This window comes from Henckelia pumila, chromosome 2, assembly GCF_033568475.1.
Source record: "Henckelia pumila isolate YLH828 chromosome 2, ASM3356847v2, whole genome shotgun sequence".
Classification (NCBI taxonomy): domain Eukaryota; kingdom Viridiplantae; phylum Streptophyta; class Magnoliopsida; order Lamiales; family Gesneriaceae; genus Henckelia; species Henckelia pumila.
In genome coordinates this window covers 11,731,036-11,803,124 of record NC_133121.1, presented here as the reverse complement: position 1 = coordinate 11,803,124, position 72,089 = coordinate 11,731,036, and the positions used below count along the sequence as shown (strand labels likewise).

The window sequence follows — 72,089 nt, the reverse complement described above, 5'->3', positions numbered from 1 at the left end:
AAGAATTTTATTTTATTTTTAAAAAATAAAGGATATTGTTGTGTTTCAAAAACAATTGAGGGCATTTCGTATTTTGGGCTCAATTATAGAGCCTAAAAAAATGTCAGAGTTTTGTCAAGCAGCGGGAACACACAATATCTTATACAGGGACTTATCAGGAACAACTTGAATTCGCTTTTGGGGATTTATAGGAAATTTTCCTTTTTTTTAAAAACTTAATCTAAATTTTTTAATATTTAATTTAATTTATCATATCACTCTTTAATATAACTTTCTATGATTCAAATGTATCATAAAAGAAGATCATGATGTTTTATTTACTTAACACGAATGTATTAATATAATTTTAAACTTTTAGGCAACTGAATATTTTATGATAGATATAGATTTATACAAGCCAACAAAAACAAACGAGTTTTGGTATTATAATTTTATGGGAAATTCCATCTTTATTTAACATACACATAATTTGTCAATTTTGACCTCATCATATTCATCGAATTTACAAAAACATCATCAAAAAAATTTCAAATTTGTATAAAAAAATGAAAATTTTGACAATACACAATGTAAAACTTTGATTTTGGTTCACAAATTAATAAAGTGTAGATTTTAAAGTTTTTTTTAAAAAAATATTTTTTTATTATTTATCGTATGAAAAAGATGGATCTGATTAAAATAAGTGTAGGGTCCTTGTTGTTTATGGTTGAGGGATAAATTTTGGAAGACTTTCAACAAGAATGTGGGGAAAAAACTCATGTTGTACGCTGTCTAATAAGAATTTTATTTTATTTTTAAAAAGTAAAGAGTATTGTTGAGTTTCAAAAGCAAGTAAAGACATTTTTGTATTTTAGGCTCAAATAGAGAACTGAAACAAATATCAGAGTTTTGTCAAGAAGTGGGAACACACAATATCTTATACAGGGACTTATCAGGAACAACTTGAATTTGCTTTTGGGTATTTATTGGTAATTTTTCTTCTTTTTTTTTTTTAAATCTTAATCTAAATTTTTTAATATTTAATTTAGTTTATCATATTACTCTTTAATATAACTTTCTATGATTCAAATGTATCGTAAAAGAAGATCATGATGTTTTTTATACTTAACACGAATCTATTAATATAATTTTAAATTTTTAGGCAACTGGATATTTTATGATAGATATAGATTTATACAAGCCAACAAAAACAAACGAGTTTTGGTATTATAATTTTATGGAAAATTCCATCTTTATTAAACATACACATAATTTGTCAATTTTGACCTCATCATATTCATCGAATTTACAAAAGCATCATCAAAAAAATATCAAGTTTGTATAAACAAATGAAAATTTTGACAATACACAATGTAAAACTTTGATTTTGTTTCACATATTAATAAAGTGTAGATTTTAAAGTTTTTTTTTAAAAATATTTTTAGAAATATATTAAATTGGTGATAAATCATAAATGCTTTGTTTTTGTTAAAGAAATATATTTACGACAACTATATCATATTAATATTAGCATTAACATATCGTTATTATAGATATTTTTATTATGGTAATAAATATTATTAAATAATTATTAGAGATTTTTGTAAAGTTAAAATAATTAAAATTTAATAAACACATAATATTTATAATTATATTCATAAAAATACTTGTCCCACATAGAAAATTCAAAAAATAATTTTCTATTTATAAAATGAATTCCACAATCTTTGGTTTGCCGGGCTCAGTCGCGAGAGCCTGTAACCATAGCTGGGGCAATAAGTTTGTGGAGTTGAGTGAAGTTGTGCACACTATCTTCCAAAGGAAAACCTTGAGCCCGGACTTGACCGCTGATAGCTGGCGATGGTGGTCCCATCGTTCACAAGAGTTAATGACTCTTTATTGCCGGTTTGACAGAGCAGCACAGTATATCGGTTTCTAACTCGGGTTTGTAGATAGTGTTGACACCTCATTCAAACCACCAAACTTTTTTAGCCACATTTTTATCTTTTAATTTTCAATTTCTAAAATTATTTTATTTGCTCATTCCTCTTTCCTCATTTTCATCTTTTAATCTTCAATTTCTAAAATTATTTTATTTGCTCATTCCTCTTTCCTCCGCCACATCGAAATAATTATTTCTTCAATTTCTAAAATGATTTTATTCGTTCATTCCTCTTCCTTCCTCTTTCAATTAGTTCTTCATATTTCCTTCTCTCGTGATGTTTGGGCAGCGGGGAAAGAGGAGGAACTGGGTGGCGGGATCTATCACTAGCGAATTTCTCTTGCAAATTCCCATGATATTGTGCCCGATACCGTAAGAAATTCTTCTATGTCTTCATCCCTTTGATTCATCAACGCCACCATCACAGGTGGTCCACCACCGGCCAGAGCGAGATACCGATGGAGAAGAGCCAAAATTCAGGTCCCATTTTTATGATTGAACCCTCTTTTCTCGTCCCTATTGATTTTTTCATTTATTTGTTTTCGGTAATCTCTGTATTTAACGAAATAGGAGGTTAAGTGATTTTCAGACCATATGTGATCAGTTTTGTTTTGGTTTATGCTAGGAGGATGAGTTCTTGTTTGTGTTTTTTGAAGGAAAATGTATGAATCTTCAAAACACGGTGGATATACACAAACTAAGTAGTGATGGAAGTATGGGTAAATCAAACGTGGTAGAACATTATTGAGATAAACTGTTTTTAAATTTAATAAGAACATAAATTGGGTGCTTATAAATTTTTTTTATGATGTTGTTTTACTCTAAATTTGGCATCGCGTATGTGCATGATTTTGATCTCGGTTGTATGTTTTGAAACACTACTTTGTTATGGTGTTGCGTCTGAGTTCCAAAAAATAAAGTTGAGAATGGAAAACGTTGCCAAGACTCAGATGACATTGAAAGGGATTTATGATTTCAAGGATCAAGCAGCAAAACGTATGACGCTCTTCTATTGGAAGAAGATGAGGTTGTGGGCATTGAAGAACCAAAGAAACAGCTTGTACAAACTTATCACAGAGGTATTTTCTAATGGAAAAATGATACCTGATGTACATATCAAATTTTTTTTGACTTATTCGAATTTCATCTTAAGCATTCCGGTTTTCTTGACAACTTTAATCTATAAAAACAAACTGAATTGGTTTCTTCTTGTTCTTGTTCATCTGTTTTTTGTAATGTATTAACAAACTGATGTAGTTTCTTCTTGCTTTTGCTCTTTATGTTTTTCGGAATTGCAATAGCTCATTGGCTCTCCCGATGATGCTAGTCTTGGATTTCTTAGGAGTGACAATGCCAGAAGATACGTGAGACAGCTCCCGCAATACCCGAGGCAACAATTTTCTGCTAGATTTTGTAACACTTCTCCGGGGGGCTCTGGATTTATTAGAAAAAATGCTAGTTTTCGACCCACCCAAGCAGACGTATTACAGGTATATAAGCCTTTCAAAGAATGTTTTTTTTGGTAAATAGTGATCTAAAGTTACATTTGCCACCTTTAGCTAAACCCTGTGCAAATTGTTTTAATTTTTGGAATTGAACCATGATTTTGGATCCTAATACTTGAACTATGTAAATCCTTCATCTCTATATCAAGGCACGACTTTGAGTCATCTGAAAGGTGGATGATGTATGCCTCAATCATGGAAGGTAGATAAGATGATGGCCCTCTGCCCGGGAATGGAATTACATTTACAACCAATCTTCATTTATTTTTAAATTTTAGGTAATTATTTTAATAAACACATAATTAATTCCCACATGAAAAACTTGCTCGACTCAGAATTTTTATTTTTATAAACATGAACTTGTCTCATTTTGTTAAAATCGAAATTTATTTGGTTCGTTTTTTCGGATTACATATTTCAAAATTGAATCGACCGAAAAAAACCAAAATTTATTAAATGAATAATTTATTATATTTATATTATATACTTTATGTTATAATTTTAGTGAATGATCATTTTTATTAGTTTATTGTTACTTTGAATTTAAAGGTTATAAATCATGTAAAAAGATAACATATTATATTTTACAATATATTTATATCATTAATTAAAATAAGAGATTTGATATTTCCACTTCATTTTTTGTTATTTGCACTTCATTTGTGAATAAATTTGTACTTTATTTTACATATATAGTGGAGTGTAAGTAACACAAAATGGAGTGTAAATATCAACTATTTTAAAATAATTGTATCTAAAACCGAATTACCGAACCGTTCTGGAGAAAATCAAACTGAACCGGAGGCCAATGGTTCGCATGTCGAATAACATATTTCTAAAACCGAAAACCGAAAAAAAAATCGAACCAAACCAAACGATGAACACCTGTAATTGTCCCGTGAATTCGCATTGTCTTAGATAGCAGTGTCTATCTCGGTTATATTAATGATTTTTTTTAATTGTAAATAACACTAGATTCTCATTTTGCGAAATTGATTAAATACTTTTCTTTTCTTTTTTTTTTTTAAAAAAAAATCATTTTACAGAAAAATCCATATAAATTAATAATTTAACACCATGAAATTTAATAATTTATATAGATATTAATTAATCGATATATTACTAATGTATTATTTTGTAGAACGGATTTCAATCTCTATAATACATAGTAATTAAATAGATATATAACTAAAAGTTTTCGTATTATTTTCTTAAAAAAAAGTTTTTTTTATCTAGGTGAAATTGGATATGTTCGCAAGTGCAAAACTTAGAAAAAAAATTAAAATTGGTGAAATTTAAAATATAATTTAATGAATTTGAAGATGATACAATATTTTTGTAACTAGTTATGCGAAAAGAAGTGTGTTTGGAGAATAAAGTGGTAGTTCGAAATTCATTGTTTTGCATATATTATCGGAGATTGGAGAAATTTTGACTAGATATTTCGAAAATTCTTTATTTAAATTCAATTGTCTGATTAACAATAGGACATTCATATAGGAAAATATTTTTTGTTTGCTCTATTAATTTTTAAAAGTTTGGTTTGTGTATACAAACTTTTTTTTTTTTTTTTGTGATTTTGGTCCAATTATTGATGTGAGTCTATGATAGTTTGACACGTCAACATTTTCCGATGTCATGTCATTATTTTTCGATTTCATATCAGCATTTTCCGGTGCCATAAGCGGTTGGAAAAAAATCAGCGAAAATTAAAATTTAGTATGCCAAAACCAAATTTGAAAGTTAAAGAACCAAAACTAAAAAATAGACAAGTTAGTAGACCAAAACAATTATTTTCCCCATCCATATTTATAGGACAAATTATAATCGAAAAAGCTTTCCGAATATGAAAATTATATAAATATTAGTTCAAATATGTTGTATCGAAGAATGCTTGAAAATTTATATTATAGGATTAATAAACATAAAAATACAAACGACAAAATATGTAAAAAAAAAATACATGAAATGAAATTTATAAAACTTACAGAATATTTTTTTAAAAAATAAATTCTTATAATAAAATATGATTCATGAACAAAAGTTAACATTTTAAAAATCTCCAAAAATATTTATAAACATTGAGGATAATTGTGGAATATGAAAAGTTTTTTAAAGGTAAAAATGACAAATTATAATGTTACACCATTTACAAAAATGCAGAAGAAGAAGAAGAAAAAATCAATCTTGCTTCTAACACAGTTATGTGAAGCATGAACTTGATAAAATTCTTAATTTGTTTCAAAAAAGGTTTTTTTAAAAAAATCTTTTGTGACTAGGGATGACAATGGACCCGTCCCGTTTGGGGCAGGTTAAAACCCGATCAAACGGGTTGTGGGCGAGGGGGTCGGGTCTTGGTCAACGGGTTCAGGACGGGTCCGAGGTTTCAGTGAACCCGCATATATCTATATATATATATATACATATATATATATACATATACATATATATAAATAGAAATAGAATATCACTCTAAAAAAAATAGAAATAGAATATAAATAATATATTATGTACATACATATATATATATATATATATATATTATATATATATATATATATATGTATATATATATATATATATATATATGTAATATAATATATTAAATATATAGTGGATATATTTATATAAAATATATAATTAAATATGCACTTACATATATTATATATTTCATTTAATATATATGCATGTATGTATATTTAAAATTTAATAATTCAATTAATAAATTTAAATTTAAATCTAAGCGTGTTGACGGGTCCAACCGGGTTTTAATGCGGAGGGGGTCCCAAAAAAGGCGGGGCGGGTTTGGGTCCGGGCCCAATTTATACCGGGCGGGATGGGTCCCGCATATGGCAAAAGTCGCCCCGAACTCGCTCCGTTGCCATTCTTATTTGTGACTTCATGCTATTCTCGGGATCACAATAGGAAATATTTTGAATTCGAGACAACACCCGAAGAAATTATACCGACAATTTCGACTTAATTTACACATCTCATTATTATTTTATAAAAAGATTTAATTACAATTATGAGTAGCATTATATGTTTCTATAAGTAGAAATATCAAATACATCCGATTTTTCTTATATGATATCTTTGGTTCATTAAGTCTTGTGAACGAAAAACTGGATCCACCTTAAAATAGTTAATTGATTTGAGTCTAAAATATGATTTCAGGAAAGGATAAATCTTGGACAAAAAACTATTAAATTATTAGAACAATCACCATATATCCATCTTAAAGTGGCCACTTAACATGAATCGAATATTAAATGCTAGAGAAACTATCAAAAATATTCATGTAAGTTGATTTGTTTTGGTTTCTTAATTTATTAGTAGTTAGTTTGGTTTTAGTCCAATAAATTGTATATGATTCTTTTCTTCATTTTCACCGGATCATTATTGATGTAATGTGAGAGATGCCATATATCCTACGTCAAGCTAGCAGTTTTCACGTACCACGTCAGCACTCTGACGAAAACGATTAAAAGTTTTTTTTGTTTGTTTTATAAAGACACACTTATCGAACTAAGAACAAATTTTGGCTACTTTATCACATTACCAAAAGCCAAAACAGGCCAATTTACGTGACGATTTTTGTAAAATTTTCTATGAAAAGTATTTTTTTAATTATTTCTCATATGAAAAAGATGGATATGATTGAAATAACTGTAGGGTCCTTGTTTATGGTTGAGGGATAAATTTTGGGAGACTTTCAACAAGAATGAGGGGAAAAATCTCATATTGTACGTTGTCTTGTAAGAATTTTATTTTATTTTTAAAAAATAAAGGATATTGTTGTGTTTCAAAAACAATTGAGGGCATTTCGTATTTTGGGCTCAATTATAGAGCCTAAAAAAATGTCAGAGTTTTGTCAAGCAGCGGGAACACACAATATCTTATACAGGGACTTATCAGGAACAACTTGAATTCGCTTTTGGGGATTTATAGGAAATTTTCCTTTTTTTTAAAAACTTAATCTAAATTTTTTAATATTTAATTTAATTTATCATATCACTCTTTAATATAACTTTCTATGATTCAAATGTATCATAAAAGAAGATCATGATGTTTTATTTACTTAACACGAATGTATTAATATAATTTTAAACTTTTAGGCAACTGAATATTTTATGATAGATATAGATTTATACAAGCCAACAAAAACAAACGAGTTTTGGTATTATAATTTTATGGGAAATTCCATCTTTATTTAACATACACATAATTTGTCAATTTTGACCTCATCATATTCATCGAATTTACAAAAACATCATCAAAAAAATTTCAAATTTGTATAAAAAAATGAAAATTTTGACAATACACAATGTAAAACTTTGATTTTGGTTCACAAATTAATAAAGTGTAGATTTTAAAGTTTTTTTAAAAAAAATATTTTTTTATTATTTATCGTATGAAAAAGATGGATCTGATTAAAATAAGTGTAGGGTCCTTGTTGTTTATGGTTGAGGGATAAATTTTGGAAGACTTTCAACAAGAATGTGGGGAAAAAACTCATGTTGTACGCTGTCTAATAAGAATTTTATTTTATTTTTAAAAAGTAAAGAGTATTGTTGAGTTTCAAAAGCAAGTAAAGACATTTTTGTATTTTAGGCTCAAATAGAGAACTGAAACAAATATCAGAGTTTTGTCAAGAAGTGGGAACACACAATCTTATACAGGGACTTATCAGGAACAACTTGAATTTGCTTTTGGGTATTTATTGGTAATTTTTCTTCTTTTTTTTTTTAAATCTTAATCTAAATTTTTTAATATTTAATTTAGTTTATCATATTACTCTTTAATATAACTTTCTATGATTCAAATGTATCGTAAAAGAAGATCATGATGTTTTTTATACTTAACACGAATCTATTAATATAATTTTAAATTTTTAGGCAACTGGATATTTTATGATAGATATAGATTTATACAAGCCAACAAAAACAAACGAGTTTTGGTATTATAATTTTATGGAAAATTCCATCTTTATTAAACATACACATAATTTGTCAATTTTGACCTCATCATATTCATCGAATTTACAAAAGCATCATCAAAAAAATATCAAGTTTGTATAAACAAATGAAAATTTTGACAATACACAATGTAAAACTTTGATTTTGTTTCACATATTAATAAAGTGTAGATTTTAAAGTTTTTTTTTAAAAATATTTTTAGAAATATATTAAATTGGTGATAAATCATAAATGCTTTGTTTTTGTTAAAGAAATATATTTACGACAACTATATATCATATTAATATTAGCATTAACATATCGTTATTATAGATATTTTTATTATGGTAATAAATATTATTAAATAATTATTAGAGATTTTTGTAAAGTTAAAATAATTAAAATTTAATAAACACATAATATTTATAATTATATTCATAAAAATACTTGTCCCACATAGAAAATTCAAAAATAATTTTCTATTTATAAAATGAATTCCACAATCTTTGGTTTGCCGGGCTCAGTCGCGAGAGCCTGTAACCATAGCTGGGGCAATAAGTTTGTGGAGTTGAGTGAAGTTGTGCACACTATCTTCCAAAGGAAAACCTTGAGCCCGGACTTGACCGCTGATAGCTGGCGATGGTGGTCCCATCGTTCACAAGAGTTAATGACTCTTTATTGCCGGTTTGACAGAGCAGCACAGTATATCGGTTTCTAACTCGGGTTTGTAGATAGTGTTGACACCTCATTCAAACCACCAAACTTTTTTAGCCACATTTTTATCTTTTAATTTTCAATTTCTAAAATTATTTTATTTGCTCATTCCTCTTTCCTCATTTTCATCTTTTAATCTTCAATTTCTAAAATTATTTTATTTGCTCATTCCTCTTTCCTCCGCCACATCGAAATAATTATTTCTTCAATTTCTAAAATGATTTTATTCGTTCATTCCTCTTCCTTCCCTCTTTCAATTAGTTCTTCATATTTCCTTCTCTCGTGATGTTTGGGCAGCGGGGAAAGAGGAGGAACTGGGTGGCGGGATCTATCACTAGCGAATTTCTCTTGCAAATTCCCATGATATTGTGCCCGATACCGTAAGAAATTCTTCTATGTCTTCATCCCTTTGATTCATCAACGCCACCATCACAGGTGGTCCACCACCGGCCAGAGCGAGATACCGATGGAGAAGAGCCAAAATTCAGGTCCCATTTTTATGATTGAACCCTCTTTTCTCGTCCCTATTGATTTTTTCATTTATTTGTTTTCGGTAATCTCTGTATTTAACGAAATAGGAGGTTAAGTGATTTTCAGACCATATGTGATCAGTTTTGTTTTGGTTTATGCTAGGAGGATGAGTTCTTGTTTGTGTTTTTTGAAGGAAAATGTATGAATCTTCAAAACACGGTGGATATACACAAACTAAGTAGTGATGGAAGTATGGGTAAATCAAACGTGGTAGAACATTATTGAGATAAACTGTTTTTAAATTTAATAAGAACATAAATTGGGTGCTTATAAATTTTTTTTATGATGTTGTTTTACTCTAAATTTGGCATCGCGTATGTGCATGATTTTGATCTCGGTTGTATGTTTTGAAACACTACTTTGTTATGGTGTTGCGTCTGAGTTCCAAAAAATAAAGTTGAGAATGGAAAACGTTGCCAAGACTCAGATGACATTGAAAGGGATTTATGATTTCAAGGATCAAGCAGCAAAACGTATGACGCTCTTCTATTGGAAGAAGATGAGGTTGTGGGCATTGAAGAACCAAAGAAACAGCTTGTACAAACTTATCACAGAGGTATTTTCTAATGGAAAAATGATACCTGATGTACATATCAAATTTTTTTTGACTTATTCGAATTTCATCTTAAGCATTCCGGTTTTCTTGACAACTTTAATCTATAAAAACAAACTGAATTGGTTTCTTCTTGTTCTTGTTCATCTGTTTTTTGTAATGTATTAACAAACTGATGTAGTTTCTTCTTGCTTTTGCTCTTTATGTTTTTCGGAATTGCAATAGCTCATTGGCTCTCCCGATGATGCTAGTCTTGGATTTCTTAGGAGTGACAATGCCAGAAGATACGTGAGACAGCTCCCGCAATACCCGAGGCAACAATTTTCTGCTAGATTTTGTAACACTTCTCCGGGGGGCTCTGGATTTATTAGAAAAAATGCTAGTTTTCGACCCACCCAAGCAGACGTATTACAGGTATATAAGCCTTTCAAAGAATGTTTTTTTTGGTAAATAGTGATCTAAAGTTACATTTGCCACCTTTAGCTAAACCCTGTGCAAATTGTTTTAATTTTTGGAATTGAACCATGATTTTGGATCCTAATACTTGAACTATGTAAATCCTTCATCTCTATATCAAGGCACGACTTTGAGTCATCTGAAAGGTGGATGATGTATGCCTCAATCATGGAAGGTAGATAAGATGATGGCCCTCTGCCCGGGAATGGAATTACATTTACAACCAATCTTCATTTATTTTTAAATTTTAGGTAATTATTTTAATAAACACATAATTAATTCCCACATGAAAAACTTGCTCGACTCAGAATTTTTATTTTTATAAACATGAACTTGTCTCATTTTGTTAAAATCGAAATTTATTTGGTTCGTTTTTCGGATTACATATTTCAAAATTGAATCGACCGAAAAAAACCAAAATTTATTAAATGAATAATTTATTATATTTATATTATATACTTTATGTTATAATTTTAGTGAATGATCATTTTTATTAGTTTATTGTTACTTTGAATTTAAAGGTTATAAATCATGTAAAAAGATAACATATTATATTTTACAATATATTTATATCATTAATTAAAATAAGAGATTTGATATTTCCACTTCATTTTTTGTTATTTGCACTTCATTTGTGAATAAATTTGTACTTTATTTTACATATATAGTGGAGTGTAAGTAACACAAAATGGAGTGTAAATATCAACTATTTTAAAATAATTGTATCTAAAACCGAATTACCGAACCGTTCTGGAGAAAATCAAACTGAACCGGAGGCCAATGGTTCGCATGTCGAATAACATATTTCTAAAACCGAAAACCGAAAAAAAAATCGAACCAAACCAAACGATGAACACCTGTAATTGTCCCGTGAATTCGCATTGTCTTAGATAGCAGTGTCTATCTCGGTTATATTAATGATTTTTTTTAATTGTAAATAACACTAGATTCTCATTTTGCGAAATTGATTAAATACTTTTCTTTTCTTTTTTTTTTTTAAAAAAAAATCATTTTACAGAAAAATCCATATAAATTAATAATTTTAACACCATGAAATTTAATAATTTATATAGATATTAATTAATCGATATATTACTAATGTATTATTTTGTAGAACGGATTTCAATCTCTATAATACATAGTAATTAAATAGATATATAACTAAAAGTTTTCGTATTATTTTCTTAAAAAAAAGTTTTTTTTATCTAGGTGAAATTGGATATGTTCGCAAGTGCAAAACTTAGAAAAAAAATTAAAATTGGTGAAATTTAAAATATAATTTAATGAATTTGAAGATGATACAATATTTTTGTAACTAGTTATGCGAAAAGAAGTGTGTTTGGAGAATAAAGTGGTAGTTCGAAATTCATTGTTTTGCATATATTATCGGAGATTGGAGAAATTTTGACTAGATATTTCGAAAATTCTTTATTTAAATTCAATTGTCTGATTAACAATAGGACATTCATATAGGAAAAATATTTTTTGTTTGCTCTATTAATTTTTAAAAGTTTGGTTTGTGTATACAAACTTTTTTTTTTTTTTTTGTGATTTTGGTCCAATTATTGATGTGAGTCTATGATAGTTTGACACGTCAACATTTTCCGATGTCATGTCATTATTTTTCGATTTCATATCAGCATTTTCCGGTGCCATAAGCGGTTGGAAAAAATCAGCGAAAATTAAAATTTAGTATGCCAAAACCAAATTTGAAAGTTAAAGAACCAAAACTAAAAAATAGACAAGTTAGTAGACCAAAACAATTATTTTCCCCATCCATATTTATAGGACAAATTATAATCGAAAAAGCTTTCCGAATATGAAAATTATATAAATATTAGTTCAAATATGTTGTATCGAAGAATGCTTGAAAATTTATATTATAGGATTAATAAACATAAAAATACAAACGACAAAATATGTAAAAAAAAAATACATGAAATGAAATTTATAAAACTTACAGAATATATTTTTAAAAAATAAATTCTTATAATAAAATATGATTCATGAACAAAAGTTAACATTTTAAAAATCTCCAAAAATATTTATAAACATTGAGGATAATTGTGGAATATGAAAAGTTTTTTAAAGGTAAAAATGACAAATTATAATGTTACACCATTTACAAAAATGCAGAAGAAGAAGAAGAAAAAATCAATCTTGCTTCTAACACAGTTATGTGAAGCATGAACTTGATAAAATTCTTAATTTGTTTCAAAAAAGGTTTTTTTAAAAAAATCTTTTGTGACTAGGGATGACAATGGACCCGTCCCGTTTGGGGCAGGTTAAAACCCGATCAAACGGGTTGTGGGCGAGGGGGTCGGGTCTTGGTCAACGGGTTCAGGACGGGTCCGAGGTTTCAGTGAACCCGCATATATCTATATATATATATATACATATATATATATACATATACATATATATAAATAGAAATAGAATATCACTCTAAAAAAAATAGAAATAGAATATAAATAATATATTATGTACATACATATATATATATATATATATATATATATATATATATATATATATATGTACATATATATATATATATATATATATGTAATATAATATATTAAATATATAGTGGATATATTTATATAAAATATATAATTAAATATGCACTTACATATATTATATATATTTCATTTAATATATATGCATGTATGTATATTTAAAATTTAATAATTCAATTAATAAATTTAAATTTAAATCTAAGCGTGTTGACGGGTCCAACCGGGTTTTAATGCGGAGGGGGTCCCAAAAAAGGCGGGGCGGGTTTGGGTCCGGGCCCAATTTATACCGGGCGGGATGGGTCCCGCATATGGCAAAAGTCGCCCCGAACTCGCTCCGTTGCCATTCTTATTTGTGACTTCATGCTATTCTCGGGATCACAATAGGAAATATTTTGAATTCGAGACAACACCCGAAGAAATTATACCGACAATTTCGACTTAATTTACACATCTCATTATTATTTTATAAAAAGATTTAATTACAATTATGAGTAGCATTATATGTTTCTATAAGTAGAAATATCAAATACATCCGATTTTTCTTATATGATATCTTTGGTTCATTAAGTCTTGTGAACGAAAAACTGGATCCACCTTAAAATAGTTAATTGATTTGAGTCTAAAATATGATTTCAGGAAAGGATAAATCTTGGACAAAAAACTATTAAATTATTAGAACAATCACCATATATCCATCTTAAAGTGGCCACTTAACATGAATCGAATATTAAATGCTAGAGAAACTATCAAAAATATTCATGTAAGTTGATTTGTTTTGGTTTCTTAATTTTATTAGTAGTTAGTTTGGTTTTAGTCCAATAAATTGTATATGATTCTTTTCTTCATTTTCACCGGATCATTATTGATGTAATGTGAGAGATGCCATATATCCTACGTCAAGCTAGCAGTTTTCACGTACCACGTCAGCACTCTGACGAAAACGATTAAAAGTTTTTTTTGTTTGTTTATAAAGACACACTTATCGAACTAAGAACAAATTTTGGCTACTTTATCACATTACCAAAAGCCAAAACAGGCCAATTTACGTGACGATTTTTGTAAAATTTTCTATGAAAAGTATTTTTTTAATTATTTCTCATATGAAAAAGATGGATATGATTGAAATAACTGTAGGGTCCTTGTTTATGGTTGAGGGATAAATTTTGGGAGACTTTCAACAAGAATGAGGGGAAAAATCTCATATTGTACGTTGTCTTGTAAGAATTTTATTTTATTTTAAAAAATAAAGGATATTGTTGTGTTTCAAAAACAATTGAGGGCATTTCGTATTTTGGGCTCAATTATAGAGCCTAAAAAAATGTCAGAGTTTTGTCAAGCAGCGGGAACACACAATATCTTATACAGGGACTTATCAGGAACAACTTGAATTCGCTTTTGGGGATTTATAGGAAATTTTCCTTTTTTTTAAAAACTTAATCTAAATTTTTTAATATTTAATTTAATTTATCATATCACTCTTTAATATAACTTTCTATGATTCAAATGTATCATAAAAGAAGATCATGATGTTTTATTTACTTAACACGAATGTATTAATATAATTTTAAACTTTTAGGCAACTGAATATTTTATGATAGATATAGATTTATACAAGCCAACAAAAACAAACGAGTTTTGGTATTATAATTTTATGGGAAATTCCATCTTTATTTAACATACACATAATTTGTCAATTTTGACCTCATCATATTCATCGAATTTACAAAAACATCATCAAAAAAATTTCAAATTTGTATAAAAAAATGAAAATTTTGACAATACACAATGTAAAACTTTGATTTTGGTTCACAAATTAATAAAGTGTAGATTTTAAAGTTTTTTAAAAAAAATATTTTTTTATTATTTATCGTATGAAAAGATGGATCTGATTAAAATAAGTGTAGGGTCCTTGTTGTTTATGGTTGAGGGATAAATTTTGGAAGACTTTCAACAAGAATGTGGGGAAAAAACTCATGTTGTACGCTGTCTAATAAGAATTTTATTTTATTTTTAAAAAGTAAAGAGTATTGTTGAGTTTCAAAAGCAAGTAAAGACATTTTTGTATTTTAGGCTCAAATAGAGAACTGAAACAAATATCAGAGTTTTGTCAAGAAGTGGGAACACACAATATCTTATACAGGGACTTATCAGGAACAACTTGAATTTGCTTTTGGGTATTTATTGGTAATTTTTCTTCTTTTTTTTTTTTTAAATCTTAATCTAAATTTTTTAATATTTAATTTAGTTTATCATATTACTCTTTAATATAACTTTCTATGATTCAAATGTATCGTAAAAGAAGATCATGATGTTTTTTATACTTAACACGAATCTATTAATATAATTTTAAATTTTTAGGCAACTAGATATTTTATGATAGATATAGATTTATACAAGCCAACAAAAACAAACGAGTTTTGGTATTATAATTTTATGGAAAATTCCATCTTTATTAAACATACACATAATTTGTCAATTTTGACCTCATCATATTCATCGAATTTACAAAAGCATCATCAAAAAAATATCAAGTTTGTATAAACAAATGAAAATTTTGACAATACACAATGTAAAACTTTGATTTTGTTTCACATATTAATAAAGTGTAGATTTTAAAGTTTTTTTTTAAAAATATTTTTAGAAATATATTAAATTGGTGATAAATCATAAATGCTTTGTTTTTGTTAAAGAAATATATTTACGACAACTATATATCATATTAATATTAGCATTAACATATCGTTATTATAGATATTTTTATTATGGTAATAAATATTATTAAATAATTATTAGAGATTTTTGTAAAGTTAAAATAATTAAAATTTAATAAACACATATAATATTTATAATTCATAAAAATACTTGTCCCACATAGAAAATTCAAAAAATAATTTTCTATTTATAAAATGAATTCCACAATCTTTGGTTTGCCGGGCTCAGTCGCGAGAGCCTGTAACCATAGCTGGGGCAATAAGTTTGTGGAGTTGAGTGAAGTTGTGCACACTATCTTCCAAAGGAAAACCTTGAGCCCGGACTTGACCGCTGATAGCTGGCGATGGTGGTCCCATCGTTCACAAGAGTTAATGACTCTTTATTGCCGGTTTGACAGAGCAGCACAGTATATCGGTTTCTAACTCGGGTTTGTAGATAGTGTTGACACCTCATTCAAACCACCAAACTTTTTTAGCCACATTTTTATCTTTTAATTTTCAATTTCTAAAATTATTTTATTTGCTCATTCCTCTTTCCTCATTTTCATCTTTTAATCTTCAATTTCTAAAATTATTTTATTTGCTCATTCCTCTTTCCTCCGCCACATCGAAATAATTATTTCTTCAATTTCTAAAATGATTTTATTCGTTCATTCCTCTTCCTTCCCTCTTTCAATTAGTTCTTCATATTTCCTTCTCTCGTGATGTTTGGGCAGCGGGGAAAGAGGAGGAACTGGGTGGCGGGATCTATCACTAGCGAATTTCTCTTGCAAATTCCCATGATATTGTGCCCGATACCGTAAGAAATTCTTCTATGTCTTCATCCCTTTGATTCATCAACGCCACCATCACAGGTGGTCCACCACCGGCCAGAGCGAGATACCGATGGAGAAGAGCCAAAATTCAGGTCCCATTTTTATGATTGAACCCTCTTTTCTCGTCCCTATTGATTTTTTCATTTATTTGTTTTCGGTAATCTCTGTATTTAACGAAATAGGAGGTTAAGTGATTTTCAGACCATATGTGATCAGTTTTGTTTTGGTTTATGCTAGGAGGATGAGTTCTTGTTTGTGTTTTTTGAAGGAAAATGTATGAATCTTCAAAACACGGTGGATATACACAAACTAAGTAGTGATGGAAGTATGGGTAAATCAAACGTGGTAGAACATTATTGAGATAAACTGTTTTTAAATTTAATAAGAACATAAATTGGGTGCTTATAAATTTTTTTTATGATGTTGTTTTACTCTAAATTTGGCATCGCGTATGTGCATGATTTTGATCTCGGTTGTATGTTTTGAAACACTACTTTGTTATGGTGTTGCGTCTGAGTTCCAAAAAATAAAGTTGAGAATGGAAAACGTTGCCAAGACTCAGATGACATTGAAAGGGATTTATGATTTCAAGGATCAAGCAGCAAAACGTATGACGCTCTTCTATTGGAAGAAGATGAGGTTGTGGGCATTGAAGAACCAAAGAAACAGCTTGTACAAACTTATCACAGAGGTATTTTCTAATGGAAAAATGATACCTGATGTACATATCAAATTTTTTTTGACTTATTCGAATTTCATCTTAAGCATTCCGGTTTTCTTGACAACTTTAATCTATAAAAACAAACTGAATTGGTTTCTTCTTGTTCTTGTTCATCTGTTTTTTGTAATGTATTAACAAACTGATGTAGTTTCTTCTTGCTTTTGCTCTTTATGTTTTTCGGAATTGCAATAGCTCATTGGCTCTCCCGATGATGCTAGTCTTGGATTTCTTAGGAGTGACAATGCCAGAAGATACGTGAGACAGCTCCCGCAATACCCGAGGCAACAATTTTCTGCTAGATTTTGTAACACTTCTCCGGGGGGCTCTGGATTTATTAGAAAAAATGCTAGTTTTCGACCCACCCAAGCAGACGTATTACAGGTATATAAGCCTTTCAAAGAATGTTTTTTTTGGTAAATAGTGATCTAAAGTTACATTTGCCACCTTTAGCTAAACCCTGTGCAAATTGTTTTAATTTTTGGAATTGAACCATGATTTTGGATCCTAATACTTGAACTATGTAAATCCTTCATCTCTATATCAAGGCACGACTTTGAGTCATCTGAAAGGTGGATGATGTATGCCTCAATCATGGAAGGTAGATAAGATGATGGCCCTCTGCCCGGGAATGGAATTACATTTACAACCAATCTTCATTTATTTTTAAATTTTAGGTAATTATTTTAATAAACACATAATTAATTCCCACATGAAAAACTTGCTCGACTCAGAATTTTTATTTTTATAAACATGAACTTGTCTCATTTTGTTAAAATCGAAATTTATTTGGTTCGTTTTTCGGATTACATATTTCAAAATTGAATCGACCGAAAAAAAACCAAAATTTATTAAATGAATAATTTATTATATTTATATTATATACTTTATGTTATAATTTTAGTGAATGATCATTTTTATTAGTTTATTGTTACTTTGAATTTAAAGGTTATAAATCATGTAAAAAGATAACATATTATATTTTACAATATATTTATATCATTAATTAAAATAAGAGATTTGATATTTCCACTTCATTTTTTGTTATTTGCACTTCATTTGTGAATAAATTTGTACTTTATTTTACATATATAGTGGAGTGTAAGTAACACAAAATGGAGTGTAAATATCAACTATTTTAAAATAATTGTATCTAAAACCGAATTACCGAACCGTTCTGGAGAAAATCAAACTGAACCGGAGGCCAATGGTTCGCATGTCGAATAACATATTTCTAAAACCGAAAACCGAAAAAAAAATCGAACCAAACCAAACGATGAACACCTGTAATTGTCCCGTGAATTCGCATTGTCTTAGATAGCAGTGTCTATCTCGGTTATATTAATGATTTTTTTTAATTGTAAATAACACTAGATTCTCATTTTGCGAAATTGATTAAATACTTTTCTTTTCTTTTTTTTTTTAAAAAAAAATCATTTTACAGAAAAATCCATATAAATTAATAATTTTAACACCATGAAATTTAATAATTTATATAGATATTAATTAATCGATATATTACTAATGTATTATTTTGTAGAACGGATTTCAATCTCTATAATACATAGTAATTAAATAGATATATAACTAAAAGTTTTCGTATTATTTTCTTAAAAAAAAGTTTTTTTTATCTAGGTGAAATTGGATATGTTCGCAAGTGCAAAACTTAGAAAAAAAATTAAAATTGGTGAAATTTAAAATATAATTTAATGAATTTGAAGATGATACAATATTTTTGTAACTAGTTATGCGAAAAGAAGTGTGTTTGGAGAATAAAGTGGTAGTTCGAAATTCATTGTTTTGCATATATTATCGGAGATTGGAGAAATTTTGACTAGATATTTCGAAAATTCTTTATTTAAATTCAATTGTCTGATTAACAATAGGACATTCATATAGGAAAATATTTTTTGTTTGCTCTATTAATTTTTAAAAGTTTGGTTTGTGTATACAAACTTTTTTTTTTTTTTTTTTGTGATTTTGGTCCAATTATTGATGTGAGTCTATGATAGTTTGACACGTCAACATTTTCCGATGTCATGTCATTATTTTTCGATTTCATATCAGCATTTTCCGGTGCCATAAGCGGTTGGAAAAAAATCAGCGAAAATTAAAATTTAGTATGCCAAAAACCAAATTTGAAAGTTAAAGAACCAAAACTAAAAAATAGACAAGTTAGTAGACCAAAACAATTATTTTCCCCATCCATATTTATAGGACAAATTATAATCGAAAAAGCTTTCCGAATATGAAAATTATATAAATATTAGTTCAAATATGTTGTATCGAAGAATGCTTGAAAATTTATATTATAGGATTAATAAACATAAAAATACAAACGACAAAATATGTAAAAAAAAAATACATGAAATGAAATTTATAAAACTTACAGAATATTTTTTTAAAAAATAAATTCTTATAATAAAATATGATTCATGAACAAAAGTTAACATTTTAAAAATCTCCAAAAATATTTATAAACATTGAGGATAATTGTGGAATATGAAAAGTTTTTTAAAGGTAAAAATGACAAATTATAATGTTACACCATTTACAAAAATGCAGAAGAAGAAGAAGAAAAAATCAATCTTGCTTCTAACACAGTTATGTGAAGCATGAACTTGATAAAATTCTTAATTTGTTTCAAAAAAGGTTTTTTTAAAAAAATCTTTTGTGACTAGGGATGACAATGGACCCGTCCCGTTTGGGGCAGGTTAAAACCCGATCAAACGGGTTTTGGGCGAGGGGGTCGGGTCTTGGTCAACGGGTTCAGGACGGGTCCGAGGTTTCAGTGAACCCGCATATATCTATATATATATATACATATATGTATATACATATACATATATATAAATAGAAATAGAATATCACTCTAAAAAAAATAGAAATAGAATATAAATAATATATGATTTACATACATATATATATATATATATATATATGTACATATATATATATATATATATATATATATATATATATATATATATATGTAATATAATATATTAAATATATAGTGGATATATTTATATAAAATATATAATTAAATATGCACTTACATATATTATATATATTTCATTTAATATATATGCATGTATGTATATTTAAAATTTAATAATTCAATTAATAAATTTAAATTTAAATCTAAGCGTGTTGACGGGTCCAACCGGGTTTTAATGCGGAGGGGGTCCCAAAAAAGGCGGGGCGGGTTTGGGTCCGGGCCCAATTTATACCGGGCGGGATGGGTCCCGCATATGGCAAAAGTCGCCCCGAACTCGCTCCGTTGCCATTCTTATTTGTGACTTCATGCTATTCTCGGGATCACAATAGGAAATATTTTGAATTCGAGACAACACCCGAAGAAATTATACCGACAATTTCGACTTAATTTACACATCTCATTATTATTTTATAAAAAGATTTAATTACAATTATGAGTAGCATTATATGTTTCTATAAGTAGAAATATCAAATACATCCGATTTTTCTTATATGATATCTTTGGTTCATTAAGTCTTGTGAACGAAAAACTGGATCCACCTTAAAATAGTTAATTGATTTGAGTCTAAAATATGATTTCAGGGAAGGATAAATCTTGGACAAAAAACTATTAAATTATTAGAACAATCACCATATATCCATCTTAAAGTGGCCACTTAACATGAATCGAATATTAAATGCTAGAGAAACTATCAAAAATATTCATGTAAGTTGATTTGTTTTGGTTTCTTAATTTTATTAGTAGTTAGTTTGGTTTTAGTCCAATAAATTGTATATGATTCTTTTCTTCATTTTCACCGGATCATTATTGATGTAATGTGAGAGATGCCATATATCCTACGTCAAGCTAGCAGTTTTCACGTACCACGTCAGCACTCTGACGAAAACGATTAAAAGTTTTTTTTTGTTTGTTTTAAAGACACACTTATCGAACTAAGAACAAATTTTGGCTACTTTATCACATTACCAAAAGCCAAAACAGGCCAATTTACGTGACGATTTTTGTAAAATTTTCTATGAAAAGTATTTTTTTAATTATTTCTCATATGAAAAAGATGGATATGATTGAAATAACTGTAGGGTCCTGTTTATGGTTGAGGGATAAATTTTGGGAGACTTTCAACAAGAATGAGGGGAAAAATCTCATATTGTACGTTGTCTTGTAAGAATTTTATTTTATTTTTAAAAAATAAAGGATATTGTTGTGTTTCAAAAACAATTGAGGGCATTTCGTATTTTGGGCTCAATTATAGAGCCTAAAAAATGTCAGAGTTTTGTCAAGCAGCGGGAACACACAATATCTTATACAGGGACTTATCAGGAACAACTTGAATTCGCTTTTGGGGATTTATAGGAAATTTTCCTTTTTTTTAAAAACTTAATCTAAATTTTTTAATATTTAATTTAATTTATCATATCACTCTTTAATATAACTTTCTATGATTCAAATGTATCATAAAAGAAGATCATGATGTTTTATTTACTTAACACGAATGTATTAATATAATTTTAAACTTTTAGGCAACTGAATATTTTATGATAGATATAGATTTATACAAGCCAACAAAAACAAACGAGTTTTGGTATTATAATTTTATGGGAAATTCCATCTTTATTTAACATACACATAATTTGTCAATTTTGACCTCATCATATTCATCGAATTTACAAAAACATCATCAAAAAAATTTCAAATTTGTATAAAAAAATGAAAATTTTGACAATACACAATGTAAAACTTTGATTTTGGTTCACAAATTAATAAAGTGTAGATTTTAAAGTTTTTTTAAAAAAAATATTTTTTTATTATTTATCGTATGAAAAAGATGGATCTGATTAAAATAAGTGTAGGGTCCTTGTTGTTTATGGTTGAGGGATAAATTTTGGAAGACTTTCAACAAGAATGTGGGGAAAAAACTCATGTTGTACGCTGTCTAATAAGAATTTTATTTTATTTTTAAAAAGTAAAGAGTATTGTTGAGTTTCAAAAGCAAGTAAAGACATTTTTGTATTTTAGGCTCAAATAGAGAACTGAAACAAATATCAGAGTTTTGTCAAGAAGTGGGAACACACAATATCTTATACAGGGACTTATCAGGAACAACTTGAATTTGCTTTTGGGTATTTATTGGTAATTTTTCTTCTTTTTTTTTTTTTAAATCTTAATCTAAATTTTTTAATATTTAATTTAGTTTATCATATTACTCTTTAATATAACTTTCTATGATTCAAATGTATCGTAAAAGAAGATCATGATGTTTTTTATACTTAACACGAATCTATTAATATAATTTTAAATTTTTAGGCAACTAGATATTTTATGATAGATATAGATTTATACAAGCCAACAAAAACAAACGAGTTTTGGTATTATAATTTTATGGAAAATTCCATCTTTATTAAACATACACATAATTTGTCAATTTTGACCTCATCATATTCATCGAATTTACAAAAGCATCATCAAAAAAATATCAAGTTTGTATAAACAAATGAAAATTTTGACAATACACAATGTAAAACTTTGATTTTGTTTCACATATTAATAAAGTGTAGATTTTAAAGTTTTTTTTTAAAAATATTTTTAGAAATATATTAAATTGGTGATAAATCATAAATGCTTTGTTTTTGTTAAAGAAATATATTTACGACAACTATATATCATATTAATATTAGCATTAACATATCGTTATTATAGATATTTTTATTATGGTAATAAATATTATTAAATAATTATTAGAGATTTTTGTAAAGTTAAAATAATTAAAATTTAATAAACACATAATATTTATAATTATATTCATAAAAATACTTGTCCCACATAGAAAATTCAAAAAATAATTTTCTATTTATAAAATGAATTCCACAATCTTTGGTTTGCCGGGCTCAGTCGCGAGAGCCTGTAACCATAGCTGGGGCAATAAGTTTGTGGAGTTGAGTGAAGTTGTGCACACTATCTTCCAAAGGAAAACCTTGAGCCCGGACTTGACCGCTGATAGCTGGCGATGGTGGTCCCATCGTTCACAAGAGTTAATGACTCTTTATTGCCGGTTTGACAGAGCAGCACAGTATATCGGTTTCTAACTCGGGTTTGTAGATAGTGTTGACACCTCATTCAAACCACCAAACTTTTTTAGCCACATTTTTATCTTTTAATTTTCAATTTCTAAAATTATTTTATTTGCTCATTCCTCTTTCCTCATTTTCATCTTTTAATCTTCAATTTCTAAAATTATTTTATTTGCTCATTCCTCTTTCCTCCGCCACATCGAAATAATTATTTCTTCAATTTCTAAAATGATTTTATTCGTTCATTCCTCTTCCTTCCCTCTTTCAATTAGTTCTTCATATTTCCTTCTCTCGTGATGTTTGGGCAGCGGGGAAAGAGGAGGAACTGGGTGGCGGGATCTATCACTAGCGAATTTCTCTTGCAAATTCCCATGATATTGTGCCCGATACCGTAAGAAATTCTTCTATGTCTTCATCCCTTTGATTCATCAACGCCACCATCACAGGTGGTCCACCACCGGCCAGAGCGAGATACCGATGGAGAAGAGCCAAAATTCAGGTCCCATTTTTATGATTGAACCCTCTTTTCTCGTCCCTATTGATTTTTTCATTTATTTGTTTTCGGTAATCTCTGTATTTAACGAAATAGGAGGTTAAGTGATTTTCAGACCATATGTGATCAGTTTTGTTTTGGTTTATGCTAGGAGGATGAGTTCTTGTTTGTGTTTTTTGAAGGAAAATGTATGAATCTTCAAAACACGGTGGATATACACAAACTAAGTAGTGATGGAAGTATGGGTAAATCAAACGTGGTAGAACATTATTGAGATAAACTGTTTTTAAATTTAATAAGAACATAAATTGGGTGCTTATAAATTTTTTTTATGATGTTGTTTTACTCTAAATTTGGCATCGCGTATGTGCATGATTTTGATCTCGGTTGTATGTTTTGAAACACTACTTTGTTATGGTGTTGCGTCTGAGTTCCAAAAAATAAAGTTGAGAATGGAAAACGTTGCCAAGACTCAGATGACATTGAAAGGGATTTATGATTTCAAGGATCAAGCAGCAAAACGTATGACGCTCTTCTATTGGAAGAAGATGAGGTTGTGGGCATTGAAGAACCAAAGAAACAGCTTGTACAAACTTATCACAGAGGTATTTTCTAATGGAAAAATGATACCTGATGTACATATCAAATTTTTTTTGACTTATTCGAATTTCATCTTAAGCATTCCGGTTTTCTTGACAACTTTAATCTATAAAAACAAACTGAATTGGTTTCTTCTTGTTCTTGTTCATCTGTTTTTTGTAATGTATTAACAAACTGATGTAGTTTCTTCTTGCTTTTGCTCTTTATGTTTTTCGGAATTGCAATAGCTCATTGGCTCTCCCGATGATGCTAGTCTTGGATTTCTTAGGAGTGACAATGCCAGAAGATACGTGAGACAGCTCCCGCAATACCCGAGGCAACAATTTTCTGCTAGATTTTGTAACACTTCTCCGGGGGGCTCTGGATTTATTAGAAAAAATGCTAGTTTTCGACCCACCCAAGCAGACGTATTACAGGTATATAAGCCTTTCAAAGAATGTTTTTTTTGGTAAATAGTGATCTAAAGTTACATTTGCCACCTTTAGCTAAACCCTGTGCAAATTGTTTTAATTTTTGGAATTGAACCATGATTTTGGATCCTAATACTTGAACTATGTAAATCCTTCATCTCTATATCAAGGCACGACTTTGAGTCATCTGAAAGGTGGATGATGTATGCCTCAATCATGGAAGGTAGATAAGATGATGGCCCTCTGCCCGGGAATGGAATTACATTTACAACCAATCTTCATTTATTTTTAAATTTTAGGTAATTATTTTAATAAACACATAATTAATTCCCACATGAAAAACTTGCTCGACTCAGAATTTTTATTTTTATAAACATGAACTTGTCTCATTTTGTTAAAATCGAAATTTATTTGGTTCGTTTTTTGGATTACATATTTCAAAATTGAATCGACCGAAAAAAACCAAAATTTATTAAATGAATAATTTATTATATTTATATTATATACTTTATGATATAATTTTAGTGAATGATCATTTTTATTAGTTTATTGTTACTTTGAATTTAAAGGTTATAAATCATGTAAAAAGATAACATATTATATTTTACAATATATTTATATCATTAATTAAAATAAGAGATTTGATATTTACACTTCATTTTTTGTTATTTGCACTTCATTTGTGAATAAATTTGTACTTTATTTTACATATATAGTGGAGTGTAAGTAACACAAAATGGAGTGTAAATATCAACTATTTTAAAATAATTGTATCTAAAACCGAATTAACGAATCGTTCTAGAGAAAATCAAACTGAACCGAAGGCCAATGGTTCGCATGTCGAATAACATATTTCTAAAACCGAAAACCGAAAAAAAAATCGAACCAAACCAAACGATGAACACCTGTAATTGTCCCGTGAATTCGCATTGTCCTAGATAGCAGTATCTATCTCGATTATATTAATGATTATTTTTAATTATAAATAACACTAGATTCTCATTTTGCGAAATTGATTAAATACTGTTAGGATCGAAATACGTGTGTAGAGGGGGGGTGAATACACACTTTAAAATTTTGGGGATACTTCGATCTGATTTGTAAGAATCAGACAGAAGTTTTATTGCTTAAAACTTTTGATCTGTTTGAAAGATCTGAACAAGTCAGGCGGAAGTAATCTTCCTCACAGATTGAATACGTAACAAAACTAATGCAGATGAAATAAAATAATTGCAGTAAAGAGATAGAGTTGTTTCTGGATGTTCGGAGATGAATTCTCCTACGTCACCCCTTCTTTTGTTTCCAGAAGGATTTCACTAGAAGGCTTTGATTTATACAATCCCTTTGTACAAATCCAATCCAATCAATCATTTGAAAGGAACTCCTAGCAATACTCTAATTTGAAGCAGAACAATCTTTCTACTTAGAATTTACAAAGTGAAGCAACAGAGTATGCTTCGATGATTTGAACTGGAAGTCTGTAGCTTTGATCTAGATCGATTTGAATTGATTCTTTGAGCTCAATCGATCTGCAGAGTATTCTAAACAAGAATGTCGAGACTTTGATCTGATAAAATGAATATCTGAGTTGGTATATTGAGTGAAGGCTTTTTCAACTTTGATTTTGATTGCTCTGATATTTTCACTCTTGGTCTCGTATTTTAAATCATCGAAGTGCTTGAGTATTTATAGCCTTCAAAAGTAATCAGTGAGCCGCCAACACTTTCTGATATTGGGCCGCCAACATATCACATAGATAGCTCACATATCTTGACTTTAAGAAGTAGGCCGATCAACGTTCAAAATTTCATTAAATATTTTTGTCGATTTCTTCAACGGTTAAACTTCGGATGAGGCTTTGATCTGCTTGTCAATTTATCCGGTGCAATAGGATTCGTGAAATTTGATCTGTATAGAACTTAGATCTGGTAAGTTTTCGAAGATTGAAATCTTTAGTCTTGAGTCCGATCAAATTAATTACTTGGTTTTGTTTTTACTTTGTTATCACCGAAATTCTAGAGTTTGATCTCCAACAATTTCCCCCTTTTTGGTGATGTCAAAACCAAGTTAATATCCGAATCGAAAGTATGAAGACTATCATCGAATAAGCTTTCAAAAAGATTTATGTCAAGGATCGAATAATAACTTTAGACAAAATGAATGTCAAAAATTAAGAATTCTTTGACTTGATCTGCTTGTCTCTGCTTTTCTTCTGATCTGAAAATTTTAATTCTTTCCCTTTCCCTTGGCTCTTGACGCGGTAACCTTTTCCCCTTTTTGGCATCACCACTCTCAGATAAAAGATCGAGAATAACAGTGAGTTGTGTGCCAAAGGTGTCATGAATCTTCTTGTTATGAGCTTCAGTGGAGGCTTCGAGACTTTCTAGCTTTCGCAGAATATTTATATATTCTATAGTGCGGTGCCTCTTATCATGCATAGCAGATTCACTGATGTTGTTTACCATTGTCATCACATGTGATTTGAATTCCCGAAGCTCAGTAGATGTTTGCATCTGGTTAGCTTGCAATTCACCAACTATAGTGGAGAGCTGGATGAGTGAATCAGTCAAGTATTGATCTGGTTTATCATGAGTCGGATGAGAAGAGGAAGGTACTGCATCTTCAGAAGAAGTGGAAGCACAGAGTTGCAGCTGTCTAGCAAAAACATCAGGAGTAGTAGAACCAATATTCTCCATAAGTTCGGATGTTTCATCTGGATCTGTGATGGAGATCTTTGAGATGGATAGACATGGAATACTCAACTTGTCTTTGAACAAAATAGTAAGAGGCTTGAATACACTATGAAAAAGATCAGGCCTAACTATCTTAAAGATAGGAGGCAAATCCATTACCAAGTGTTCAGCAGAGCCTGTTATAAGAGAATCATCAGACAAGCCATAAACTTGTTCTGTCATTGGAACAAAGGGAACCAGTGCTGTGTGCGGATCAATAGAATAGGTATCTGTTCGTTCTGAGAGTCCAAGACGATGTCTTCAGCAGAAGAAACATTCGGAACAAAAGTATCAAAGTGTAATTCATCTGTATCTTGATCTGCAACTTGGTCGTCAGTAGAGACAGTAATTTCAACTGGTAGAGTGTTGAGAATCGTGGGTGCAGATAGGAGCACTTCTATTTCTTTCTCAGCAAAAGATATAGGCTTTTCTACATGGACAGATTGATCAGTTGATGCATCTTCAAAGATAGAAGGAATTAGTGGTTCATTGGATTGAAATTCTTGAGCACACTGAACTGTGGGAACAACATCAATAATCAATGACTCATCTGAAATAGGAATATCCTTAGATGATGAATTACTTGGATTGAAAGGGTCGGTAGAGAGAATAATATCATCTATCAGAGATAATTCATCTGCTTCAGATGGAGAAATCGAAGATGAGGGTTGAACTCTGACTGATGCTTCGGATGGAAATTCTTGTCTCATAAGTTGAGCCTTTGCTGACATTAGATTAGCATCATTTTCTAGTTGGTTAAAGGCAGCTTTCTTATCAAAGATATCCAGCCTGATTGGATTGAACTGCGCTCTTTGTGTTCGAATGTGCTTTAGAAGAGTACTTTCCTGTAGTCTAAGATGAACAAACTCTCTTCTGCTCAAAGCTCTAGAAACTATCTTAGTTTCAGCCCATTCAAGAATTTTGACTTCAAGTGCAGCAGTTCTGTCCAGTTTTTTTGATTCCTTGATGTGGGAGAAATGATCCTCAGTTCGATGAAAGACCCATTTATCAAAGAACTTCATCTTCAAATTCACATCTTTGATAATGTGTTCAGCAGTCTGATCAATAATCCTTTGAATGTTGGACAAAAGATTTGGTACATCATCAGGCTGTTTGAAGAAACCAGACTGAAGTACAGAGATGTTGAGCTGAGTTACTGGTGGAATAACATGTTCAACCAAGGAGAGGGGAATAGCTGGAATTGGTGCTGGTGGAAGAGGTAGAGGAATCCTAGGAGGAAGCCTGACAAGTCTTCTTCTTTTCTGCGGATGAGGTGGTATAATGGTTGCAAGAGTAACTTGATCCGATTCAGAAGTTTCGGACTGAGATGAATAAATTACATATTTTCTTTTTGCTGTACTCTTTCTTCTGGGAGCTGTTCTCCGAGGAGGTGTAGTTTCCTTTGGTGGTGAAATTGTTAGGGACTGAGATTCATCTTGGAGCGTTAAGTCTTCAATCTCATCTGATCGAGATGAACCTCGTTTAAAAATAATCAGCTGCTTAGCTTTGTATACATCGATGGCTCTCTTCTTTAAAGTTTTGTGCGGATGAAGTGCAGACGAGGGTCCCAGATGGATATTCAGATTATTCAAAATATCTCCGATCTGAACTGCAAATCCTTGAGATTGTTCTGTAGGTGCAGTTATCATAGCAGATAGAATTTTGAACAAAACAATTGACCAATTTACGGAAATACCAGCAGAGATAGCAACCATAACATCAAATTTCTCAGATGTAATTGCATCGAAAGAACCTGCTTTGGCCAGAAGAGATTTGGCCACGATATCGTGCAGAATCCTGAATTCCATCTTCAATTCCTTCTTCTTGCAAGGAATACAGATTGGCTTGTTGGTCAAGGAGTACATGCTCTTCATCTGCTTCTTTATTTCAGTAGAGATTGAAGAAAAATCATGGATGCCCTGTCTTGGCAAATCAAACGAAGAAGTGAAAAGAGTAGAGGTGATGCGAACAGATTCTCTGCCCAGATTTGCAGAGATGCAGTCGTCTTCAACTTTGGCAGTTTGGAAAAATTTGGGTAGGGCTTGTTTGTAAAGCAATTTCCCGCCTTCAAGAAATTTTCGCAGCCCAGATGCTTCAATTGTTCTGAACATATCCACCAATCCTTGATCTGTCAGATCGAATATCATGTTAAAATCGATGGAAAGAACATTTTGGGTAATGGGCGTCATCTTCTTCTTCCTGCAAAATCGCAAAAAAATGCGAGTAATCATTTTCTTTGCAAAAGAAAAGCAAATTAGGGCTCAGAGGGTGTGAAGTATTTAAAAAAGAGGCTAAGTACGTGGCAGATGACGTAATTTAAAAAAAATTCAAATTCAAATTTAAAAACAAGAGAGAGTAGAGTTTGTAAAAGCACGCGGTAAAAAGAAATAGTAAAAAAAAATCGAGAATCCGAAGCGATAGGAATCCTTTATAAAAAGACCACTCGGATGTATCTTCCGAGTACCCTGTTTCAAACTCAAATAGAAAACTCCGATAAAGATAATGAGTTCTAATCTGTCTCTTGAGGATTTTAAGGAAGAACTTCAGGAATTCATCCTGAAGTGGGTTATGCGTCTTTGGTTCAAGGTGGAAGAGATCCGGATGTATCAACAATCTCCATTCCCTCCACGCAAGTATGAGGATGTTTGCGAGCTTGAAGATCGCAAAGACAAGTATAAGGAGTTGCTGGGTGCCATAAGCGTTGAGGAGATTCTCTCGAATCAGGGAGTTTCCTTTCTGATGTACAGGAAAGAGGTGAAAGTTCTCACTCATCTGATCAATGCAGGTGAGTTCAAAGGGAGACGCTTTGATCCGGTTGTGTTGGAGTGGTTGAACAGATGGCGTCTGGATGCTGATGTGAGAAAGAGGGTTTGGGGGCCAATGAGGAAAAATCTAGAAGATTAAGTTAGTATGAAAACTGTAATGAAGCCCTTTTGAAGTATGCAATGAAATATCCTATGATTTGTATTTTGTGTGTGCAATTGATACTTGTAAGAATAAACAAATTTCTTAAGAAATATCGGATCAAAGAAACAAATTAACCAGATAAAAGTTCAGTTAAAACGTTTAATCTTTAGTCGGATGAAAGATCCAAAGTCAGATGAAAGATCACCTAGAAGAATGAGCTAATTAAAATAGCAGACAAAACAACAAAAATGATGGAATTTTGAAGGTTACGAAGCAAAATACACATAAGATAAAATAAAATAAATATGATTGGACATGCTGTCTGTGAAATAGTCTGCAACATATCAACTTTCTGCAATAAAGTCAAAGAGAATATGAAAGGTTTTGAGAATATCAAGAAGGGTTATCCTGATTTAGGCAGATCAAATCGAATTCTCGTAATAAATAAGCAGAAGTTGATTGGACGTTTTAAAGAGACTGATGTGGCTGATGTCCTTTCATCCATTTATCTGTCCCTATAAGAAGCAAAGTTACCAGACACTAGCAACAAAAACAAAAAAAAAAATGAATGGCGAGTGAGAATAATAGCACTGTTGTTCCATCTGTTGAGCAGGAATATGAAATCCGGAAGGATTTATACAGGAGGAGAGTGTTGCTTGGGGGATGAGAATGTGGCAATTCCTTAATTCCATTCGCTGTCCTCATCCGAATCCTCCTCTGTTGACTCTTGCAATGCGTCGTCGAAATTGTGCTTTGATGCAGTGGTGTAAGTTCATGCTGGGTACGAATCGTGCTATAGATGTCTTGAAGTCTTTTGGAGTTCGTCTTGTCATTATCCTTTCAGAGAGAGATGAGATGCAGAATATTTACTTTGAGGATGACGTTTGCAATGGTCAAGGCTCCCTAAGTGCTTGGATGATCAACTGGAGCCATGAGAAACAAAGACAAATAGATCTAGTTCGTGTAGCTTATGAGTCTAACGAGTGAAATGTAATAAGTTTTATGTTTTTCATCTGTTAAAATGAACTGGAACGAGCAGATATATAAAAAATTTGAGCAGATATTCTCCCTAAACATGTGCTTAATCTAATCAATATCAATTAAACCAAGAACATTTCGAAAATAAGAAAACTTAGCATTGGGTAATGGTTTGGTGAAAATATTAGCAACTTGCAAATCTGTTGAAACATGTTCCAGACGAACATCTTTCTTTTGAACATGATCTCGGATGAAGTGATGACGAATATCAATGTGCTTTGTTCTGGAATGTAGAACTGGATTGTATGTGATAGCAATTGCACTTGTATTATCACAGAAGATTGGTGATTCAGATGAATCAACACCATAATCTCTGAGTTGTTGTATCTAGAGTAATTGTGCACAACAACTTACAGCGGCTAAGTATTCTGATTCTGCTGTAGATGTAGCGATAGATGTTTGTTTCTTACTGAACCAAGAGATAAGCCTGTCATCAAGAAATTGACAAGTCTCACTTGTGCTTTTACGATCAATTCTGCAACCTGCATAATCTTCTTCTTGTCTGTAACCTTGTGCTACAAGACGAGCCTTGTTTCTTACTACAGTACCACTTTCATTGAGTTTATTTTTAAATACCCATCTAGTTCCTATTATAGATTTATCTGAAGGTCTAGGAACTAAATGCCAGACAGAATTTCTTTCGAATTGATTCAATTCATCTTGCATGGCTTCTATCCAGTTACTATCAAGAAGAGCTTCATCTATTTTCTTTGGTTCTATATGAGAGATGAAAGCCGTATTCATGAATTCATTAATCATCTAACCTCTGGTTCTCAAAGGTGCAGATGGATTACCTATTACCAGACTTGGTGGATGAGTTTTGGACCATCTGTAATATGGACCAAAATGATCTGTGTTTCTTTGTTGGGTTTGATCATTGTGAGGTTCAACAAAATCTGTGTTAATAGGTATCTCATTGTCAACTGGAGGTTCTTCTGGTCTCTGTTCTGCAACTTGATCTGGCTCGTATTGGATTTTGATCTGAATCTCTTCTTCATCATCCGAGTCAAGCTTTGCATCCTCAATTCTGTTACTGAGATCATTTAGGCTTGAAGATTCATTAGTGACAGATGTTTCATCAAAAACAACATGTATAGATTCTTCAACTGTTAGAGATTTAGTATTATATACTCTATAAGCTTTACTAACAGATGAATAACCAAAAAACAAACCAGCATCTGATCTGACATCGAGTGCAGTCAGATGAGTCTTACCATTGTTGTGAATGAAACATTTGCAACCAAATACCTTGAAGTATGATATCACTGGAACTTTACCATACCAGATCTCATAAGGTGTTTTTCCAACTTTCTATTAATCATTGATCTGTTCTGAGTGTAACACGCTGTGTTTACAGCTTCTGCCCAAAACTTTTGTGAAATACCTGAATCAACAATCATTGTTCTAGCAGCTTCCTTTAGAGTTCTATTTCCCCTTTCTGCAACACCATTTTGTTGTGGCGTTCTAGCTGCTGAATACTCATGCTTGATTCCATGATTTTCAAGATAAGTAGACAGGGTTTGATTTGAAAACTCGGTTCCTCTGTCACTTCTAATTTTATCAATTGATTGAGATTTCTCATTTTGAAGTCTTAAAAAAAATTTTAATCAATTGAGTGACAGTTTGATCTTTGGATTTTAAAAATACCACCCAAGTGAATCTCGAGAAATCATCAACAATAACCAAGGTGTATTTCATTCTCCCTAAGCTTGTTACTGGTATAGGACCAAAGAGGTGCATGTGCAATAGTTCTAAGCTTTTGGAAGATGATTTACATCCTTTGTTTTTAAAAGTTGATCTGATCTGCTTACCTAGTTGGCAGGCAGAACAAATTTTATCTTTTAAAAACTCGATTTTAGGCAGACCTGTAACCAATTCATGTTTACTCAGATTGGCTAAAGCTTTGAAGTTCAAGTGATTGAGTCTCTTGTGCCGTAGCCAATTTTGGTTCATCTTTGATGCTATCAGGCAGACTGAAGTGTTTGGTTGATCCGACCAATTGACTCTATAAGTATTTCCGTTTCTTTCTCCTGTCATAATGATTAGTCCAGATTCATCTTTTACAGTGCAAGAATGCTTTTGGAACTCTACGCAGTAGTCATAGTCACACAATTGACTAATACTAATCAGATTGTATTTCAAATTTTCTACGAGTAATACATCTTTAATATGAATATTTCCATGGATAAGCTTACCCTTACCCATGGTTGTACCTTTAGAGTTATATCCAAAAGTAATCTTAGGTCCTGATCCTGGTATATATTCAGATAGCATTCTTCTGTCTCCTGTCATATACCTTGAGCATCCACTATCCAAGTACCACACTGTTTGTTTGATCAATTCGCCATTGTTTTCCTATAAAAAGAAAGTAAAATAACTTTGGTCCCCATTCCTACTTGGGTCCACGCTGGATTAATCCCTTTGGAATCCATACTTGGATTATCCTTACAGACTTTCCATTATGTTGTCCTTTGGGAATAACATATTTATTTGATGATCTTTGTGCATTGTGTTGTGTGTGCCAGGTGTTGTGATCAATTTGATTGTTCCTATTTGACTTCCAATACTTTCTATACGAGCTGTTAGAATGTGGTTTATGTTGAGTTGGTGAAGTTCTTTGTCTTTCAGAACCATTTCTAGACCAATTTGATCTAGGTTTAGTCCATCCTGAATTAGATCTATCTGGCTCAACATATCCCAGCTCTCTGTGTAAGAGTTTGCTCTGATGAGGTATTGAATATGTCATAGGGATCTCTGGTTCATATATCGTGCTGGATCTCACAAACTTTATATTCTTTAAGCTGTTATTTTCCAGACACGATTGAGTGATTAGAGTAGATGAACTTCCTTCATTTGTGCTGTAGCCTAAGCCAGATCTATCTCCAGCTTGCTTTTGCATTCCGGTAAGTTTATCTAATGATATCGATGCTTTATTCCAAGAGTTTACTAGATCTGTTAATCTTTGATTTTCAAATAAAGTTTCTTGAAGCTTGCTTCTTATATCATTGTTTTCGGTCATTAGCAAATTTATCTGAGCTTTTAGACTGTCTGGTCCAGTGTACTCATTCGAGTTACTTTGATCTGACTTATCTGTTGTGCTCTTTCCATTTGTTATGACTTCATCAAACTTAAGAGATAGCATGCGATATTCGTTAACCATCTCATTTAACGTATTGATAAGATCTTCCTTATTAAATTCATCAGAAGTAAAATCAAGTACCTCTCCATCATCTGGAATGTCAACGTCATTAGCCATAAGACATTTGATAGCTTCATCTTCACTTTCACTTGACGATGCTTCTGAGTCGGATGAGGTGGAATCTGATTCTGCCCATTTGCTATTGCTTTCATCTGCTACTAGGGCCTTTTGTTCTTTCTTTCTGCTGAATCTTTTCCTTTCTTCTCTTGAGTTCTTCTTGTATGATGTTCTTTTCTCATGCTTTTTGGGTTTGGTATAGTCGGCTATGAAGTGTCCTTCTTTTCCACAGTTGTAGCAAGCTCGATTTTCTTCAACTGGTTCTCTTGGTTTAAAGCTTGATCTATTATCTCTTTGGAAACTGTTGTGATTCTTCCTCATAAATCTTCCAAACTTCTTAACAAATAGTGACATTGCATCGCTACTGATTTTTTCTGCAGTCTTAGTTGCAGGAGTTTCATCTGCTGCGGTGAGAGCTTTGGTGACTTGTGATGTTGATGTGTCTTCCTCAGTTCGAACTCCTAACTCGAATTCATAAGCTTTGAGATCTGCAAATAGATCATGTAGTTCGATCTTATTAAGATCTTTGGATTCTCTCATAGCGACTGTCTTTACATCCCATTCTCGTGGCAGAGCTCTCATGACTTTGAGTGCTACTTCACGATTGTTGTAACTCTTTCCAAGTGCATTTAGCTCGATCATAATGCTGCTGAATCTTTCATCAAATTCATTCATTGTTTCTCCTGGTTTCATCTTGATATTGTCAAACTTTTGAATAGCCACCATGAGTTTGTTTTCCTTCGTTTGATCATTTCCTTCACATAATTGAGTAAGTTTCTCCCATATTTCTTTGGCAGTAGTGCAGCTTTTGATCTTGCTAAACATGTTTTTGTCCAGAGTTTTGTATAGAATATCTCTGGCAACATTGTCAAGATTGGCTTTCCTTTTATCTTCAGAAGTCCATTCAGATCGAGGCTTTTCTATCATCTGAGGAGCACCTTCAGTAATAGCAACAGCAGTGTTGACTTTCATAATCTTCATTGGTCCATCTGTTACAACGAACCACATATCATCATCCAGTGCTGATAGATGTGCCTGCATACGAATTTTCCAGTCATCATAATCTTCTTTTGAGAACATAGGGATTTTACTAAATGATGTCATAGCTAAGGATGCCATAGATTAAGAGACGATTCAGGTGATAAGCAAGAACCTCTTTGATACCACTTGTTAGGATCGAAATACGTGTGTAGAGGGGGGGTGAATACACACTTTAAAATTTTGGGGATACTTCGATCTGATTTGTAAGAATCAGACAGAAGTTTTATTGCTTAAAACTTTTGATCTGTTTGAAAGATCTGAACAAGTCAGGCGGAAGTAATCTTCCTCACAGATTGAATACGTAACAAAACTAATGCAGATGAAATAAAATAATTGCAGTAAAGAGATAGAGTTGTTTCTGGATATTCGGAGATGAATTCTCCTACGTCACCCCTTCTTCTGTTTCCAGAAATATTTCACTAGAAGGCTTTGATTTATACAATCCCTTTGTACAAATCCAATCCAATCAATCCTTTGAAAAGAACTCCTAGCAATACTATAATTCGAAGCAGAACAATCTTTCTACTTAGAATTTACAAAGTGAAGCAACAGAGTATGCTTCGATGATTTGAACTGGAAGTCTATAGCTTTGATCTAGATCGATTTGAATTGATTCTTTGAGCTCAATCGATCTGCAGAGTATTCTAAACAAGAATGTCGAGACTTTGATCTGATAAAATGAATATCTGAGTTGGTATATTGAGTGAAGGCTTTTTCAACTTTGATTTTGATTGCTCTGATATTTTCACTCTTGGTCTCGTATTTTGAATCATCGAAGTGCTTGAGTATTTATAGCCTTCAAAAGTAATCATTGAGCCGCCAACACTTTCTGATATTGGGCCGCCAACATATCACATAGATAGCTCACATATCTTGACTTTAAGAAGTAGGCCGATCAACGTTCAAAATCTCATTAAATATTTTTGTCGATTTCTTCAACGGTTAAACTTCGGATGAGGCTTTGATCTGCTTGTCAATTTATCCGGTGCAATAGGATTCGTGAAATTTGATCTGTATAGAACTTAGATCTGGTAAGTTTTCGAAGATTGAAATCTTTAGTCTTGAGTCCGATCAAATTAATTACTTGGTTTTGTTTTTACTTTGTTATCACCGAAATTCTAGAGTTTGATCTCCAACAAATACTTTTCTTTTCTTTTTTTTTTTTAAAAAAAAATCATTTTACAGAAAAATCCATATAAATTAATAATATTAAGACCATGAAATTTAATAATTTATATAGATATTAATTAATCGATATATTACTAATGTATTATTTTGTAGAATGGATTTCAATCTCTCTAGTACATAGTAATTAAATAGATATATGACTAGAAGTTTCCGTATTATTTTCTAAAAAAAAAGTTTTTTTTATTTAGGTGAAATTGGATATGTTCGCAAGTGCAAAACTTAGAAAAAAAAAATTAAAATTGGTGAAATTTAAAATATAATTTAATGAATTTGAAGATGATACAATATATTTTTGTAACAAGTTATGCGAAAAGAAGTGTGCTTGGAGAATAAAGTGGTAGTTCGAAATTCATTGGTTTGCATATATTGTCGAAGATTGGAGAAATTTTGACTAGATACTTCGAAAATTCTTTATTTAAATTCAATTGTCTGATTAACAATAGGACATTCATATAGGAAAATATTTTTTGTTTGGTCTATTAATTTTTAAAAGTTTGGTTTGTGTACACAAACTTTTTTTTTTTTTTTTTTTTTTGTGATTTTGGTCCAATTATTGATGTGAGTCTATGATAGTTTCACACGTCAGCATTTTTCGATGTCATGTCATCATTTTTCGATTTCATATCAGCATTTTCCGGTGTCATAAGCGGTTGGAACAAAATCAGCGAAAATTAAAATTTAGTATGCCAAAACCAAAGTTTAAAAGTTAAAGAACCAAAACTAAAAAATAGACAAGTTAGTAGACCAAAACAATTATTTTCCCCATCCATATTTATAGGACAAATTATAATCGAAAAAGCTTTCCGAATATGAAAATTATATAAATATTAGTTCAAATATGTTGTATCTGTTGAAAATATATTATTTTATTATTATTGAATATTGAATGTTGAATATTGAGTTGTAAAATGTGGAAAATTAATGTGTGATGATGTAGATGATGATGTTTTAATTTTTGAACTAATCTCAAATGTGGATCTATAAATAGGTCTTCATTTGTGATGAAAAATACAATTGAGTTGAGAGAAAAATATTATAAAGTGTAGAGTTTGATATATTTTGAGTTTTGGAGTTTTTACTTTTTACCATAAATTTTTACTTTTTCACAACACGTTATCAGCACGATCGTTCGAAGGTTCTCTATATTTTCCGACGCTCCAAAATACAAGAAGAAGTCAAAAATATTCAACAAGTAAGAATTTTTATTTTACTGTTTATATATTTTTATTGTGTATATATTAATATATAATATCATGTTATGAAAAAAATAGTTTTTTTCAAAATTTGTTATAAATCCTGGGAGGATGTTAAGACGACATCCCACACTCCCGGTAAGGGATACGACAAGTATAAAAGCCTCTAAGGTTTTTAAACAATAACGTGATATATATTTATTATGTATATATATTAACTGTATTAATATATAATTTCATGTTATTATATAAAAGGTTGTCTATGACACTAACCTTATAATAACGTGATATGATATAAATTATTGTGTATTTTTATACTAACCATATTCGTATAATCTCATGTTATTATATAAAAAGTTGTCTACGACACCGATCTTATAATAATGTGATATGATATACTATACCTGACTTTATACTAACTATATTGGTATAATTTCATAATATTATATAAAAAGTTGTCTACGACACCAATATTATAATAATGTGATATGATATACATAATTATTTAATTATGATTATCATTATATGCATTGCATCATTATCACAAATTTTATTCAACATATACTCAATTTTTTCCTTACCCCCAACGGTCACAAAACGGCTAGTTTTTTGCCTATAAATATGTTCACTCAAACTCATTTTCAATCACACCAAAATTCATTCTTTCTCTCAAAATATTTTCTCGATTTTTCGAAGATGAAGATGATGGCATTTATAAGGCTATTTTTTATAACGGCTATGATCATCATGCTCACGAGTCTTGTACTCACCAGCGATTTTTCACCGCACACATTTTATCTATTTTTAAACATACTTGTACTCATCGTTTATCCATTATTTTGTATTGTCATATTAATGGAAATTAACTAATAAAATGCATTGTTGTTTTTCTAGTACCATCATGTCAAATTTGGCAAAACTTAAATTCGTTGCTCTCGATATCACTAGAAAAGAACAACGAATTGTTAATAAGAAATCATCAATCCCGACCCACTGGATCAACGACATTTCCTGAAGCAAATGTCGTAATGAAAAATGAAAACCAAAATCAAAGGCATAAACAAGATTTTAGTCGTGGTCGAGGAAGTGGATGTGGTCATGAACGTGGACGTAAAAATGATCGCGGTCGTGGTTAAGGCCGTGGATATGAAAATAATCGAGATAGTTACTTCAATAACTAATCTCAAAAGAACGTCACGAACCACCCAAAAGGGCAGCATGAAAATATGAGTGAAAATAAAAATCACTCAAAAAGATATGAGAGTGCTTATTATAAATGTGGCACTCCAAGAAATTGGTCATGTACCCCTGAGCACTTATGTAAGCTCTTTAAAGTATCGATAAAGGGGAAAGAAAAAGAGACCAATTTTGTTGAAAACAGTAACCATTTAAGTGGTTCAACTTATTTCAATGCTGCCGATTTTTTCAATTGATTTCGAGAACATTGATTAATATATTGGTGGGACTAGAATGTAACATGCTATATTTTTCATGCATTCTTATGAAACATGCTATATTTTGCATATATATATTATCCTTGATTTTTTTTTATTATATTTTTGTGAAGTTTGATATGAAAATGCTATGAGCAAATATGGAAATAATATCATGGAAATTTGCATACCAGATAGTGGTACAACGCACACTATTCTGCGAGATGAAAGATATTTCTTGAAAATAAAACCAACAAAAGTAATGGTGAATACCATATCAGGTCCTGTAGACTTGATTGAAGGTTGTGGTAAAGCACAATTTTTGTTACCAAATGTTACAAAATTTCTGATAAATGATGCTTTATATTCACCACAATCGAAAAGAAATTTGTTGAGTTTTAATGACATATATTCTCATGGATATGATACTGAGACGATAACTGATGAAAATCAAAAATATATGTGTCTTACCACATATAAATCAGGAAAGAAATATGTGGTTGAAAAATTATCAATGCTCCCTACTGGATTGCATTATACACATATAAGGCCAATCGAATCAAATATGGTGGTTAATAGTTCTTCAATATTAACCAATTGGCATGATCGATTGGGACATCCTGGTTCAATAATGATGCGAAGAATTATTGAAAATACGCATGGTCATCCATTGAAAGACCAGAAGATCTTTCAGAATAATAAGTTTCAATGTAAAGCATGTTCTCTTGAAAAACTTATTATAAGACCATCGCCAGCTAAAATCCAAACAGAATCACCCATATTTCTTGAACGTATTCAGGGTGATATTTGTGGGCCAATTCATCCACCATGTGGACCATTTCGATATTTTATGATATTGATCGATGCCTCCAGCACATGGTCACATGTATGCTTATTGTCAACTCGGAATGTGGCATTTGCAAGACTAATGACTCAAATAATAAAATTGCGGAATCAATTTCCCGATTATACAATCAAGAAAATAAGACTTGATAATGCTGGAGAATTTACTTCCCAAACTTTCAATGACTATTGTATGTCAATGGGAATTACTGTTGAACATCATGTTGCTCATGTTCATACACAGAATGGATTAGCTGAATCATTGATTAAACGTCTACAACTGATTGCTAGACCAATGATTATGAGAACAAAACTCCCTATTTCTATATGGGGACATGCAATTTTACATGCTGCAGCATTAATTCGCATCAGACCAAGTGCATATCATAAATTCTCTCCATTGCAGCTTGCATTTGGTAAAGAACCAAATATTTTTCATCTGAGAATTTTTGGATGTACGGTGTATGTGCCTATTGCACCACCTCAATGATAAAAAAATGGGTCCTCAAAGAAAAATAGGTATTTATATCGGTTATGATAGCCCATCAATCATTCGATATCTTGAGCCTCAAACAGGCGATGTGTTTACAGTACGTTTTGCTGATTGTCATTTTAATGAAGAAATCTTCCCAATGTTAGGGGGAGAAAATAAACACATCGAAAAAAAAATCACATGTTATGTACCATCATTGTTACATTTGGATCCAAGGACCAAACAATGTGAGAAAGATGTACAACAAATTGTACACTTGCAAAGAATTGCAAAATCAAATGCCAGATGCATTTGCAGACACAAAAGGGGTAAAAAATCATATATACACGCTGTAAATGCCCCTGCTCGAATTGAAATTCCAAAAAAACAAATTGAAGACACTCATAATGTCATAAAACGCTTGAAGCGTGGAAGGCCAGTCGGTTCCAAGGATAAAAATCCTCGGAAAAGAAAAGGCATAGAGAAACACGATGATCATAAAATAGAAAATGATGTTCCAGAAGAAACACCTGATGATGAAAATGTTCTGTCAGAACCACAAACTGACGAGAATCGTGAAATCTCTATCAATTATATTAATACTGAAAAAATATGGAACCGAAAAGATATAGAAGATATTGATGAGATATTTTCTTATAATGTGGCATGTGACATCATAAATAAAAACGAGGATCATGAACCAAAATCCTTTGGTGAATGTAAAACTCGTCATGATTGGGCAAAATGGAAAGATGCCATCCAGGTTGAATTGGATTCGCTAAATAAACACAATGTTTTTGGACCTATAGTCCTTACACCTGAAGGTGTAAAACCTGTTGGATACAAATGAGTTTTTATTCGAAAGCAAAATGAGAAAAAATGAAATAGCCAGATATAAAGCTAGACTTGTTGCACAAGGTTTTTCTCAAAGGCCTGGAATTGATTATGAAGAAACGTATTCTCCTGTTATGGATGCAATTACGTTTCGATATTTGATTAGTTTGGCAGTCTCTGAAAATTTGGAAATGTGTCTGATGGATGTTGTTACGGCTTACTTATATGGATCACTTGATAGTGATATATATATGAAAATCCCTGAAGGATTTAAGATGCATGAAGCACAAAGTTCAAAACCCAGAGAATTTTATTCTGTAAAATTGCAAAGATCATTATATGGGTTGAAGCAATCCGACCGAATGTGGTATAATCGGCTAAGTGATCACTTGATAAAAAAGAGATATGTAAATGATCCAATATGCACTTGTGTTTTCATCAAGAAAACAACATCCGGATGTGTAATTATTGCTGTATATGTTGATGATTTAAACATCATTGAAACGAATAAAGAAATTCAAGAAGTTATGATGTACTTGAAGGAAGAATTTGAAATGAAGGATCTTGAAAAAACCAAGTACTGTCTGGGTTTGCAAATCGAACAAAAAGAATGTGAAATTTTTGTTCATCAGGCAAATTATACAGAAAAGATCTTTAAACGTTTTAATATGGATAAATCAAATCCATTAAGTACTCCAATGGTTGTAAGATCATTAAACATAGAAAAGGATCCATTCCGTCTATGTGAGGATGATGAAGTTATTCTTGGTCCAGAAGTACCATATCTAAGTGTCATTGGTGCCCTTATGTATCTTGAAAATTGCACTAGACCTGATATATCTTTTGCTGTAAATTTATTGGCAAGATTAAGTTCATATCCAACAAAGAGGCACTGGAACGGAATTAAACATATATTCCGTTATCTATGAGGAACGACAGATTTGGGACTTTTGTACTCAAAAGACACCAATCAAAGTATCATTGGTTATGCTGATGCTGGATATTTATCTGATCCACATAAGGCACGTTTCCAAACCGGATATGTATTTACTCGTGGAGGCACCGCAATTTCTTGGCGTTCACAGAAACAAACACTCGTAACAACTTCATCAAATCACGCCGAGATTATTGCATTACATGAAGCAAGTCGTGAAAGTGTATGGTTAAAGTCAATGACCAAACATATTCAAATATCATGTGGATTGACAGTAAACAAGAAGCCTGTGACTTTGTATGAAGACAATGCTGCATGTATTGCTCAAATGAAAGAAGGATACATCAAAAGTGACAGAACAAAACATATACCCCCAAAGTTCTTTGCCTACACTCAAAAACTTGAGAAGAATAAAGATATTGATATCTGTTATATTCAATCAAGTGAGAACTCATCAGATCTCTTCACAAAGGCACTTCCCACGACGATATTCAGAAAACATATATACAACATTGGGATGCGCAATCTGCGGAATATGTGAAGAATCACTCATGTTAACGTGGCTGCACTCTTTTTTCCTTGCTATGGTTACGTGGCTGCACTCTTTTTTCCTTGCTATGATTTTTATCCCACTGGGTTTTTTCTAGTAAGGTTTTTAACGAGGCAACATAAAACACATAATAAATACAATCATCATATGACGATCATCATCACAAGGGGGAGTGTTGAAAATATATTATTTTATTATTGTTTAATATTGAATGTTGAATATTGAGTTGTAAAATGTGAAAAATTAGTGTGTGATGATGTAGATGATGATGTTTTAATTTTTGGACTAATCTCAAATGTGGATCTATAAATAGGTCTTCATTTGTGATGAAAAATACAATTGAGTTGAGAGAAAAATATTATAAAGTGTAGAGTTTGATATATTTTGAGTTTTGGAGTTTTTACTTTTTACCATAAATTTTTACTTTTTCACAACAGTATCGAAGAATGCTTGAAATTTTATATTATAGGATTAATAAACATAAAAATACAAACGACAAAATATGTAAAAAAAAATACATGAAATGAAATTTATAAAACTTACAGAATATTTTTTTAAAAATAAATTCTTATAATAAAATATGATTCATGAATAAAAGTTAACATTTTAAAAATCTCCAAAAACATTTATAAACATTGAGGATAATTGTGGAATATGATAAGTCTTTTAAAGGTAAAAATGTCAAATTATAATGTTACACCATTTACAAAAATGCAGAAGAAGAAGAAAAAATCAATCTTGCTTCTAACACAGTTATGTGAAGCATGAACTTGATAAAATTCTTAATTTGTTCCAAAAAAGGTTTTTTTTAAAAAAAACCTTTTGTGACTAAGGATGGCAATGGACCCGTCCCGTCTGGGGCAGGTTAAAACCCGATCAAACGGGTTGTGGGCGAGGGGGTCGGGTCTTGGTCAACGGGTTCAGGACGGGTCCGAGGTTTCAGTGAACCCGCATATATCTATATATTCTGTAAATATATATATATATATATATATATATATATATATATATATATATTATCTACATATGTAATATAATATATTAAATATATAGTGGATATATTTATATAAAATATATAATTAAATATGCACTTACATATATTATATATATTTCATTTAATATATATGCATGTATGTATATTTAAAATTTAATAATTCAATTAATAAATTTAAATTTAAATCTAAGCGTGTTGACGGGTTCAACCGGGTTTTAATGCGGAGGGGGTCCCAAAAAAGGCGGGGCGGGTCTGGGTCCGGGTCCAATTTATACCCGGCGGGATGGGTCCCGCATATGGCAAAAGTCGCCCCGAACCCGCTCCGTTGACATTCTTATTTGTGACCTCATGCTATTCTCGGGATCAAAAAAGGAAAAATTTTGAATTTGAGACAACACCCGAAGAAATTATACCGACAATTTCGACTTAATTTACACATCTCATTATTATTTTATAAAAAGATTTAATTACAATTATGAGTAGCATTATATGTTTCTATAAGTTGAAATATCAAATACATCCGATTTTTCTTAAATGATATCTTAGGTTCATGAAGTCTTGTGAACGGAAAACTGGATCCACCTTAAAATAGTTAATTGATTTGAGTCTAAAATATGATTTTAGGGAAGGATAAATCTTGGACAAAAAACTATTAAATTATTAGAACGATCACCATATATCCATCTTAAAGTGGCCACTTAACATGAATCGAATATTAAATGCTAGAGAAACTATAAAAAATATTCATGTAAGTTGATTTGTTTTGGTTTCTTAATTTTATTAGTAGTTAGTTTGGCTTTAGTCCAATAAATTGTATATGATTCTTTTCTTCATTTTCATCGGATCATTATTGATGTAATGTGAGAGATGCCATATATCCTACGTTAAGCTAGCAGTTTCCACGTACCACGTCAGCACTCTGACGAAAACGATTAAAAGTTTTTTTGTTTGTTTTATAAAGGCACACTTATCGAACTAAGAACAACTTTTGGCTACTTTATCACATTACCAAAAGCCAAAACAGGCCAATTTACGTGACGATTTTTGTAAAATTTTCTATGAAAAGTATTTTTTTAATTATTTCTAATATGAAAAAGATGGATCTGATTGAAATAACTGTGGGGTCCTTGTTTATGGTTGAGGTATAAATTTTGGGAGACTTTCAACAAGAATGAGGGGAAAAAACTCATATTGTACGTTGTCTTATAAGAATTTTATTTTATTTTTAAAAATAAAGGATACTGTTGGGTTTCAAAAACAATTGAGGGTATTTCGTATTTTGGGCTCAATTATAGAGCTAAAATAAATGTCAGAGTTTTGTCAAGCAGTGGAAACACACAATATCTTACACAGGGACTTATCAGAAACAACTTGAATTTGCTTTTGGGGATTTATAGAAAATTTTCCTTTTTTTTAAAATCTTAATCTAAATTTTTTAATATTTAATTTAATTTATCATATCACTCTTTAATATAACTTTCTATGATTCAAATGTATCATAAAAGAAGATCATGATGTTTTATTTACTTAACACGAATGTATTAATATAATTTTAAACTTTTAGGCAACTGAATATTTTATGATAGATATAGATTTATACAAGCCAACAAAAACAAACGAGTTTTGGTATTATAATTTTATGGGAAATTCCATCTTTATTAAACATACACATAATTTGTCAATTTTGACCTCATCATATTCATCGAATTTACAAAAGCATCATCAAAAAAATTTCAAATTTGTATTAACAAATGAAAATTTTGACAATACACAATGTAAAACTTTGATTTTGGTTCACAAATTAATAAAGTGTAGATAGTGTTTACACCTCATAAAATAGTGTTTGTAGATAGTGTTTGACAGAGCAACACAGTATATCGGTTTCTAACTCGAGTTTATAGATAGTGTTTACACCTCATTCAAACCACCAAACTTTTTTAGCCACATTTTCATCTTTTAATTTTCAATTTCTAAAATTATTTTATTTGCTCATTCCTCTTTCCTCATTTTCATCTTTTAATCTTCAATTTCTAAAATTATTTTATTTGCTCATTCCTCTTTCCTCCGCCACATCGAAATAATTATTTCTTCAATTTCTAAAATGATTTTATTCGTTCATTCCTCTTCCTTCCCTCTTTCAATTAGTTCTTCATATTTCCTTCTCTCGTGATGTTTGGGCAGCGGGGAAAGAGGAGGAACTGGGTGGCGGGATCTATCACTAGCGAATTTCTCTTGCAAATTCCCATGATATTGTGCCCGATACCGTAAGAAATTCTTCTATGTCTTCATCCCTTTGATTCATCAACGCCACCATCACAGGTGGTCCACCACCGGCCAGAGCGAGATACCGATGGAGAAGAGCCAAAATTCAGGTCCCATTTTTATGATTGAACCCTCTTTTCTCGTCCCTATTGATTTTTTCATTTATTTGTTTTCGGTAATCTCTGTATTTAACGAAATAGGAGGTTAAGTGATTTTCAGACCATATGTGATCAGTTTTGTTTTGGTTTATGCTAGGAGGATGAGTTCTTGTTTGTGTTTTTTGAAGGAAAATGTATGAATCTTCAAAACACGGTGGATATACACAAACTAAGTAGTGATGGAAGTATGGGTAAATCAAACGTGGTAGAACATTATTGAGATAAACTGTTTTTAAATTTAATAAGAACATAAATTGGGTGCTTATAAATTTTTTTTATGATGTTGTTTTACTCTAAATTTGGCATCGCGTATGTGCATGATTTTGATCTCGGTTGTATGTTTTGAAACACTACTTTGTTATGGTGTTGCGTCTGAGTTCCAAAAAATAAAGTTGAGAATGGAAAACGTTGCCAAGACTCAGATGACATTGAAAGGGATTTATGATTTCAAGGATCAAGCAGCAAAACGTATGACACTCGAGGTGACGCTCTTCTATTGGAAGAAGATGAGGTTGTGGGCATTGAAGAACCAAAGAAACAGCTTGTACATCAGCTGAAACTTATCACAGAGGTATTTTCTAATGGACAAATGATACCTGATGTACATATCAAATTTTTTTGACTTATTCGAATTTCATCTTAACCATTCCGGTTTTCTTGACAACTTTAATCTATAAAAACAAACTGAATTGGTTTCTTCTTGTTCTTGTTCATCTGTTTTTTGTAATGTATTAACAAACTGATGTAGTTTCTTCTTGCTTTTGCTCTTTATGTTTTTCGGAATCGCAATAGCTCATTGGCTCTCCCGATGATGCTAGTCTTGGATTTCTTAGGAGTGACAATGCCAGAAGATACGTGAGACAGCTCCCGCAATACCCGACGCAACAATTTTCTGCTAGATTTCGTAACACTTCTCCGGGGGCTCTGGATTTATTAGAAAAAATGCTAGTTTTCGACCCAAGCAGACGTATTACAGGTATATAAGCCTTTCAAAGAAGGTTTTTTTTGGTAAATAGTGATCTAAAGTTACATTTGCCACCTTTAGCTAAACCCTGTGCAAATTGTTTTAATTTGTGGAATTGAACCATGATTTTGGATCCTAATACTTGAACTATGTAAATCCTTCATCTCTATCAACGCACGACTTTGAGTCATCTGAAAGGTGGATGATGTATTCCTCAATCATGAAACTTACATATAGAAATCTATGCAGTGTAGCCCGTCTCTGAATTACTTTAGACATGTAGAAATCTAATTTGGACCCCCAATGGAAATGAGAAATAATTTTAGTGGTGGGATACGTTTGTTACTGTTGTTTGTTACTGTTGTATGACGATTACTGTGTTATTAAGATGCAAGAATTATGGTTTCCTTGTTATCTTTGCAGTGAACGTTGTACAAAGAGCTGTATTACATGTGTCTCCTGTCCAGAAGCATCTGTTGCCATAAATTGGTGTCACTTGTAATTTTCATTATTTTTGCATGATAAACTCAAGATTTCTTCTCGTTGATCGTGCTCACTTAATACATATACTGTTTTATGTTTCACATCTACTGAAAGTTCCCAGTTTTCAGATGCTCAAATCAAGAAATCTTAACATTGTGAAAGAAAGAAAAAAAATTCAAGAATCAACTAATTACCAAAGTACACGAGATTAGCCAGTATATGAGCAGCTTTCATCATACAATAATGCTTGAGAAAGCCATGGAATGAAGGGTACATGAGCTAAGTTCACTTCTTGGTTCTCTGTTTTGTTTTTGTTTTCGTGTCGAAATGATGAAACTTGAGCTTCTTCTTTCGTACCTCAGTAGATGGCCCGCTACCTTCTCTAAATGGCATACCCATTAAAGCCAGTAACCTGTATGCTTCTTTATCCATCTCAGCCGTGGTTGAGATACAAACATCCATCCCCCTTGGCTTACCAAGCACATCATAACTTATCTCTGGGAACACACTCTGTTCACGAAAGCCCAGGCTGTAGTTGCCATTTCCATCAAAGCTATTGGAGGTCACCCCTTGAAAATCTCGCGTGCGAGGAAGCCCCAGATTGATGAGCCGATCAAGAAATGAGTACATTACCTGCCATAAACAGAAGAGACATAGTAATTAGCATAAAGAGGACAAGAGGAAATGAATTTGATTGCAGATGCACGTAAGCTTGTATAGAGCTTATAAGTTTAGCCAAACTTCTAAGATCAACATTGTTAATATAGACATAAACCAGCAAAAAGACATATACGACCAATATTACAATTTTTCGCTCATAGTATATACGTTTGCTTACACTTGAAGATTAGAAACTTACTTATATCACTTGTACGTTAGTTTCATTTTTTTGACACAGATAATCTAAGCCAAGTACTATCTATATGCACACAACATGGAAACGACCACATCAGGTAAGTCATCTACTAGTACTCTTGATTGTATGAATCTGAATCATATTGAACAAATATTTATAAAATATTTTTATAAAACTTTTTTTTACGAAAAAATTTACTATATTTTAAAAGTTGTTTTAAGAATAAATATATGCTTGGACAACTATTTTATAAAAAGGAAAAAATGTCAATTTTAGTCATATTTGTATTCACGTGTGACATTTTTAGTCCAATATGTTTCAATAAATAAAAAAAGGGAAAAAAAAACCATTTCGGTCCTATAACTTTACCTGTTTTTTCTTTTAGACCTTTAACTAGTCAAAGTTCTGTATACGTTCTCTAATTTTATTTTTTTTCTCTTTTATTCTTTTAACTAGTTAAAGTTCTGTATTAGTCCTTTAACTTTTAAATTTTGGCTATATTGGTCATATTTTTATTGGCATATCCAATTTTTAATTTTCTCGAAGATTGATGATTAGACAATAAAATTCGATGATTTTCAATTTGAAAGATAATCATACTACCTGGAATGTCACCTGATTTTATAAATTTCGGTATGTTAATAGAATAAATATGTGTTCATAATTTTTTTAAAAAACCAAACAAAATCAAAAGTAAAAAACTGTGAACTTTAATTATAATTTTTTTTAATTATATCAACTTTTGGAATATTTCTTGTTTATCTGTTTGACAAAATGGTTTTCTCCACAACCCAAAAATAAAAAAAATAATTAATATTTTACTCTGATTGATTTATTTTTGAATTAGGTTTTTGAATAAAAAAAATGAGAAAGGTTAAAAAATATATGATTACGAGCATTATAACTCTTTTTTCTCATGAAATATGGAAAATTTATTTTTAAACTTAAATATAAATCAATTATTTTGGGTTTATGAGATGATACTATAAGATATCGTTTGGTTATCCATATTTCATCGTGTTTTTATTCATATAGGATGAGTAGAAATTGAAAAGGGCAATTAAAAGATAATATAATAATAATAACAATAACCTTACAAAATTATACAAAACAACATATTATTTCATCATGTTTTTATCGCATTTCTATTCATGTCTCGTACATCCCATCCATATAGCCAGATACATATCATCTCATAAACCCAAAACAATTGATTGCCTTCAGATTAGTTGTAGTTTAATATGGAAACTTATAATTAAATTGGTCTTGTAAGCTGGCTTATAGTTTTATATAGGCTTTTGGTCCTCGTAACTGATATCAATTTGTCTGTGTATAAATTGTTGTTGTTTAGTTTTTCATTAGTTTGATTTTCATCAGGGTTCTGAATTTCAATTGGACACTTCAGCGTAGGAGAATAAAAGATGGCAGAGAGTGCAGCATCCTTTCTCGTCAACCAGCTTACTCTGTTCCTCCAAGGGGAGCAAGAATTGGTTGGAGGGATCGGAGACAATGCCGTGTATGTTCGAGATGAATTGGGACAGATGAAAAATAAGAAACTGATCATCCTCAACTCAAAGAATGGGTCAACAAAGTGCGCGAGATCGCTTACGACACTGAAGATGTTCTTGAAAAATACTTGCTCGAACTTGTCCGCCTACGGCGTGATGCACATGGATGCAAACGATACATCAACAAGATGTGTGCCCTGGTGAAAAAGTTTATGGTCCGCCACCAAACTGCGTCTGAGTTCCAAAAAATAAAGTTGAGAATGGAAAATGTTGCCAAGACTCAACAGAGATTCAAAGACATTTATGATTTCAATGATCAACAAGGATCAAGCAGCAAAACGTATGACACTCGAGGTGATGCTCTTCTATTGGAAGAAGAAGAGGTTGTGGGCATTGAAGAACCAAAGAAACAACTTTTTGGGTGGCTCAAGCCGACTGGTGATGGGCTTATGGTCGTTTCAGTGGTGGGCATGGGTGGATTGGGGAAAATATTTGAGCTTACGATTGGTGTTGAATTACAGGGAGACTATCTCAAAAGAATAAATAGATTATGGTCTCTAAGTTATTATGACTTGCCCTATTATCTCAAAGCTTGTTTCTTGTACTTTAGCATCTTTCCAGAAGATTATTTGTTCGCAAAGTGGGAAGTAATTCAACTATGGGTAGCAGAAGGTTTTGTGGAGGGAAAAGAAGGAATGACAACGGAAGATGTGGCAGAGACCTATCTGAATGAGCTTCTCAACAGAAGTCTAATCCAGGTTGCAGATACATATGATGATGGAAGTCCAGGTTTGCTTTGTATCCACGACATTCTAAGAGAATACATCATTTCAAAATCAAGAGAACAAAATGTTTTTAAAGGAGAAATGGTGTATCCTGATAAGATCCGATGCATGGCAATTCATGGTAGATTCAAAGAGAGAGAAGAATTCCCTGACGTGAAGTATCTTCGGTCTTTGTTTTGGTTGGAGTTTGCTCCTGATTCAAAATCAGAACTCGATTTACAAAAGTTTTTGGGCTAGTGCAAACTCCTGAAGGTATTGAATCTCAGAGAGGCTCCAATCGAAACAATCCCGAATGAGGTATTCAAACTGTATTAATATTAATGTGGAATAGACTAGGAGAGGATCCATTACAACATCTTGAAGATTTGCCCAATCTGGTATTCCTACAGATGGTTATGTTTGCATATGAAGGCGAAGAATTACTTTTCAAGGGCAGAAAATTTAAGAAGCTTGAAGTATTGAGTCTAGTGAGCTTAAGAAGATTGACAAGTGTGAGAGTGGAGAAATATGATGTTTCAAGTAACAACATTTTCTTCAATGTTTAAACTGTTAGGTGAAGTCAAAGAATACATGTAGCAAACTTTCTTTGACTAGGCTGCTTTTGTGGAAATTGCAAGAGCTCAACGTGGCTATTTTTCATCCTCATTTCATTAGCCAAATTTGCCTATAAATAGGCTCCTCATTTGGCAGATTAATGTATCTCATTCTTCTCTTCTTTTGTATTAACAAAGAGAGAAGAAAATAAAGAGAGTGTTTTTTTCGGAGATCTCTTGTGAGTTAGAGAATTATTTCTCGGTAATACTCGGGGTTTGGGTGTGGTGAGATATAGTGTTTTGTATACACTTGTAATATTTCTCCGGTTATAAATATTACAGCAGCTTCGTGGACGTAGCCTATATTGGGTGAACCACGTAAATCTTGGTGTTCTTATTGATTGTTTTATTCCGCATTATTATTATCGTCATGATCACTCCGGCATAATCCATAACAACTGGTATCAGAGCTGTTACGGTGTTCGGGAGCCTTGGTGAAAAATTTCTTAAAAATCTGAGTATGCTCTGTGGTTGCAGTTTTGTCTGATCTTCCACATCAGAAAAGATTTTTTGAAATTTTATTAAGGCAGTAGAGGCGATGGCCGGAAATGACGGATCGGGACCTGAAATCAATAAGTTCGACGGTACAGATTTCACGTTTTGGCGGTTACAGATTAAAGATTATCTGTATAACAAGAAGCTACATCAACCTCTATCTGGGGTGAAGCCAGAAAAGATGGAGGATGATGAGTGGGAGCTTCTTGACCGACAAGTGTTATGGGTAATACGATTGACCCTAACAAAGAACGTGGCCCACAACGTGGCTGAGGCAAAAACCACGGAGGAGATGATGTCCATTTTATCGGACATGTACGAGAAGCCATCTGCAAATAATAAAGTGTTCCTCATGAAAAAATTATTCAACTTGAAGATGGAGGAAGGTGCTTCGGTGGCGACACACATCAATGAATTCAACACGATTGTTTTCCAGCTAACATCGGTTGATATCAAGTTTGATGATGAAATTCGTGCACTTATTCTTTTGGCGTCTTTACCAAATGTTTGGGAGCCGATGCGGGCAAGCGGTTAGCAATTCTGCTGGAAAGGGAAAGTTACAATTCAACGATGTCAGAGATCGAATCCTTGGTGAAGAAGTTCGCAGGAGGGTCGGGAGAAGCAACATCATCGAGATCTGCCCTAAATCTCGAAAACAGAAGTAGGGGCAGAAGTGCTGAAAAGAATTCTAACCGATGGCGTGGCAGATCCAAGTCAAGGAATGGAAAAGACAAAAATACCTTTGAAAAGAAATTGAAGTGCTGGAGCTGTGGTGAAACTGGCCACATGAAAAAGGACTGCAGATCACCCAAGAATAATGCAAATGCTGTTACTGAGGATGTACATGATGCCTTAGTACTATCCATGGAAAGCCCGGTTGATTCTTGGGTTATGGATTCGGGAGCTTCATTTCATACCACCGGTGATCGTGAGGTGTTTAGTAATTACATTGCTGGTAATTACGGAAAAGTTTTCTTGGCTGATGGAAAACCGTTGGAAATAGCTGGTATGAGTGATATCAGTTTGAAAATGTCAAACGGATCCATCTGGAAGCTCAACAAAGTGAGGCATGTACCAAAGTTGACCCGAAATCTGATCTCAGTGGGACAACTCGATGACGAAGGCCATAAAGTGACCTTTGGTGATGACTCTTGGAAAGTGAGCAAAGGAGCCATGATTGTTGCTCGAGGAACGAAAACTGGAACCCTCTACATGACTTCCAGTTGCAGAGACATGTTAGCAGCTGTGGATGCTGGAGCTAACTCAAGTCTATGGCACTGTAGACTTGGACATATGAGTGAGAAAGGAATGAAAATGCTGATGTCAAAAGGGAAGCTACCGGAGTTAAAAATTGTCGAACACAAACTGTGTGAAAGTTGTGTTCTTGGAAAGCAGAAAAGAGTGAGCTTTTCGAAAGGCGGTAGAGAACCGAAAGCAGCAAAGTTGGAGCTGGTTCATACTGACGTGTGGGGGCCATCTCCTGTGACATCCCTTGGAGGCTCACGATATTATGTCACATTTATCGATGATTCGAGCAGGAAGGTTTGGGTTTATTTTCTGAAAAATAAATCTGATGTTTACGAGACCTTTAAGAGGTGGAAAGTCATGGTGGAGAATGAGACCAACTTGAAGGTGAAGTGTTTACGGTCTGATAACGGAGGAGAATATGAAGATTTTGAGTTCAAGAAATATTGTGCACAGAACGGGATCAAGATAGAGAAAACCATTCCTGGTACACCTCAACAGAATGGTGTAGCTGAAAGAATGAACAGGACCCTGAATGAGCGAGCCAGAAGCATGAAGCTGACCCACAAACTCCGATAATTGAACTCAGGAGATCGTCAAGAACAATCAGACCACCTCAGAAATACTCCCCTGCACTTCACTATATTTTGCTGACTGATAAAGGTGAACCGGAAACCTTTGAAGAAGCGATGCAAAATGATGATTCAACCAAGTGGGAGTTAGCCATGAAAGACGAGATGGATTCACTGTCATCCAATCAGACATGGGAGATGACAGAACTTCCGGAAGGCAAAAAGGTATTACACAACAAGTGGGTGTACCGGATCAAAGAAGAAGTTGATGGTAGCAAGTGGTACAAAGCGAGACTTGTTGTGAAAGGTTTTCAACAGCGGGAAGACATTGATTATACCGAGATTTTCTCTCCTGTGGTTAAGTTGACCACTATCAGAACAGTACTTGGACTAGTGGCTAAGGAAGACTTACATCTGGAGCAGTTGGATGTAAAGACGGCGTTTCTTCATGGTGACTTGGATGAAGAAATTTATATGAAGCAGCCACAGGGATTTGAAGTACGAGGGAAAGAGAAAATGGTGTGCAAACTTCAGAAGAGCTTGTACGGTCTCAAACAAGCTCCAAGACAGTGGTACAAGAAGTTTGACGGATTCATGAATAACAACGGTTTCCTGAGGTGCCAGGCGGATCACTGTTGTTATGTGAAGAAGATTGATGGTTCCTATATCATTCTACTGTTATATGTGAATGACATGTTGATAGCAGGATCTTATCTGGAGGAGATTGATAAACTCAAGAGAGAGTTATCAAAGGAATTTGCAATCAAGGATTTGGGAGCTGCAAAACAAATTCTTGGTATGAGGATCTTGAGAGATAGGGTGAACGGAGTCTTGAAGTTATCTCAGACAGAGTACGTGAAAAGGTGCTTAGCAGATTCAACATGGATGAAGCTAAACCGGTTAGTACTCCTTTTGCTAGTCATTTCAAACTAACCAAAGCTCAATCACCATCGACGGAGCAGGAGCATGCTTATATGAATAAGGTTCCTTATGCATCTGCTGTCGGAAGCCTCATGTATGCAATGGTGTGCACCAGACCAGACATAGCACATGCAGTGGGAGTTGTGAGCAGGTTTATGAGCAATCCAGAAAAACAACACTGGGAAGCAGTGAAGTGGATTCTCAGATATTTGAAAGGTACTATTAGTTCATCTCTGTGCTTCAGAAATTCAGATTCAGGCTTACAAGGTTTTGTAGATGCCGACATGGGTGGTGACCTAGACGGCAGAAAGAGTACTACTGGATATGTGTTCACATTAGGTGGTACGGTAGTAAGCTGGGTGTCCAAGTTGCAAAAGATTGTTGCACTTTCGACTACTGAAGCTGAGTATGTTGCAGTGACAGAAGCTAGCAAGGAGATGATATGGTTGAGATCATTCCTTGAGGAGTTGGGTCAGAAGGTTGAAGATAGCACGTTACACTGTGACAGTCAAAGTGCTATTCATTTGGCAAAGAATCCTGTTTATCATGCAAGGACGAAGCATATACAAGTTCGGTACCATTTCATCAGATCAGTTTTGGAGGATGGAATCTTGATGCTTGAGAAGATTCCTGGAAGCAGAAATCCAGCTGATATGTTCACAAAGGCGGTGACCACTAACAAACTGAAGTTATGTTCGACTTCAGTTAAACTGCAAGTATAAGAAAGGAAGCATGAGCTGCTGTATTGACTGTGTGAAGACATGATTGAAATCAAATCTTCAAGTGGGAGAAATGTTAGGTGAAGTCAAAGAATACATGCAGCAAACTTTCTTTGACTAGGCTGCTTTTGTGGAAATTGCAAGAGCTCAACGTGGCTATTTTTCATCCTCATTTCATTAGCCAAATTTGCCTATAAATAGGCTCCTCATTCGGCAGATTAATGTATCTCATTCTTCTCTTCTTTTGTATTAACAAAGAGAGAAGAAAATAAAGAGAGAAAAAAAAAAGTGTTTTTTTCGGAGATCTCTTGTGAGTTAGAGAATTATTTCTCGGTAATACTCGGGGTTTGGGTGTGGTGAGATATAGTGTTTTGTATACACTTGTAATATTTCTCCGGTTATAAATATTACAGCAGCTCCGTGGACGTAGCCTATATTGGGTGAACTACGTAAATCTTGGTGTTCTTATTGATTGTTTTATTCCGCAATTATTATTATCGTCATGATCACTCCGGCATAATCCATAACATAAACAACATTTAAATATGATGTTTCAAGTATGCCTCATCTGAAACGATTGGAATTAGAGGAGTGTGAAGGAATGGATGAGTTGCCGGATGGCATAGAGCATTTGAGAAATCTTGAGCATGTGGAAATCATAACAATGTCGGAGAAATTCAAGAGGAGACTTGAGGAGGAGAAACACAAAGGAGGGCATCAATGGAAGCTTGCGCACGTGCCCATAGTTGAGGTTTGGGATTTTGTCGATGATGAATATAAACTACAACAGCTCTCATCATAAAAACTATTAATAATATTTTGTGTCATTATTAGTAATTTACTTGAGAAATTGTTTGACATGTATCATATATTTCAATTTATCTAGAATTATTTTATATGTAGAAGAAAAATATTACTTTTTTTTTAAAAAAAAAAATAAAAATTATTATTATATCATATTTCTCCTCCCCGTTTCTTTTTTGTTCCAGAAATCATACTTTTGAATATTGTACTCTACGACTATTTTTATAGGGAAAATTGGATTTAGGTCTTTATTACAGCAATTTTAGGGCTTCATATCGTAAGATTTCAACATTAGTATGCTATATTGCCTTTTTTGGGGGGGATAATTTTGTACCCCTATTTTCATATGGTGCGTACATGCATGTTAATGTAGAGCTGAGATGTCCAATGCCGTGTAATAACACCCATGAGAAAGGAGCACTGAAACGGAATTAAATTATAAACAATTTCTTGAAAGGAGTACAAAACAACTTATAAATTGTTTTGTTACTTATAAACTCTTCAAATTTGTTTGGTAAAACATTAAAGAACTATCATTTATAAATATAAAATTATGCTAATTGAATAATGATGATAATATTAATAATTATATAAATAAAACAATAACTTAAGGCATGCTTGGTACAAGGGAATGGGATGGGAATGGAATGAGCATTCTCATCTCATTCTTTATACTCATGCTTGTTTTGGCATTGGAATGTGAATGCTCATTCCCATTGGAATAGCTATCTATAATCTATAACCTATATAAATAAAAGAGCAAAGTTTTACTATTGTGAATTTACAACTTTGCCCTTTTATTCACTCTTTTATCTACTTCAACAATGTATGTACAAGGGTATAACAGTAAATATATATACACAATTCATTCATAATTCAAGGGTATAAAAGTAAATATATATTTATCATTCATTAATTAGTAATATAAAAATATATATTAAGACAAAAATAAATAAAAGAAATTAAATACATAGATGTGCCTAGGGGTGTAAACGAGCCGAGCTACTCGTGAGCAACTCGCGAGTAGCTCGGTCAAAGCTCGACTCGAGCTCGATTTGACCGAGCTCGAGCTCGAGCTCGAGTAGCTCGAGCATACAATCGAGCTCGAGTCGAGCTTTGAAACTATGTGATCGAGTAGCTCGCGAGCTACTCGATAAGCCACATATATATATTAAAAAAAATAATATAAATATATATAAATATAAATATAATATATATAATATACTATTATATTTATATATTAATTAATTTATAATATTTATATATTTATTTATAATATTTAATTTAATTTATTTATTTATTTTATTTATATATATATTTATTTTATAATATATATAATATAATATAATATTTATTTATTTATTTATATATTTTTAATTTTTATATATATATATAATATAAAAGCTCGAGCTCGAGTACTCGAACTACAACCGAGCTCGAGCTCGAGCTCATATTTTACTACTCGAGCTCGAGCTCGAGCTCGAGTAGTAAAATATGAGCTCGAGCTCGAGTAAATTTGCCACTCTAAAATAATGGGCCTGTTTCAGAAAACCCATTTAAAGACAAGCGATTTATTGTTTAAGAAGGTTTGCTTTTAATAAAAAAAAGGTTTGCTAAATAGATTATATTGAAATTGAAATTAAATAAATGAGATAACCCACTCAATCCTCTCCAACGTTCCAAAAAAAAAATACCCAGTGAAAGAAGAAGAAACGAAGGAAGAGATAAGCGATTGTGGTTGCTCCGGCTGTGGCTTGTCAATGGGTCGAAAACCATCAATTTTCTCTTCAAAAAGGTTTGCGTATGCTCTTGAAAATTAACACATTGTTTATGTTCTTGGTGTTTGTTGTCATTCTCGACTTGGAAATTAACACATTGTTTATGTTCTTGGTGTTTGTTGTCATTCTCGATTTAGCATTTAATTGAACACAATTGACTAGGAATTTTGCTTCCTTCGCTATTATCTTACCTATGTGTTTTGATCCATCAACCCTTCTTCTGTGGCACAGTTATGTGAGTTATTAGTTTCGTACACTTTAAGCTCAAATATCTCAAGCCTTCATATGTTTTTTTGGTTGAATTCTGCAGCTCTTTCGTCCAAATTGTCTGACGAGTTTCCATTGAATTTGTTTCCCTGTTTAAACATTGCTTTGAAAATGAAATGTTGTTATTTCTTCGTTTTTTTATTAAAAAAAATGTTTTGCCATCTCTTTTGGGGCGTAAATCACTTCTTCGATCTTTGTTTATCAAATTCCATGGAAGCCCATCTTGATTTTAATGGAATATGAGTGTATATTGGACTGAATTCATGGAATATGAGTGTATATTGGACTGAATTCGACAACGGTAAGTTATTTAGAAGCAAACTTTCATTCTTGTGCGGAGCCCATTGTAATGGAAGAGAAGAAAAATTGGCAAAATTGTCTTCCATGTTATCTTTTGTTTCAAATAGCAAGGACTGCTCAAGACCGAACTAATTTAATAAAATTTTGGCTGCCAAAAACCCAACAATCTAACTCGTTGAATAAATTAAGATGAATCTGCAGCAGCTTAATAAGGTATATACATCCATTGAGAGTTAGAAAATTGAAAATGGACTGTCCTCTGATAAAGAAATATATATATATGTATACATAATTTATATTGAAATAATTGCATAAACAGATAAACTTTAGTAAGACAACCAAAAAATAGTGCAATGATCTTGGAATATTAAAGTCTGAATATTTGATTAATAGGTTTCCAACGTTCATGAATTGGCTTTTTGTGTTTTCATGTTATCATCTGATTCCATGTGTTTGTACATTTTCTACACAGAATGTTGTTCAATGGTAGTACTGCTGCTCCTGTCGATGATATGCACGAAATATAACCAGCCCCAGGTATATTTTTTCACCAGGATATTGTGGATATAGTGGATGTCATATTTTTTCAGCATGTTTATCTTCTCAACTGTATAGATATAATGTTTAGGAAAATCTGCAGGAAATACCTCAAAATCCATCAAACCTGTTTCAAACTATTCAAATCTTGAGATTGAAAAACGCCGTCAACGGATTCAAAATGCATCAGAGTCAAGGAGGAAAAGAAAACGGTGAACTTTTTTTCATAGAAGCTAAGTGTTCTTTTTATGTTATAACTAAACAAATAATAACACTAATTAAATTAGCACACACCACTGTTTTTTTTAATGGGGATTGTTACATTTATTTCGTTTTATTGTAATTTTTTCGGTCATTATATAATATGATATGTTCATGGCTTACATTTTATTTACTTTACCAGCACTGTTTTATTCAACGGTGATAGTTCCTCACATGTTGATTGTGCAACCAAAAACTCAACCTCCCAATGTATTATATAACAATCAATTGCATTGTCTTGTAACTTTCTTATCTCAATTATATTAATTGTATGTATCGTAGACAATACTCTAGAGGCAGCCAACTTGATATCAAGTTCTTCACGGTTGCTTGATCAAACAAGTTCTGAACGGATGGAATTAAGTAGAGGAAGACAAAGAGATTTTCCTACCTTGCTTAAAGCTGTTAAACATGAAGGTAAAAAATTAAATCAATAGTTGTACATATACACTCCAATATATTAATAGATTTGTTTATACTTTATGAATTATAGAATAACATATTTATAATTTTCCCATGTTAATGTTTTGAAGGCACGATAGAGTTACGTGTGATCAATTCAAAGGATGTTTGTCGTCACTGTGGGGCAAAAAAGTTTGAATTTGAAAGCCCCACCTTTTGCTGTGATAATGGTAAAATTATATTAGCTGACACAACTATGCCGCATGAATTGTTTGAACTATTTACTAATACACAATCTCAAGAAGCAGAGAATTTTCGAAAGAGGATCAGAGTATATAACAGTTTATTTTCATTCACTTCTTTTGGTGTTAAAGTGGACAATAATCTTGCTTCTTCAAAATGTGGAATCTATACATTTAGAGTGTTAGGACAAGTGTTTCATACGCTCCCGCCCTTGAATCCTCATGAGGGGAAACCATCTCATTTTCAGTTGTATTTTTGGGATAACGACAACGAAATGGCTAATAGGATGAGCATATTTGACAATGCTGATATTTATGAGGTACTATGAAGCTATTAATGGATGTCATGAAAAAAAAATCCATATGCTGAATTGTTGCATAGGCTAAATGATTTTCCCAGTATTGAAGATGTAACCCTTCAAATATGCAAAAATGCTGGAGTAGATCAGCGATGCTACAATAATCCTACAGCAGATCAAGTTGCTGCTATTTGGATTGAGGGCAATAATCCGAATATTCCATATGATAGGGATATAGTACTTCATGGGTCTGATGGACAGAAACATAAGATAAAACATTATTTTTGATATTACGATCCCTTACAATATCCACTTCTTTTCCCAAACGGTGAAAATGGATGGCACCAAAACATTCCTAAATTTAAGAATGACAGTTCTGTTATGCAATCACATCATACTACAAAGAATCCAACAAATTTCTCATCGGTGGAATCTATTCTTCGCCCGGAAGACACTAGTACATTTTTTTTTAATTTTTAGTATTTATTCTTCCATATGCTATATAATTATGTCGATGATAAAATTTTGTTGTTTGATGCAAAAAAATAAATTATTATTTCCAATTTAGATGAAGATAAACTTATGAATGTGTATTGAAATTTATATAGTCCCACAATATACAATTATCTAGGTTTTTATAAGAATGTTATACTCATCATCATCATAATCATCTTGACTATATCTGAAAATTAAATTAATTCTATTAAAAACAATTGTATAAAATAATAATAATAATAATTAATATTAATTATCAGTTTTATTATTATGATTGGCTTTGTTAACTTCTTTGGTTTATTCAATATTTACCAATTAAATTTAATTATAATTATATTTTTTTATGCAAAAATTAAATTAGGTTTAGATTTAGATCTAGATGAACTTAGAAATGTATTGAAATTATATTTATTTACTATCACAATATACAATTAATAATTGTTTTTAAACACATTATTTTACTCATTTTATCATTATATATATAAGTATGTATGTATATATATATATATATGTTATAATTCTAGATTAAATTAAATTTGAAAAATTCAATATATAAGTAATAATAAGAATAATAAATTTATATTCTTAGTTTTTTAAACTTATTTTGTTGATTAAATATTTTAAAAAAATTATAATTAATTATAATTCAAATTTTATGTTTTACAGTTTAGTTTAAATAAAAATTAATAAACTTATGTACTTTTATACATGTTTTCTGAAAATTGTTTAAATTTGTCTTGGTTACTAAGAGGTTATTGAATATTAATGAATAAAATATTTTATGTACAATATCTTACTGTTGCTTTGTGTTATAATTTAAATGGTCAATTTATAGATTCGATCTTGTTAATTGTACTTTGATATTTTTTTAAAAAAAAATTAAACAAATTTTTACCGTATATGTAGCTGTTAGAAGAGATAGCAACAAGATGGTTTCTTGTCGTGAATACTATTGCTATAAATTTCAGATGAGAAACAATAGTCCATCGGTTCTTTTATACTCAAGGAGATTGTTTCAACAATATGCAGTTGACATGTACATCAAACTTGAGATGACTCGATTAGATTATTACAGAAACAATCAAGCTGAATTGAGATCAGAGTATTATCAACGCATTGTGGATAGCATCAATTGTGGACAAAATAGAGGAAGTGAAATTGGTAAAAGAATTGTACTGCCTGCTTCGTTCATTGGAGGTCCAAGAGACATGCGCAGAAGATATCTAGATGCAATGACATTGGTACGGAAGTTCGGAAAACCAGATCTCTTTATAACAATGACTTGTAATCCGGAGTGGAAATAAATAAAAGATAACTTGAAAGGCAATCAATGAGCTCAGGATCGACCGGATTTGACATCTAGAGTTTTCAGAGCAAAAGTACAAGATCTGAAAAAAGAAATAACTCTGAAAGCAGTGTTTGGAGAAGTTTGTGCTTATGTTTATGTTGTTGAATTCCAAAAGCACGGACTACCTCATATTCACATGTTGGTCATACTGAAGAAAGAACATAAAATAAACAACACTGATCAATTTGATGATTATGTTTCGGCTGAACTTCCCCAAAAAGAGAAAAATCCGAGGTTATTTGACCTTGTTGTGAAACATATGATGCATGGACCATGTGGACATTTGAATAGTAAAAACTCTTGCATGATCGCAGGACAATGCAAGAGCCATTATCCACGGAAGTTTTGTGAGAGAACGGTACAAGGAGAAGATGGTTTTCCTATTTATCGGAGAAGGGACGATAGTCAAACAGTGGATGTAAGAATAGCAAAGTTAAATAATCAGTGGGTTGTTCCCTACAATCCTTACCTTCTTATGAGATGTGATTGCCACATAAATGTTGAAATTTGGTCCGGATTGACTGCTGTTAAATATCTGTACAAGTACATTTACAAAGGCCATGACAAAGTTGATGTGCACATTGCATCAGGAAATGAAGTTTAATTTTTCAAATTATATGAATATATATATATATATATATATATATATATATAACATCATCATAAACAACAAAAAATATTACCAATCTTTACACAACACAAAGAAATAACTTTTCGTCCTACTCACACAATCATGGAGAAATCTGACATTCATCTTATCAATTCATTACAAGCAGATCAAAAGAACGTACAGATTAAGGTGCTTGTTATTCGACAAGGAAATGAATACTCCACAAAGCATGGTACAAAAATCTGGAAACTAATATTCTTAGATGAAGAGGTAAGTTTTCAAGAATAACTTTATTATAAAATAATCATTTCCAACTTACAAATTTAAAAATACTTCTTTCGTCAAACATTTTGTTCTCAATGTTTCTTTTATTAGTATTACTTTAACTACTTCCTTTGTTAATTTCTCTACATAAAAAATATTATTGAGATTAATTTTGTATTAACTTAATTTACTAAATTTCCTTTTTCATTTGTTCAAGGATACAATGATTCAAGGTGTAATGTTTTCGACCATTATTCAACAATTTGAAGATCAATTGAAGATCAACAAGAGCTATATTATTTGCAACCCGATTGTCCAACCGATAGACAAAAAATTCTCCAATGTCAATGACAAAATCCATCTTCAAATCCAAAGAACAACGACTATGCGTGAGGCGCAACCACAACTACAAACTTGCAGCCTAAGTTGGGACTTTAAAGAATTTGCTTATTTGAAATCAACAAAAACCATTGATGATGACCACGGTAACTGATCTATCTATAATTGCTTTAAATAATTGTGCTACAAAGTGAATTTATTAAATATCATTCCCATTTTATGCAGATGTGGTTGGCATTTTGATCAAATTTTGAGATGTTTTTCGCTTTAAGAATGATGAAACTAAACATTTCGGCTACAAGAGGGAAGTAACTTTGATGAACACAATGTAAGTTTCAAACTTATAACCAACCAACTCACCAAATATTTTAAAATATTATATCTCACAAGTTAGAAACTATCACGGTCAACTTATGGGATGATCTCGCACTAAATGAAGGACAACTGCTACAAGAAAATGGAGTTACACACACAATTGTGGCCTTCTCCAACCTTAAATTGAATACATATCTAGGTAATATCTACTAAGTTTTTATGATATTGTTATGTAAAAAAATTTACAAATTGGCTCATTCTCTATATCATAATCAAGGGTCAACTCAGTTGCAATCATCATTTACGACGGAAATGGTACTAAACCTGATAAGTGTATTTTATACACTTAATTTAATTATGATTTTAGTTGTTAATTGTTTGTTTCGAGCAGATTTATGGGAGTTTTGTTGTTTTTGTGCTTACAGAGAATTATTGAATTTATTTGGGAAGAAGAAGAAAAATAAGAATTTAGAAGAGAAAAGAAGAGAAAATTAAAGGGAAGAAAATGAAAAGAATAAAGAAGAAGAAAGAAGAAAAGAAGAGAACAGGAGAAGGAAACGTGAGAACAGAGATGGGCTTTTCTTTTATTGGGCCTCTATGGTTAGCGCTCATTCAAGCGCTAACGAGAAGACAAGACGCGCTAACGCGCTTGTCAAGTGAAGGCGAGGAGATTGGATTCCAGAAACTTATGCGCGCTCGCGTGAATTCTGGAGCGGCCGCGCATGGCTCTATTTAATTGTGGGAATTTTTTATCGGGAAGGAAAGTCTCTATTTTCTTGGGCTTTATTCTTGGGATTTTGAGAGAGATATAAAAAGGGATTTTTAGTCTGAGATTTGGAGGAGAGCCGCCACACACATAAACAGAATATCAGAGAAGAGATCGTGACTTTTTGTGGAATTTCTGTGAAGAATTTTTGGAGCTTAATTGAAGAACGAAGACGGAGTTCGATCGACCGGACACGGCGTCGACGACAGATTTGTTCCTTTATCTTTTATTTATTTAATTCTGAATTCATGTCTAGATTTTTGAATATATTTTGGTTTTATTTGAATTCAGTTATGAACTAATTTTTATAGTCTAGAGGTCGGATGAAACCTGGTGTAGACGCTTTCATGAATTTTTGATTTTATTGAATTGAGTTTCTTCTAGATTAATTGTTTTTATATAATTGATTGCCTTTTCAATTATCTGATCAATAATTGATTTGTTATATTTATTTGAAATCTGGCACTCGGGAGAGGAGATTTTGAATAGGACCATTGGAAAATACACTGTTAATTATTTATATCGCTCCGGAGAGTGTATAATTTTAATAGAGCTTTTAAAAAAAACATTGTTTTGAATTGATCACTGCAAGTAAATTCTTAATAGGGATATTGGAATTGAATTGTAGTTGATATATTTTATTCGGCACTCGGGAGAGGGAATAATACACTTAAGTGTTCTTGGCTATTAATTCCTTGAAATTCATGAAGATTAATTAATTAGGATTGATTGTTGTTGAAACCAGGTGAAATCTATACCTCTAGACCATCTTTCTCTGATTGATTTTTCTGAAAGTTGTGTGCGTGCTTATCAAAACTTCATTGCTATTTTATTTTTCTGCAAAATTCTTAAAGTTTGATTTTCTAGATAAAGTTTAGACTATTTTAATTACAAGTACTGGATATTTTCATTTTACTCCCTGTGGGATCGATATCTGATTTTATCACTATATTAAAACTTGACACTCGTACGCTTGCGAGAATTTTCACAACAAGTTTTTGGCGCCGTTTCCGGGGAATCAATATTTGATTTTGTTATTTTTATTTGAAATCTGGCACTCGGGAGAGGAGATTTTGAATAGGACCATTGAAAAATACACTGTTAATTATTTATATCGCTCGGGAGAGTGTATAATTTTAACAGAGCTTTTAAAAAAAACAATTTTTTGAATTGATCACTGCAAGTAAATTCTTAATAGGGATATTGGAATTAAATTATAGTTGATATATTTTATTCGGCACTCGGGAGAGGGAATAATATACTTAAGTGTTTTTGGCTATTAATTCCTTGAAATTCATGAAGATTAATTAATTAGGATTGATTGTTGTTGAAACCAGGTGAAATCTATACCTCTAGACCATCTTTCTCTGATTGATTTTTCTAAAAGTTGTGTGCGTGCTTATCAAAACTTCATTGCTATTTTATTTTTCTTCAAAATTCTGAAAGTTTGATTTTCTAGATAAAGTTTAGACTATTTTAATTACAAGTACTGAATATTTTCATTTTACTCCCTGTGGGATCGATATCTGATTTTATCACTATATTAAAACTTGACACTCGTACGCTTGCGATAATTTTCACAACAAGTTTTTGGCGTCGTTGCCGGAGAGTAAATTTTGATTATTTTTTAGTCTTGTTACCAATTAGTCTAGATTTTAATTTAGAGTTTTTATTTTATTTTATTTTAAGTTACTAATTAATTTCTTCTTATTTTTAATTGCAGTTTATGCGACGATCTCAAAGTGCAAATTCTTTACTGTTTGATCCGGAGATCGAGCGCACTGCACGTGCTTTAAGAAGAGCTAGAAGAGAAGAAATTGAGAGAATGGCTGAACAAGAAGTAAATCAAGCTCCCCTGGTTCCAATTAGAGATCACATCAGGCCGACGATCCAGGCTCACTACTCAGGAATAACTCGTGGAACTATCAATGCAAACAATTTTGAGCTAAAGCCGGCATTGATCAACATGGTTCAATAGAACCAATTTAATGGGAGCGCCACTGCTGATCCTCACCTACACCTATGCACCTTCTTGGAGATAACTGATACGGTAAAAATTAATGGTGTGTCTGAGGATATTATACGTTTTACGTTTGTTTTCGTTTTCTCTCAGGGAACAAGCCAGAAGTTGGTTGCAATCACTGCCGCTTGAAAGCATCACTACTTGGGAGGGGATGGCAGAAAAATTTCTTGCGAAATATTTTCCTCCTGCCAAAACCACCCAACTGAAGATTGAGATCAGCACATTCAGGCAGATGGATTCTGAACAACTCTACGAGGCGTGGGAAAGGTATAAAGAATTATTAAGACGTTGTCCTAACCACAATTATGCAGATTGGGAACATATCGAGTGGTTCTACAACGGACTGAATGCACCTACGATAATGAATATGGACTTTGCGGCTGGAGGTACCATTTTTGCTAAGGACCATGTGCAGGCCTATGATATGCTGGAGCAGATGATGGTCAATAGTTTCCAATGGCCATCTGAGCGTATGGGAGTAAAGAAGCCAGCTGGAGTGTATGCAGTGGATCCTCTCACATCCATCACTGCTCAATTATCTGCACTGACTACACAGGTAGCTGCATTGAATAAAGTGAGTGTTGCAGAACCAGCAGTTGTGCTGGGTGCTATGGATGAATCTTACTATCATGAACAAGCCCAGTACATCAATCAAAGAGGTTATGGAGGTTATCGAGGTAACCCTGTCCCTAATACTTACCATCCTAGCTTGAGAAATCATGAAAATTTTTCTTATGCTAACAATAATAATGTGTTGAATCCTTCGGGGTTCATGACAAATAAGAGTGAGGGTAAGCCGTCTTTGGAGGATGTGGTTAGTACCTTTGTGCAGGAATCTGGTAAGAGGATGGCGAGGACTGAGACTCGTCTTGACATCTTGGAGACGCACATGGCCAACATGGGTGTTGTACTTCAATCTATGGAAACTAGCATAGGGCAATTGGCGAACGCACTGAAGGATAATAACAGAGGCCAGTTTTCGAGCAACACTGAGGTAAATCCCAAGGAGCAGTGCAATGCCATAGAGTTGAGAAGTGGAAAAGAAGTTGGAGTTCAAGAACCTGCTGTTGAAGAGAATAAATTTGAGGAAAAATTTGAGGAGAAGGAGCCTAAACCGGAGCCAAAACCGATGTATAAGCCTCCACTTCTCTACCCACAGAGGTTCAAGAAGAAAACATTGGATGAGCAGTTCTACAAATTCTTGGAGATTTTCAAGAAGATTCATATCAACATCCCCTTTGCTGAAGCTCTGGAGCAAATGCCGAACTATGCGAAGTTCATCAAGGAGGTGGTGTCCAAGAAGAGGAGGCTGCTAGAGAACGAGGTGGTGAATCTAACTGAAGAGTGCAGTGTGGTGCTACAAAAGAAAATGCCACAAAAGCTGAAGGATCCAGGGAGTTTTACTATTCCTTGTTCTATTGGTGGTTCTCATTTTAATAATGCACTTTGTGATTTAGGGGTCAGTATTAATTTAATGTCATTATCTATTTATAGGGCCTTGGAGTTGGGAGACATGAAATCAACTAAGATTTCATTGCACTTGGCGGATCGAAGCATTACATATCCACTAGGTATTGTTGAAGATGTGCTAGTCAAGGTGCATAAATTCATCTTCCCAGTGGATTTTGTGGTATTGGATATAAAAGCAGATCATGATGCTCCATTGATCTTTGGGAGACCATTCTTGGCCACAGCGGATGCCAAAATTGAAGTGAAGAAGGGGGAATTGTCGATGGGTGTGGAGTGCGAACGGGTGATTTTTAATCTATTTATGAAACCACCTAATCCACCCATCGAAGAATTGTGCTTAATTGAACCGGTTGTGAAGCCGGTGGGATGTCAAAGAGCCGATATTGAGCCGGTTGCAAAGATTAAAGCGTCAAGTTCATCAAAAAAGAAGGCCACGAAAAAGAGAGCGAAATTTAAAAGGCGGTTTGTGGAATTTATTTGGCGTGTGAAAGAGAAAGGGAAGACGTAACACCGGTGAAAGTCGGGCTGACGACTATAAACCAAGCGCTTTTTGGGAGGCAACCCAAAATTTTTTTTTTTTTTATATTTTTATTTATTTATTTTTATTTATTTTTATTTTCTGCTTTAATTTTGTTTTTGTTCTTTAGTTAATTTATGTTTTTTTAAAATTATTATTGGGAATTTTAGAGGCCTGATTTTATAAATCTTTGAATTGTTTTAGGAATTTAGAGCTTCTGGCAGAGCTTTGTGCGCGCTCGCTTATGACTCTCCCGCGCCCGCCTCACCTCTACGCATACTTAAATGCGCAACACATGCGCTATCGCGCTCACCATTCGCGCATAACTCAGCGCTATCACGCATCACTTTCAAGCGCCAACAACCAACTCCATCAGCACCTCACCTTGCGCTAATGCGCCTCCTCCATGCACCATCTCCTTGCGCTAACGCACCATCCATCAGCTCTCCTCCATGCGCTATCGCGCTCCCAGCCCTCTCCATTAGCGCCTCTCCATGCACTAACGTGCCTCCTGCTCCCCAACAGCGCAACAATAATTCCCATCAGCACCACCTCTATGAGCAATCGAGCATGAGGCTTTCCTATAGCAGAAATTCCTTGCGCCAACGAGATAACCAACTGCACTCTTCATTGCGCATACAACACCTCTTCTGCGCTACATTCTATGCAAACGCGCAAATCACTCCTTAACAGCGCAATCCTTGTGCAATTGCGCATTAACAGTCCTCCCCAATAGCTTCATCCATGCGCACACCAGCTCTTATCAGCGCAACACTCGTCTTGATTTAAGCGTAAACAATCAATCTTCAACAGCGCAGCCTCCAAGTGCACATCAAGATCACCTATAGCTACAACATGAGCGATTGCCTCTTCACCAGCAATCTCACCCTCATGCGCAATTTTGTTTTCCAGCAACGTGCTAATAGCTTCTTCAAAGGCCATTCTTCCATGCGCCATCCAGCTCTCCAACAGTGCATGAACACTAGCACATTTGCAGCGCTCTATATTGTCTTGCATGCTTTGGGTTTCAATTTTTGTGTTTTAATCATGTGCATGTCTCCTTTTCAGGTTCACTTGGATGTTCATGTTGTGCGTCTTCAATTCCCTCCGATGATCGGTTTCTAATGGTGTTCTACATGCTGGATATTATTTTTTCATGACCATGATGGTTACGCCGAGTCCTGATGCTCAGCGTCGAAGGTATGAGTCCCTTGTTATTTTTATTGTTTTTAATCATTAGGGACAATGATTACATTAAGTTTGGGGGGTGAATCAATATTTGATTTTGTTATTTGATTGGTCGTTGATTAGTTGAATTTTATTATGTGTGCTTCATAGATAAAATTTTTGTTGAGTTTAGTTGTTATTGAAAATAAGTCGAGAAATAAATGGATGCATGGCTGATGAAAAAAAAATTTTGTGTTGTAACTGAAATCCATGATTGTCTACCTTTCTAACAAATATTTTTTTTGAGAAAATGGAACCAAGTGAATGAATAATTTCCTATATACTCTGTGATTAATACTTGAATCTGATTTTTGAGACATACATACATGGATATGATTGAGGCATTGTTTGGAATTTTTGGGCCTGATTTTCATTGAAAAAAATTTATTCTTAGTTGCCTATTTGAGCCTACACGTTTATGAGTACTATGAGGTACGGGAAAAAATCTGAATTTGTTCTGAAAAATCATCGTTTACTGCTGATGAATATTTTTTCTGCACTGATTAAATTTGTATGAATTAGTTGTGGATTGAGACTTGTCTAGAACTAGTTCGAACACTCTTCGAGGCGAAATACGGGCATAACTGTGATTAGGTATGATTTAGGCAATTTTTCTGAATTCGTTTGAGCCTTTCAAGCTACCCTATTAATATGTTATCCCTAGTACCTTGTTTGAGCCTTATTGAAAATCGAATGGCATGCGTGTAAACGTGTGATTAACCCCCCATTCGTCATTTTTTCAAGGTCCTACATTGACTACCTAATTAGCCTAAACACTATTTCCTACCTTTAAGGGAGTAATTTGAATGCTAAAATGTTTTATGGTCCTAGTTGATAATTGTGAAAAATGGAATGGTGTGGTGGATGAGTTGGAAATAAAAAAGGTAGTAGAAAAAAAAAAGAGTTGAAAAAAAATATATGTGTTGAAAAAGTTTTGGAAGAAATTGCTGGGAAAAAGAGAAAAAAGAAAAGAAAAAAGAAAAAAAAATTGAAAAATCATTGAAGTGAAGAAAGAAATAAGTGTGAAATTGTGAAGAAAAGGAGTTGAAATTAGATTAAGCATGAATATAAATTACTCCTTAATTTGAATTCTTATTCCTTCGTTTGTAGCCATGAGCCAGGCCTTACACTATAAGCTAATTTAGTCCTATTGATCGATTTTCAGTTGCCCAATATACTAGTGGACAAGAGTTGCGAGAATTTAGCCTATGGACTGTTGATTGATGTTTTTAATGATTATGAATTTTGATCGAAACACGCACACACTCTTATTTCTTGGCATTTACCTTTTTGTGAGTGTTTTTGATTTAATATTCCTATATTTGATCCTATGCTACCTTGAAAAGTCCTCATGATCTATGAATGTTTGAATTGAAGTTGGATAAGGGTGTTTTGAAACGTGAGTTGCGGAGATTGTGAGTTTATGCGGTTATTTTGGTTTTGATTGAAATTTTCAATTGTTAGTTGGGTGTGATATGATTGGATTTGAAAATTCTTTGAAATCATTGCTGATGCCATTGCTCCATAATATTTTTTGATTATTCTTGTGGGTTTGAGAGATTGAGTTTTGGAATTTGAATTTTAATAGTTTTTCTCGGGACTACCAAAAGTCTAAGTTTGGGGGTATTTGATAAGTGTATTTTATACACTTAATTTAATTATGATTTTAATTGTTAATTGTTTGTTTCGAGCAGATTTATGAGAGTTTTGTTATTTTTGTGCTTACAGAGAATTATTGAATTTATTTGTGAAGAAGAAGAAAAATAAGAATTTAGAAGAGAAAAGAAGAGAAAATTAAAGGGAAGAAAATGAAAAGAAGAAAGAAGAAGAAAGAAGAAAAGAAGAGAACAGGAGAAGGAAACGTGAGAACAGAGAT

General features: G+C 32.3%; 2 protein-coding genes and 5 long non-coding RNA genes across 7 annotated transcripts; 6 read left to right on the top strand and 1 right to left on the bottom strand.

The window, feature by feature from the left end:
• Positions 1-2,170: 2,170 nt before the first annotated feature.
• LOC140883785 (uncharacterized) lies at positions 2,171-3,591 on the top strand. The gene is made up of 2 exons (XR_012150463.1): positions 2,171-3,000; positions 3,223-3,591. It is a non-coding gene; the product is annotated as an uncharacterized lncRNA (long non-coding RNA).
• A 5,639-nt stretch (positions 3,592-9,230) lies between these two features.
• LOC140883629 (uncharacterized) lies at positions 9,231-10,776 on the top strand. Its single transcript, XR_012150433.1, has 2 exons — positions 9,231-10,185; positions 10,408-10,776. It is a non-coding gene; the product is annotated as an uncharacterized lncRNA (long non-coding RNA).
• Positions 10,777-16,419: 5,643 nt separating this feature from the next.
• LOC140883627 (uncharacterized) lies at positions 16,420-17,965 on the top strand. The gene is made up of 2 exons (XR_012150432.1): positions 16,420-17,374; positions 17,597-17,965. It is a non-coding gene; the product is annotated as an uncharacterized lncRNA (long non-coding RNA).
• Positions 17,966-23,613: 5,648 nt separating this feature from the next.
• LOC140883603 (uncharacterized) lies at positions 23,614-25,159 on the top strand. Its single transcript, XR_012150428.1, has 2 exons — positions 23,614-24,568; positions 24,791-25,159. It is a non-coding gene; the product is annotated as an uncharacterized lncRNA (long non-coding RNA).
• A 23,381-nt stretch (positions 25,160-48,540) lies between these two features.
• LOC140877215 (large ribosomal subunit protein uL5c-like) lies at positions 48,541-49,011 on the bottom strand. The gene is made up of 2 exons (XM_073280746.1): positions 48,997-49,011; positions 48,541-48,888 (listed from the first exon to the last, which is right to left on the bottom strand). Exons 1-2 carry the CDS (start codon positions 49,009-49,011, stop codon positions 48,541-48,543), a joined length of 363 nt encoding a protein of 120 aa, XP_073136847.1.
• A 9,414-nt stretch (positions 49,012-58,425) lies between these two features.
• LOC140879558 (uncharacterized) lies at positions 58,426-60,292 on the top strand. The gene is made up of 4 exons (XR_012149456.1): positions 58,426-58,548; positions 59,571-59,635; positions 59,739-59,847; positions 60,179-60,292. It is a non-coding gene; the product is annotated as an uncharacterized lncRNA (long non-coding RNA).
• Positions 60,293-60,554: 262 nt separating this feature from the next.
• LOC140877214 (uncharacterized) lies at positions 60,555-63,286 on the top strand. Its single transcript, XM_073280745.1, has 3 exons — positions 60,555-60,860; positions 62,303-62,575; positions 62,675-63,286. The coding sequence occupies exons 1-3, from the start codon at positions 60,555-60,557 to the stop codon at positions 63,284-63,286; spliced, it is 1,191 nt and encodes a 396-aa protein (XP_073136846.1).
• The last annotated feature ends 8,803 nt before the right edge of the window (positions 63,287-72,089 follow it).

Excerpts from the sequence above, each read along its gene's own strand:
- LOC140877214 (XM_073280745.1), top strand. The coding sequence starts at position 60,555 with ATGCCGCATGAATTGTTTGAACTATTTACTAATACACAATCTCAAGAA. Across the intron at positions 60,861-62,302 it reads ACAATGCTGATATTTATGAG|ATGAGAAACAATAGTCCATC; the intron begins GTACTATGAAGC and ends TATAAATTTCAG. Across the intron at positions 62,576-62,674 it reads ATCTAGATGCAATGACATTG|GATCGACCGGATTTGACATC; the intron begins GTACGGAAGTTC and ends CAATGAGCTCAG.